Source organism: Pygocentrus nattereri, chromosome 26, assembly GCF_015220715.1.
Source record: "Pygocentrus nattereri isolate fPygNat1 chromosome 26, fPygNat1.pri, whole genome shotgun sequence".
Lineage (NCBI taxonomy): Eukaryota > Metazoa > Chordata > Actinopteri > Characiformes > Serrasalmidae > Pygocentrus > Pygocentrus nattereri.
Window position 1 is genome coordinate 7,547,501 of NC_051236.1, and position 62,500 is coordinate 7,610,000.

General features: G+C 44.7%; 5 protein-coding genes across 8 annotated transcripts in view; 2 read left to right on the plus strand and 3 right to left on the minus strand.

Moving 5' to 3' along the window:
* The window catches only part of gnas (GNAS complex locus), a 64,840-nt gene extending 64,643 nt beyond the window's left edge, over window positions 1-197 (plus strand). For both annotated transcript variants that reach the window (XM_037535058.1, XM_037535059.1), the window contains exon 12: window positions 1-197. This exon is cut by the window's left edge and continues 357 nt beyond it. The gene's annotated coding sequence lies outside the window, so the exon portion shown is untranslated.
* A 17,297-nt stretch (window positions 198-17,494) lies between these two features.
* nelfcd (negative elongation factor complex member C/D) lies at window positions 17,495-30,670 on the plus strand. Its single transcript, XM_017708426.2, has 15 exons — window positions 17,495-17,653; window positions 17,803-17,909; window positions 20,168-20,277; window positions 20,385-20,494; window positions 21,518-21,625; window positions 22,056-22,208; window positions 22,598-22,728; window positions 22,918-23,083; window positions 24,408-24,542; window positions 25,956-26,095; window positions 26,465-26,579; window positions 29,274-29,369; window positions 29,713-29,853; window positions 29,997-30,126; window positions 30,385-30,670. Exons 1-15 carry the CDS (start codon window positions 17,606-17,608, stop codon window positions 30,417-30,419), a joined length of 1,725 nt encoding a protein of 574 aa, XP_017563915.1. The 5' UTR covers window positions 17,495-17,605; the 3' UTR covers window positions 30,420-30,670.
* A 57-nt stretch (window positions 30,671-30,727) lies between these two features.
* ctsz (cathepsin Z) lies at window positions 30,728-37,419 on the minus strand. Its single transcript, XM_017708427.2, has 6 exons — window positions 37,290-37,419; window positions 35,582-35,745; window positions 34,126-34,305; window positions 33,667-33,817; window positions 31,832-31,997; window positions 30,728-31,305 (listed from the first exon to the last, which is right to left on the minus strand). Exons 1-6 carry the CDS (start codon window positions 37,406-37,408, stop codon window positions 31,180-31,182), a joined length of 906 nt encoding a protein of 301 aa, XP_017563916.1. The 5' UTR covers window positions 37,409-37,419; the 3' UTR covers window positions 30,728-31,179.
* Window positions 37,420-38,939: 1,520 nt separating this feature from the next.
* npepl1 (aminopeptidase like 1) lies at window positions 38,940-54,135 on the minus strand. Its single transcript, XM_017708425.2, has 12 exons — window positions 53,919-54,135; window positions 49,650-49,835; window positions 47,897-48,067; window positions 47,570-47,659; window positions 47,350-47,431; window positions 46,976-47,118; window positions 46,568-46,645; window positions 46,381-46,481; window positions 45,507-45,630; window positions 44,177-44,353; window positions 40,141-40,251; window positions 38,940-39,240 (listed from the first exon to the last, which is right to left on the minus strand). The coding sequence occupies exons 1-12, from the start codon at window positions 54,066-54,068 to the stop codon at window positions 39,076-39,078; spliced, it is 1,578 nt and encodes a 525-aa protein (XP_017563914.2). The 5' UTR covers window positions 54,069-54,135; the 3' UTR covers window positions 38,940-39,075.
* Window positions 54,136-58,089: 3,954 nt separating this feature from the next.
* Window positions 58,090-62,500, minus strand: part of stx16 (syntaxin 16) — a 15,009-nt gene continuing 10,598 nt past the window's right edge. For all 3 annotated transcript variants that reach the window (XM_017708420.2, XM_017708424.2, XM_017708423.2), the window contains 6 exons: window positions 60,999-61,139; window positions 60,388-60,550; window positions 59,961-60,049; window positions 59,639-59,782; window positions 58,400-58,480; window positions 58,090-58,254 (listed from right to left, as the gene is read on the minus strand). In XM_017708420.2, the coding sequence (XP_017563909.1) occupies window positions 58,153-58,254; window positions 58,400-58,480; window positions 59,639-59,782; window positions 59,961-60,049; window positions 60,388-60,550; window positions 60,999-61,139 (720 nt within the window). In that variant the 3' untranslated portion in view covers window positions 58,090-58,152. The remainder of the gene's footprint in view (window positions 58,255-58,399; window positions 58,481-59,638; window positions 59,783-59,960; window positions 60,050-60,387; window positions 60,551-60,998; window positions 61,140-62,500) is intronic.

Sequence of the window (62,500 nt, forward strand, 5' to 3'; positions counted from 1 at the left end):
ATGATGGACTGATGGTGAAGACGGTGACAGAATGTACTTGTCTTTTTATGGTGGAATTTTGGGGAATCTGAACTCAGAGTCTCAGCGTGTGGAACAGAGAACACCATGCGCTACATGACTCACAGGACCCGCTTCTGTAAACAAACAAACAAACAAATAAACATTCACAGCGTCTCACACACAGCAAAAATTACAAACACACAGTTTTAGTTTCTTGCCTTCACACTTTCATCTCTACTGACTACATAATCACACCTTCCACCTTTCTTTCTGCACCCCCGTCTCCCGCCCTTTACTCTCTCTCCCTCTCTCTCCCTCACTCTCTCACCCTCCCTCTCTCTCCTTCACTCTCTCTCTCTCTCTCTCTCTCCCTCCCTCCCTCTCTCTCCCCTTCTGTCTCTCTCACTCTCTCTCCTCTCTCCCTCTCTCTCTCTCCCTTTCTGTCTCTCTCTCTCTCTCCCTCCCCTTCTGTCTGTCTCTCTGTCTCCCTCTCTCCTTCTGTCTCACTCTCTCTCCCTCTCTCTCCCTCTCTCTCTCTCTCTCTCTCTCTCTCTCTCTCTCTCTCTCTCTCTCTCTCTCTCTCTCCTTCTGTCTCCCTCTCTCTCTCTCCCCTTCTGTCTGTCTCTCTCTCTCCTTCTGTCGCTCTTTCTGACCCACCTCAGCTTGGCTTTGTTCTGTCTACCTTTATTTCAATCTTTATTTCTCTGCTGGATTATTATTATTATTATTATTATTACTGTACAGATTGTAAAATGTATTATTTTGTACTTTATTGAAGAAAAGAGTAACTTGTAGAAGCTCTCTGTGCCTTGATCACGACTGTACGTGTAAAATGAGCTAAAATGTAAGATACGTTTTATTGCGCTGTTTGGCTCCGCCTCCTTCGGTTCCTCTAAAGGTTCTTCAGGCGGAACCTCTCTGGGCTGCGGCCCAGTGTCGCCCCTCCTCCTCCTGATCTAATACCCCAACCCCACCAGAACGTTTAAGAGAACCTGCAAAACCGGCCTGAGGTCAGGAGTGGGGGGGCGGGGGGCTGTCTGTCACTCACCTGTTCATTTTAACGTTTTATTTCTCCGTCTGATCTTTGGTTTGTTTGACCGTCTCTGGTTTACATCTTAGGGTTTCAAGAAGAAGCGACTGATGCTGTAAAGTTCAAAATCCAGAAACATGATCTACAGTATATATAAATATATATTTATATGTATAAATATATGATTTATATATATGTGTTTGCTTTTTGCAGGTTTTGCGTTGCTTTTTTTCACCGATAGCCTGCGTTTTTGGAGGCGGGGGTGGGGCATAACTCCCTTTTTTATAGCTTTAACTCTTTTTGCAGGAGAGAAAAAAATAATAATCCAAATGCAAAAATGTTTCATTTCCTCATCAAAACCAAAATCCATTTGCTAAAAAAAGAGTGAAAAGACCAAAAAGAGGGAGAAGCGCTCGGCGTCCAGCTCGCAGAGCCTCAAGAGTCAGAGCTGGTTCAGTGTCCTGCCCTCTGCTGGTCACTTGTATAAAAGCTTTTCCAAAAACAAACAAACAAAAAAAACCCGTCAGAGCTCAGAGCGTCTCGGCGTCGCAACTGTGTTCCAGCTTCCTGTCCTGTCACCCAGTCATGTGACCCCAGGCCAGCTGATTGGTGCTCCTCTGGTCCACCTGCAACACAAACATCCTAATTATTCGCTTTTATTTATTGGTCATTTTTTAATTTCACCACGGTTTGAGTCAAAAATCAGAAAACCTGGAACCTGCTGACCGGTCCGAGACGGTCGCGTCTTCTGCAAAATGTGGTATGGCTGTTTTCGGGGGTTCTGAGCTGATCTGGTTATTTTTGGTGTTTTTGTTTTGTTATTGTTTTGTTTTCTAGACTCGCTGCAGCAATAAGTGAGTGAGATCCTCCAGCCCGACTCTCTCTGTTCTCACTGTGTTTGTTGCTTTTTCCCCATCATGTCACACTTTGCTGTACATTTTGTACAAAGATTCAAATTATAGTGATAAAAGAAGAGTGTAACACTGTCTCTATCACACACACACACACACACACACACACACACACACACACACACACACACACACACACACTCACTCACTCACTCACTCACTCACTCACTCACTCACTCACTCACTCAGACACACACACACACTCACACACACACATACACTCTCTCACTCACTCACACACACACACACACTCACACACACACACACATACACTCTCTCACTCATGTGCCACACTCTCTCACGCTCTCACTCACACTCAGACACACACGCACATGCGCACACGTGCTATCTCACACACACACAAATGTGCACGTGTTTTCATGCTTTCACACACTCAGCCACTCACACACTCACACTGTCTCACTCCGGTATGCACACTCTCACGCTCTCTTACCTTCACACACACTCAGACACACACACACACACACATGCACGCACACACGCATACACACTTGCTTGTTCTCACACTCACACACACAGACAGACAGACACACACACACACACGCATGCACGCTCGCACTGTCACTCCCATGTTCTCACACTCACACACAGTCCAGGTAGGAGTGTCTAATAGAGTGGACAGTGAGTGGACACATTGTTTAAAAACTCCAGCAGCACTGCTGTGTCTGATCTACTCAGACCAGCACAACACACAATAACACACCACCATGTCAGTGTTACTGCAGTGCTGAGAATGATCCACCACCCAAATAGTACCTGCTCTGTGAGGGTCCTTGGGGGTCCTGACCACTGAAGAACAGGGTAACAGAGTATCAGAGAAACAGATGGACTACAGTCTGTAACTGTAGAACTACAGAGTGCAGCTATACAGTAAGTGGAGCTGATAAGATGGACACTGAGCACAGAAACAAGGAGGTGGACTTGAAATGAAGTTACTGGTCAGTGTTTATTATATAAATATGAAATGAGCAGTTTGGACCACATTTACAGTCAGTCTGATTTCACGCTTAAATAATTTATATATATATAAAAAACTTTGTATGTTTTAAAGGACAGTTCCACCATTTTTTCCTACATTCTGAGGGATTCAGAGTGGTTTGGTTTACCATCCAGAACCACCAGAGAGCCTACACGAGTCTTCTAAGTTTATATGGAATGGTGATGATGGAAAATAGTGGAAAACCTGGAATAATCAGTTTTCTTTGGGGACTATTTTGCTGCACAGCTCCCTGCATGTCTCCCTCCACCATGAATGGAGTTGAAGTTCTCTAAACTGTCATAAAACAGCGTCTCAGTCATCAGGCAGTGAATTCAGAACCATCTCATGTAGGAACTTTCTAGAGGGGGAAGTCTGGTTCCTATCACCACCACTATGAGCAGTTCTGACTCGGTCAGTTTATCTAGAACAGAGAACCAACATCTTAACCACTTAATCATATTGAGGATTCTGATTTAAAATTCTGATTTAAAGGTGTGTTTAATCAGTTGGTCACAGAGGTAAAGCCATTTTATTGATTTTAGGAGATTTTGCTTCCTGCAGCATCTTTTAATCAAACACATCAGAACATCTGCAAACATCACCAGACACTCAGAGAGGTTTCAGTAAAAAAAAAAAAGGGTAGACTAAGAGTTTAGAGTCCATTCTGTTTCCTTGAGAAGAACTGAAGTGGATCAGAACTGAAAGTCAGTAAGTTTCACAGTGAAGTCAACTGAATATTTATTTATTAATTTAATTACATTTAAATAGAAACAATGGCCCATATTTTAAGCGAATTATTACGTTACTGTTCTTGTTATAAAATGAAAAACATGAAATAATACAAAGTCTTTATTGAAGAAAAGCATGTTTACAAGAGTGGAACAGAAACTGCAGCAATTCAGCAAAATCATAATTACACTGTTCAATTCTGTTGTATTTCTATTAAATTCTTTATTAAATTCAGATTTTTTTTTTCTGAGTAAGCCAAACTTAGTTCAGCCTCATCTCCTCCAGGTGTTCAACACCACATTCTTGTTACTGGCCCCAGGGGAAACCCAGGGCGCGGTACAAAGCCCACTTTCCTTAATGAAAGAAAGAACGGACACAGACGTTTTGGTGTGCATCCTCTGGCATTCAAAATTATTCATACAAAAAAAACCCCAAAAACATGAATAATAATCAATATAAATTCTACAGAATAAATACTCAAAAAACAATAGAGACTAAAAAAAGAAATAAAGACCACAAATTCACAAAATAGCCCAATTAATCACTAATAGTAAATGAACATTTTCTCCATGAAATAAGCTTAAGGACAAATCACTTCAAAATACATAAACTAATGAACAGACATAGTAAGAAAAAAAAAAGTTTATAAACCAAACTTGCTTAACACAAGCTTATATAAGAAAGGAGAATAAAGAAAAGAAGAAAAAAAACAAAAGAAATAGACACCAATGTTATAAAAACCTAAAACGTGTAAACTGTAATAAACTTTCACAGCTTCAGCGTAAAAGGGAATAGTAAAACCAGTTTAAAGTGCAAATACAATTAAAGTGCATTAACATAACAGCAGTTCAATCAGAAGCGCATATTCACTTATAGCAGCACTTGAACAAGAACACACAATAGCACAGCTTCCTTCACAGAGAACCCCTGTAAAAACCCTACAGCTCAGTCAGGCTGATACTAAAGTTAACCCTAGCAGTGTGGCACTACTGCAGCTACGTCAGCTTACACAATGGCATAAAACTGCATAAAACACAAGGCACATAAAAAGACGTTCTCAGACCAGTAAAACAAAGGCAGTAACAGATAAAACCTTTCCATACCTCAATACAAAGAGAATGGACGCAGACATTTTGGTGTGCAATCCTCTGGCATTCAAATTATTAATTGTTTGGCACCATTTTTGTGCACACCAGCCATCCTCTTAGTATGGCCCTCTTAGCGCCTCCTGACGGTCTAGAGCCTTTGACCCCGTTAGTAACTCAAGGTTTCAAGGTTGATTCACTTTTGAAAGACATGAAGTTTATTAAGAAACCCAAATCATTGAAAAGAATGAAAAAGTAGCACTCAAAGAAAATAAGTAATCTCTACTTTTTACATTATCTGGCATAGTGACTTACTTATCCAGAGTGACTTACAATTTAATGATTTTACACAGGCAGGCGAAGGCAGTGTTAGGGGTCTTGCCCAAGGACTTTCATTGGTATAGTGTAGGGTGCTTACCCAGGTGGGGATTGAAACCCACTCTACAGAATAGAAGGCAGAGGTGTTACCCACTACACTCTACCAACCATAGCCTTTCTTTTTAAAACATACAACCCCAATTCCAATGAAGTTGGAACGTTGTGTAAAACATAAATAAAAACAGAATACGATGATTTGCAAATCCTTTTCAACCTATATTCAATTGAATACACTACAAAGACAAGATATTTAATGTTCAAACGGATAAACTTTGTTTTTTGCAAATATTTACTCATTTTGAATTTGATGCCTGCAAGAAGTTCCAAAGAAGTTGGGACAGGGGCGTGTTTACCACTGTGTTACATCACCTTTCCTTTTAACAGCACTTAATAAGCATTTGGGAACTGAGGACACTAATTGTTGAAGCTTTGTAGGTGGAATTCTTTCCCATTCTTGCTTGATGTACAACTTCAGTTGTATTTTGCACTTCATAATGCGCTACACATTTTCAATGGGAGACAGGTCTGGACTGCAGGCAGGCCAGTCTAGTACCTGCACTCTTTTACTATGAAGCCACTCTGTTGTAACACGTGCAGAATATGGCTTGGAATTGTCTTGCTGAAATAAGCAGGACGTCCCTGAAAAAGACGTTGCTTGGATGGCAGCATTTGTTGCTCCAAAACCTGTGTGTATCTTTCAGCATTAATGGTGCCTTCACAGATGTGCAAGTTACCCATGCCATGGGCACTAACACACCCCCACACCATCAGAGATTCTGGCTTTTGAACTTTGCTCTGACAGCAATCCAGACAGTCTTTTTCCTTTTTGGCCCAGAGGACACGACATCCTTGATTTCCAAAATCAATTTGTAATGTGGACTCGTCAGACCTCAGGACACTTTTCCACTTTGTGTCAGTCCATCTCAGATGAGCTCGGGCCGAGAGGCCGGTGACGTTTCTGTTTTTTTTTTTTTTGATATATGGCTTTTGCTTTGCATGGCAGAGTTTTAACTTGCACTTGTAGATGGAGCGACGAACTGTGTTCACTGACAGTGGTTTTCTGAAGCGTTCCTGAGCCCATGTGGTAATATCCGTTACAGAATGATGTCGGTTTTTGATGCAGTGCCGCCTGAGGGATCGAAGATCACGGGCATTCAGTGTTGATTTTCTGCCTTGCCGCTTACTTGCAGAGATTTCTCCAGATTCTCTGAATCTTTTGATGATATTATGGATTGTAGATGATGAAACCCCTAAATTCCTTGCAATTGCATGTTGAGAAACGTTGTTCTTAAACTGTTGGACTATTTGCTCACGCAGTTATTCACAAAGTGGTGAACCTCGCCCCGTCCTTGCTTGTGAACAACTGAGCCTTTCAGGGATGCTCCCTTTATACCCAATCATGATACTCACCTGTTTCCAATTAACCTGTTCACCTGTAGAATGTTCCAAACAGGTGTTTTTTAGCATTCCTCAACTTTCCCAGTCTTTTGTTGCCCCTGTCCCAACTTCTTTGGAATATTTGCAAAGAACAATAAAGTTTATCCATTTGAACATTAAATATCTTGTTGTTGTAGTGTATTCAATTGAATATAGGTTGAAAAGGATTTGCAAATCATCATATTCTGTTTTTTTTTTTTTTATGTTTTACACAACGTCCCAACTTCATTGGAATTAGGGTTGTCCGTCCAGGTGTGACAGGTCCACAGGGGGATGCCATCTGCTGTCAACAGGAGAATCTGAGTGGGTCATAGTGGTGTTACTCTGCTGGGCTGTATTGACTTGAGTGCTCTGCTGTTGTGAGGACTGAAAGCTTTGAAAAGGTAAGACAGCACACACTTCCTCCATCCAACCCAAAACTGTACATTGCGGTAGGTACACACTATGCTGGGTCACAGAAAGCGCTATACAAATAAATTTGATTTGATATTGTGCATGGGAATCTCCACAACCTTGGTGGCTCCTGGTGATACTTGGATGATCAATGGCTACATCTACAGCCCCTCTGACCATCCTCCTTCTGCCATGGGTTCAAAGCACATCACCCCTCCTTTGGGCCACCCCCTCACTCAACACTTCACTGGATGGACCTGGCCTGACTGGATCACCATGTCTTCTTTGCCCACCTTCACCGTGCTGCTCATCCAGATTCAGTATCTCACTCACCAGGCCACTCAAACTCAGGGGGTCAGTAGCATCACCATTTCCTTTAATTATTTCCCCAGGAAATCCTCCGGGTTCTCCGGTTTCCTCCCACAGTTCAAAGACATGCAGTCAGGCCAATTGGACATGCTAAATTACCCTTAGGTGTGAGTGTGTGAGTGACTGTCTGTGTTTGTCTGTCTGCCCTGCGATGGACTGGCGACCTGTCCAGGGTGTATCCTGCGTTCCGCCCGAAGACTGCTGGGATAGGCTCCAGCTTCCCCCCGCGACCCTGACGGAGAAGCGGCTTAGAAAATGGATGGATGGATGGATATTTCCCCAGTCACATTTATCCCCAGTAATGCATGGTCCAGGCAGCTCTTGGAGACCAGAAATAGGACCCAGATGGAACACCTACTTTGGCCTCTGCTCAGGATCTCTAGGTCTGCCTCAGTCCAGCATTCAAATGGGATGTGGGTGCCATTAGCAGCAGTCACATACAAAGGTTCATCCAGCAAATTGTCCAAATACTTGACTTCCACTTCTGGTAGTGTGGACTTCACCCACTCTCCTCTGACCATACTTAATGGGCCCCTGTTCTAAGAACATGCTTGTTTTGACTCTATTGATCACACAGGAAACCAAACATTTGCCCCCAATTACTTGGGCAGTATGCTGTTCATTGCTACTGGTTCCATCAGGTCCCTCTATTTGTTGTTCAGCCTTAGCAGCCTCCACTTGGATGGGAGACATATAGAATGGTTGGGTCACTGGCCGTTCCTCCTCAGTGACTTCACTCCGTTTCCTGACTCTGGCCAGGTGCTGCAGCCCACAGCCCAATGTCTTACTAGCCCACAGCGGAAACAATGTTGGCACAGCTCACGTCCCTACTGGATACATCCACGACATCTTGCCTTAACATTCTGATGCCGAGTGCTGATGGACAGTGTAAATTGAGTGGTGGCTGGTGAAGCATGCTGAGTGGGGGCTGGTGGTACAAACTGGGTGGTTGCAGCAGGTACATACTGAGTGGTAGCTGATGGATACTGGGTGGTGGTGGCAGGTGGTACAACCTGGGTGGTAGCAAGAGGTGAATCCTGAGCTGTAGCTGATGGATACTGGTTGGTGGTCACAGGTGGGGACTGGTTGATATTTGGCAGCAAAGTCTTGACCCAGGGAGGTTCTGGCTGGCCTGCCTTCACCAGCCTCTCCACACTCTGTGTAAGTGCAGCCACTTGAGCAGTAAGTTGCTGAATGGCAGTCCGGTTGGCTTCAACTCCTGCTTCTACCCACATAGGTTGTTGCTCCTGCACCCCAGGTCACTGTGCAGCACTCACTGTGGCTGACTTGGGCTTACTCAGGACAGCCAAATGCTTAGCCCTCTCTTCTTCCTCAGTAGCTAATTTAGTTAATTGATCCAAAATTACACTGCCTGAAATCTGAGGATCACTAAGATAAGACCTCAGATTATGCCTAATTTCACTATTTGTCTCATTTAACCCCTGATAAAAAGAATGTAAAAATACCCCCTGCACCAACCCCTTGTTATAAAAAATAATTTTTATCATTAAAATTCATTTTTATCAAAAATCATTAAAATCATTATCCCTATGATTAGATGCAAGGAGTGTGCGTTGTCTTAAAGTCACTAAAAATGATAGACAAACTGCTGTAGGGTTTCTTTATCCTGTTGTTTTGTATTACTTAATTCCTGGAAAAGTTCTCTGCTACTTTTATCTCTGAGCATGAAGCAATGTTTTGAGCTCTACAACTGTGAGGTCATCTTTATTGGTCAACAACTCTTTAAAATTACCCCCAGTATTACTTTAAGTACAGCACTTCTGATCTCTGAGTCTGTGAACCCCTCACACACAGCCTCATCAATCTACTTACACAGTTGTGTGAAGGGGATCTAGAGTTAGAGAGCTGACCCCCTTGGATTTTAAACTCTGTCCTGGGTAAAAAACCTGCAACATCACTGATCTTAACAACTTGAGTAGGAGCACATGCCTGTGTGTTTCACATCCCCCCAGAGTTTCTATTAAACTTAACACTGCCTGCTGGAAGGGTGGTTACTTGAGGAGGAGGCACCATACGGTCCCTTCTCAGAGCTGAGGTTGTAGAACCCTGTCCCTGAGATAAAAGGCTAAACTGATTACTTGAGCCTTTTATTCCCAAAAGTTCATTGATATTGTCATGGAGAGCTAGCAGGCAAGCCATTCCTTCCTCTTCTAACCCCAAGAGTTTTTCACCTTTTAAGTCTATGATGTAATAGAACAGTTGTGGCTCAGAGCATTCAGACAGTTCTGGATTATCTTCTCTTTCTAGAGAAGCTGTCAGTTTAAGTAAGTAAGTAAGTAAATAAGTGATACTTTTTTGATCCCACAACCGGGGAAATTCCACCTCCGCATTTAACCCATCCGTGAAGTGAAACACCAAATACACACCAGTGAACACGCACACTAGGGGGCAGTGAGCACACTTGCCCAGAGCGGTGGGCAGCCCTATCCACGGCGCCTGGGGAGCAGTTGGGGGTTAGGTGTCTTGCTCAAGGACACCTCAGTCATGGACTGTCGACACTTGGGATCGAACCGGCAACCTTCCGGTTATTAGGAAGCAACACTGATTGACCCTTGTGATCACACACACACACACACACACTCTCTCTCACACTCTCTCTGTCTCTCTCTCTCTCTCTCTCACACACACACACACACACACACACACACTCTCTCTCACACACTCTCTCTCTCACTCTCTCTCTCTCTCTCTCTCTCTCTCTCTCTCACACACACACACACACACACACACACACACACACACACTCTCTCTCACACACTCTCTCTGTCTCTCTCTCACACACACACTCTCTCTCTCTCTCTCTCTCTCACTCTCACACTCTCTCTCTCTCTCTCACACACATACACTCTCTCACACTCTCTCACACACTCTCTCTCGCTCACTCTCTCTCTGTCTCTCTCACACTCTCTCTCTCTCACACACTCTCTCACTCTCTCTCACACACTCTCTCTCTGTCTCTCTCTCTCTCTCACAGACTCACACTCTCTCTCTCACTCTCTCTCTCTCTCACACACACACACACACACACACTCTCTCTCACACACTCTCTCTGTCTCTCTCTCACACACACACACTCTCTCTCTCTCTCTCTCACTCTCACACTCTCTCTCTCTCTCTCACACACATACACTCTCTCACACTCTCTCACACACTCTCTCTCTCGCTCACTCTCTCTCTCTCTCACACACACACTCTCTCTCTGTCTCTCTCACACTCTCTCTCTCTCACACACTCTCTCACTCTCTCTCACACACTCTCTCTCTGTCTCTCTCTCTCTCTCACAGACTCACACTCACTCTCTCTCTCTCTCTCTCTCTCTCTCTCTCTCTCTCTCTCTCTCTCTCTGTTATGTAGGGTTATTGAGGTCTGAGTTGCAGGGGTTGCAGGTGCCAGGGTTAGCTGATAGGGCGGTGCTGTCTGCATATGATGATGTAACTGTCTTTATTAGAGACAATGCAGATGTTCAGGTCTTGACTCAAACTCTGCACATGTATGAGGGGGCATCTTCAGTCCATGTAAATTGGGATAAATCTGAGAGTTTTATTTTGGGACAGTGGCAGGTTAGAGGGGCGCTAGTTTTGCCAGCATGCCTACGGTGGGGGTTGCAGGGTTTGAAGTATCTTGGTGTGTTTCTAGGGACAGCGGTGTATCAGGATAAGAATTGGGAGGGAGTAGTGGAGAAGTTCTGCGCCAGGTTTTCTCAGTGGGCTTGGGTCCTTGCCTCAGCTGTCCTACAGGGGAAGGGCCAACAACTTGATTGCCTCAATGCTGTGGCACAGGTTCACTGTGCTGGAGCCACCTGACTTGCTGATTAAGGAGATCCAGAGAAAACTGGTGGATTTTTTTCTCTCACTCTCTCTCTCTCTCTCTCGCTCTCTCTCTCTCTCCCACACACACTCACTCTCTCCCTCTTTCTCTGTCTCTCTCTCTCACACACAGAAAAAAATAACCATATACTCAAGAGGCCTGTTAGTGAAGTTATTGTAGTAACAAACGACATCTTTGAGATTAAAGGAATAAGTAATTCTGACAGAGTTAAAATGTGAGGATGTAACTTGGGCCAGTCGTTGGTTCTCTCATAGATCCACAGATCCAGAGACCCACAGACCCACAGAGGAAACGTAAACAAGCCCAAGAGGAAACGTAAACAAAGGGAACAAAAGCGAAGCTGCAGGGCCGGCACATTAATGCAGCTACAGAAGCAACCGTTTAAACAACCGCTTCCCAGCATTTTCCTCACAAATGCCAGATCCATAACGAACAAAACTACGAAATGAGGTTACAAGTTGCAGATAACAAATGCCTTCGTAGCAGCAGTACTGCAATAATTACAGACCTGGCTGCAGCCCACCATACCGGATTCGGCTATTGAGTTAGCATGCTACACGGCTAATCGCTATGACAGAAATGGTGACTCTGGTAAGAGCAGAGGACAAGGTTTATGCATTAACACAAACAACAGCTGGTGTAAAGATGCAAAGATGGTAAACAACCAATGTTCCCCTAATTTGGAATATTTAACCGTCAAATGTAGGCCTGTCTATTTGCCTCGCGAGTTCAGCAGCGTCATGGTAACAGCCGTATATGCACTGCTCAAAAAAATAAAGGGAACACTCAAATAACACATGCTAGATCTGAATGAATTAAATATTCTCATTAAATACTTTGTTCTGTACAAAGTTGAATGTGCTGGCAACAAAATCACACAAAAATAATCAATGGAAATCAAATTTATTAACTAATGAAGCCCTGGATTTGGAGTCACACACAAAATTAAAGTGGAAAAACACGACAGGCTGATCCAACTTTGATGTGATGTCCTTAAAACAAGTCAAAATGAGGCTCAGTATTGTGTGTGGCCTCCACGTGCCTGTATGACCTCCCTACAATGCCTGGGCATGCTCCTGATGAGGTGGCGGATGGTCTCCTGAGGGATCTCCTCCCAGACCTGGACTAAAGCTTCCGCCAGCACCTGGACAGTCTGTGGTGCAATGTGGCGTTGGTGGATGGAGCGAGACATGATGTCCCAGATGTGCTCAATCAGATTCAGGTCTGGGGAACGGACGGGCCAGTCCATAGCTTCAATGCCTTCATCTTGCAGGAACTGCTGACACACTCCAGCCACATGAGGTCTAGCATTGTCCAGCATTAGGAGGAACCCAGGGCCAACCGCACCAGCATATGGTCTCACAAGGGGTCTGAGTATCTCATCTCGGTACCTAATGGCAGTCAGGCTACCTCTGGCGAGCACATGGAGGGCTGTGCAGCCCTCCAAAGAAATGCCACCCCACACCATTACTGACCCAATGCCAAACCGGTCATGCTGAAGGATGTTGCAGGCAGCAGATCGCTCTCCACGGCATCTCCAGACTCTGTCACGTCTGTCACATGTTCTCAGTGTGAACCTGCTTTCATCTGTGAAGAGCACAGGGCGCCTGTGGCAAATTTGCTAATCCTGGTGTTCTCTGGCAAATGCCAAGCGTCCTGCACGGTGTTGGGCTGTGAGCACAACCCCCATCTGTGGACGTCGGGCCCTCATACCATCCTCATGGAGTCGGTTTCTAACTGTTTGTGCAGACACATGCACATTTGTGGCCTGCTGGAGGTCATTTTACAGGGCTCTGGCAGTGCTCCTCCTGTTCCTCCTTGCACAAAGGTGGAGGTAGCGGTCCTGCTGCTGGGTTGTTGCCCTCCTACAGCCTCCTCCACATCCCCTGGTGTACTGGCCTGTCTCCTGGTAGCGCCTCCAGCCTCTGGACACTACGCTGACAGACACAGCAAACCTTCTTGCCACAGCTCGCATTGATGTGCCATCCTGGATGAGCTGCACTTCCTGAGCTACTTGTATGGGTTGTAGAGTCCGTCTCCTGCTACCACGAGTGTGAAAGCACCACCAACATTCAAAAGTGACCAAAACATCAGCCAGAAAGCAGAAAGGTACTGAGAAGTGGTCTGTAGTCCCCACCTGCAGAACCACTCCTTTATTGAGTGTGTCTTGCTAATTGCCAATAATTTCCACCTGGTGTTTATTCCATTTGCACAACAGCATGTAAAATTGATTGTCAATCAGTGTGTATTTCTAAGTGGACAGTTTGATTTTTGATTTGTCGTTTAAGTGTTCCCTTTATTTTTTTTAGCAGTGTATATCACCCGATGCTAATGCTAACCGGGCTCTGGACAAGCTGCATAATGCACTAAGCAACCAACAGAACTCGTATCCTGATGCAGTGCACATTGTAGTAGGGGATTTCAACCAGGCAGAATTAAAAACAGCACATTAAGTGTGCAACTAGGGGTGGAAACACACTGGACAAAGTTTATAGTAACATCAGAAAAGGCTACAAGGCAAAGCCCTTACCACACCTGGGCCTGTCGCATCATATATCCATATTGTTAGTTCCTGCATACACACCCTGCAGGAAGAGAATTCCACCAGCCACAAAGATTATAAGAACATGGCCAGAGGGGGCATTGCATCAGCTGCAGGACTGTTTCGAGAGTACAGATTGGAGTGTTTTTGAACACCAGGATCCGGAGGTATACACCACAACTGTGCTGTCCTACATCAACTTCTGCATTGGAAATGTGACTGTGGACAAACCACTATTGGTATATTCCAACCAGAAACTCTGGGTGACTACAGAAGTGCATGTCCTGTTGAGGCAACACAACATCGCTTTCAGGTCTGGTGATGGTGCGCAGTATGGCGCTGAAGAAAGGGATCAGGAAAGCCAAGATGCGGTACAAAACAAAGATCAAAAATCATTTCAGGACCAACAACATGAGGCAAGTCTGGCAGGGAGTCCAGTATCTCACCCACTACAAGCCCAGCAACACCACAATGGATGTAGGTGACTCGATGCTTGCAGAGGAGTTAAACCACTTCTTCACTCGGTTTGAGGTGGAAGGTTCAGAGATCACTGCAGCCACACCATCCGGCTGTAGCAGTTCCAGCCTCACAGTGCAGGAACACAAGGTGAGGTGCACACTGAGAACAGTGAATCCTAGGAAGGCAGAGGTGCCGGATGGAGTGACTCTCACTCTTTGACCCTGATCGTCCTGAAGTGTTTTGAGAAACTGGTTAAACGTCACATCATGTCCTGTCTCCCACCCACACTTGATCCATTTCAGTTTGCATACAGAGCTAACAGATCAACAGAGGATGCCATAGCAACAGCACTCCACACCACCATCTCCCACCTGGATGTGCAGGACTGGGACAAAAAATCGGCCCTGGCATTTTTGGTTTAGACCGGCCCCTCATAATTAGCAGAGCACAACCGACTTGTAATTTATGTATGTGGGGTTACAGAGAAGTGCGACATGGAAAAAAACAAAATTAATTAAAAAATTATTGGTTAAAGTCATTGGATTCAGTCTTAGCATTATTATATGACAATCACAAATAATATTCTTACCATGTCAATATCCAAAACACTGAATACCAAATATCTCTTTAATCATGGCAACTTAAAAAAAAGTCCATCCATCCATCCATTTTCTAAGCCGCTTCTCCGTCAGGGTCGCGGGGGGATGCTGGAGCCTATCCCAGCAGTCTTCGGGCGGAAGGCAGGATACACCCTGGACAGGTCGCCAGTCCATCGCAGGGACTTAAAAAAAAGTATGTAACAGAAATGAAAAATATCTACAACTAAATACATTTTCACACTTATATTGCTTACTTTGTGAAAACGAACAGTCACCAAAACCTGAGAGACAAAGGCTTCCTAAGAGAAAAAAAGAGGGATCCATGAAAGGAGCTGAAATGAAAGGAAGCTGCTTCATGCCAGATTTTGGGAAGTATGCAATACCACTCTATACTGATAATGATCAATCGCCATTGCTCATCATTCTCATGTAACAGAGCTAACGTTACCTCCATCACCTCAAAGTCCCTGTGTTATCCTAACGTTACTACCTGCTTACGTACTACGCTTTCCTGCTCAGTCTGTCCCTCGGCTTCCCTTTCAAAAGCCTGCATCTTTGGCTGCTCCTCTCCTTGTCTGCTGCTGCTGCTGTCTTCACCTACAGAGGACGTGGTGGCTACAGCAGCGAACACGTCTGTGATTTTTACCCATTTTGCAGCATCTACAGTGAGACTCTTCAATTTCTTTGCACGTAAGTTCTCCGCTCCCCCTTTCTGCCGCTTCTGTTTCTCCATGCCGCTTCTCCTAACATACGCGCTCAACACTGAACGTAGCGGGAGTTACAGCGGACCACGCAGAGAGGGGGTGGGACCGCTTTCGTCGTATATCTTGATTGGTTCAGTCCACTGTCTATATTGAAGATGGGCCAATGGGCCGCCCCCTCTAAATTGTGGGCCGGTCTGAGGACTGTCGGCCCACCGGGAAAATGCCCGGTACGCCAGATTACCGGTCCAGCCCTGTGCCAGGCTCCTCTTTGTTGACTTTAGCTCTGCTTTCAATACCATTCTCCCAGAAAGACTGACAGTTAAGTTATTGGACATTGGTCTTTCAGAAAACATCTGCTGCTGGATTAGAGACTTCCTCTCAGATCACGTATAGAGAGTTAGAGTTGGTCCAAATCTCTTCACAGCTCTCAGACTCAACACCAGATCCCCACAGGACTGCGTGCTGAGTCCAATACTCTATACCCTGTACACGTACAACTGTGTTAGTAGCCATCCAGACAACATTACAGTTAAGGTTGCAGATGACACCACCCTAATTGGACTTATATCTGATGGTGACAAAATAGCACACCAGGAGGAGGTCCAAAGGCTGGTGGATTGGTGTTCAGATAACAACTTAGTCATCAACACCTCCAACTCATTGTAGACTTCAGGAGGAGGAAGTCCGATCTGCAGCCAATCTGGATAAATGGGGAGTGTGTGGAGAGGGTATCCAGTTTCAAGTTCCTGGGGGTGCATATGGACGCAGACCTCCAATGGAGTTCCAACACCTCAGCGGTCGTGAAAAGGGCACAGCAACATCTCCACTTCCTAAGGATCCTCAGGAGGCTCAATCGAAAGAAGGAACTGCTGACTGTTTTCTACCGCTGCTCTGTGGAGAGTGTGCTGACTTATTGTATCTCTGTGTGGTTCTCCAGTCGCACCACAGCACACAAAAAGGACTTACAAAGGGTCATCAACACCGCCCAAAAAAATCATTGGACATCCCCTACCATCCCTTAAGGAACTCTACAGTCCCCGCTGTCTGAGAAGGGCCGACAGGATTAAAAAAGACAGCACACACCCAGGGTACCGAATGTTTGAACTGATGCCACCTGGCAGACGTTACAGACAAATGAAAACAAGGACAAACAGAGTAAAAGACAGTTTTTACAACAGGGCCATCGCTCTGTTCAACGCAAACATGTGACTGATCTGTTTAATACAAACATGTGACCGATCTGTTTAATACAACATTTGACTGATCGGGTTATGGTGCAATGTCATACTATGCAATTAACAGTTCATTTCAATGGGCCAGTGCAATTCATAACTGGAAAAATTGAAAGTTTGATGGGTCATGTGCAGTTGTTTTTCTTTTGTTTATGTTTTGTTGAGTGTAAATTTGTATAGTATTTTATCTTATTTTATTTTTCTCTTTCTGCTTTTTCTTTGCACCAAGAGCGGGGGTGTGTACTTCAATTTCATTGTGCAAGTGTACGAGTACAATGTGCAATGACAATAAAGTTCATTCATTCATACAGACCCACAGACCCAGAGACCCAGAGACCCACAGACCCACAGATCCACCGACCCAGAGATCCACAGACCCAGAGACCCACAGACCCACAAACCCACTGATCCACAGACCCAGAGATCCATAGACCCACAGACCCACTGATCCACAGACCCAGAGATCCACAAACCCACAGACCCACAAATCCACAAACCCGCAGACCCACAAACCCACTGACCCACAGACCCAGAGATCCATAGACCCACAGATCCATCAAGGCCAGCGCGTTTGAATGACAGAATTCATGTATTTTATGTACAATTTTAAAGTGAACTTAATCCTATTGGACGGTATGTCTACGTGTGGATATCTATGGGTTCACGCCATTTAATCGGTGACGTTTCTGTGACGTATGTAACCACGTGGTTGATTTCAGCCAATAGAACAGCAGAACAGTGGCGGAAGTCACAGCAGCAGTTCGGCTGTAACTCCTCCAGGCCAGCAGGGGGCAGCAGCGCTGTAGGCTGACAGCCGCATCTGCGCCGCTCAGGCTGCACGCAGACATTAGCAGCGTTGAAGCGGCGGGTCGCGGAGTAGACGCCGGGATGGATGAGGAGTATTACGGAGGCTCCGCGGACTGGGAGGGGAACCCGGTGAGAGCAGAGCGAGTCAGACTCCCGCCTCGCATCTTTCAGCTGTTGTCTTTAAAAAAGCTGCAGTTCGATTCTAAACATTTACTGAACCTGCAGCTCCTTTTAAGGTGGAACTGAAGGTTGCGCTGATGTTCTGTGTTCCTGTGCAGGAGGACGGAGACGCGGAGGCAGACGGTCAAATCCAGGAGAAGTGTCTGCAGAAGTTCTCCAGTAGGGACTACATCATGGAGCCCACAGTGTTCAACACCCTGAAAACGTCAGAACCTTAAAGCCGAGTAGCCAACAGACCAGAATAATGAGCATTTCATTCCCCCATAGCTCAGAGTGTGAGGTGTAGTCAGAGAGACTCGGAGCGCTTTGGTGTGAAACGGTTCAGACGTCTTTACAGTGGTGGTGATGGGAACCAGGCGTCGCCATGACTACAACACAGATATAGACACTTTATTTACCATCCAGAACCACCAGAGAACCTCCACGAGTCTTCTGAGTTTATATGGAATGTTGATGATGGAAAACAGTGGAAAATCTGGAATAATGCCAAACTCTGCTTGTACAGTTATAGGTTTATGTTGATTTTGTTGATTTTCTGTGAGGAGCTTTTAGAGGTGAATGTCTGGTTCCTGTTACCACCACTGTGAACAGTTCTGACTCTCTAGAACAGAGCATTTCACTCTGAATCACTCTGTTTACATCACACTGAATCACACTGTTTACGTCTCGCACTCTGAATCACTCTGTTTACATCACACTGAATCACACTGTTTACGTCTCGCACTCTGAATCACACTGTTTACATCTCGCACTCTGAATCACTCTGTTTACGTCTCGCACTCTGAATCGCTGTTTACATCACACTCTGAATCACTCTGTTTACATCTCGCATTCTGAATCACTCTGTTTACATGTCGCACTCTGAATCACTCTGTTTACATCTCGCATTCTGAATCACTCTGTTTACATCTTGCACTCTGAATCACTCTGTTTACATCTCACACTCTGAATCACACTGTTTACATCTCGCACTCTGAATCATACTGTTTACGTCTCGCACTCTGAATCACTCTTTTTACGTCTCGCACTCTGAATCGCTGTTTACGTCGCACTCTGAATCGCTGTTTACGTCACACTCTGAATCACTTTGTTTACGTCTCTGAATCACACTGTTTACGTCTCGCACTCTGAATCACACTGTTTACGTCTCGCACTCTGAATCACTCTTTTTACGTCTCGCACTCTGAATCGCTGTTTACGCCACACTCTGAATCACTCTGTTTACGTCTCTGAATCACACTGTTTACGTCACACTCTGAATCACACTGTTTACATCTCGCACTCTGAATCACTCTGTTTACGTCTCGCATTCTGAATCACTCTTTTTACGTCTCGCACTCTGAATCGCTGTTTTCATGACACTCTGAATCACTCTGTTTACATCTCGCACTCTGAATCACTCTGTTTACATGTCGCACTCTGAATCACTCTTTTTACGTCTCGCACTCTGAATCGCTGTTTACATCACACTCTGAATCACTCTGTTTACATCTTGCACTCTGAATCACTCTTTTTACGTCTCGCACTCTCAATCGCTGTTTACATCACACTCTGAATCCCTCTGTTTACGTCTCGCACTCTGAATCCCTCTGTTTACGTCTCGCACTCTGAATCCCTCTGTTTACGTCTCGCACTCTGAATCCCTCTGTTTACGTCTCGCACTCTGAATCCCTCTGTTTACGTCTCGCACTCTGAATCACACTGTTTACGTCTCGCACTCTGAATCACACTGTTTACGTCTTGCACTCTGAATCACACTGTTTACGTCTCGCACTCTGAATCATACTGTTTACGTCTCGCACTCTGAATCATACTGTTTACGTCTCGCACTCTGAATCACTCTTTTTACGTCTCGCACTCTGAATCGCTGTTTACGTCGCACTCTGAATCGCTGTTTACGTCACACTCTGAATCACTCTGTTTACGTCTCTGAATCACACTGTTTACGTCACACTCCGAATCACACTGTTTACGTCTTGCACTCTGAATCACACTGTTTACATCTCGCACTCTGAATCACTCTGTTTACGTCTCGCACTCTGAATCACTCTTTTTACGTCTCGCACTCTGAATCGCTGTTTACATCACACTCTGATTCACTCTGTTTACATCTCGCACTCTGAATCACTCTGTTTACATGTTGCACTCTGAATCACTCTTTTTACATCTAGCACTCTCAATCGCTGTTTACGTCTCGCACTCTGAATCCCTCTGTTTACGTCTCGCACTCTGAATCCCTCTGTTTACGTCTCGCACTCTGAATCCCTCTGTTTACGTCTCGCACTCTGAATCCCTCTGTTTACGTCTCGCACTCTGAATCCCTCTGTTTACGTCTCGCACTCTGAATCCCTCTGTTTACGTCTCGCACTCTGAATCACACTGTTTTTGTCTCATTGACGTAATTATAAAGAAATTTTGAAAAACTAGTGGAGTTCCCCTTTAAGGCTTTGGTTTTGTACACAGTTATTTCCAGGCAGGTGGGTCACCTGAGCACGTCATCCAGCTCCTATCTGAGAACTACTCCGCTGTGGCACAGACGGTCAACCTGCTGGCCGAGTGGCTCATTCAGATGGGTGAGCCTAAACTGATGTTAATGATCAAACGAAAGCTGCTTTCATCAGTGTGGAAGCTGAATATTGTAGAAAATCAGCAGAATCTAATTTTATGTGTTTACGTGCAGGTGTGGAACCTGCTCAGGTACAGGAGCGAGTAGAGAACCATCTGAAGAGCCTCCTCATCAAACACTTCGACCCTCAGAAAGCCGACTCCATATTCACTGTGGAAGGAGAGGTAAAGTCCGGCTTCTCTGGGCTGAAACCACAGCTCTGAGCTGCACATCTGTTTTTCCTCACACATGCAGATAGTTTTGCCAAATTAAAGCAAAAACCTGAATAAAAGTGCAGAATCATAATGAGTGCTGATGTTTCTAGACAGGTGATCACACACACAGTTAAGCAGTTAAAGTTTGTGCTCAGAGCAGAACCAGCTGAACTCAGTTTTGCATCTAGAGGAGAGATTTAAGCAGCTCTGAAAGAGGTTCATTATTGGATCACCATTGTGTGTTAATGTTGATGATGAAATATTACAATAATGGTGGTGAATAATGAGGAGGCGCTGAACGTGTGTCTGTTTATTAGGAGGAGTAACGTTAGCATGCTTGGCTAAAGCATTTGGGAAATGGAGACTGAAACTGGGCAGCAGCGACGCTGATAAACAGCGGAGGGGGCGACTGATAAACAGCAGGCGGTGACTCTGATAAACAGCAGGGGGTGACTGATAAACAGCAGGGGGTGACTCTGATAAACAGCAGGGGGGAAGGTGCTCTGATAAACAGCAGGGGGCGCTCTTACAGCATTCACTACTTACAGTTTATCACACTTTAGTTGTGTTTGAACTTTTTTACGCCAGTAGCAGCAGCTGGGACTTTTTTTAACTAATTATTCTGATGTTTACATTTCAGCTGTGTGTGTGGTCGATTGCTAATCTGCTGGCCATGCTAGCTTTGAAAAGTAAAATGCTTCTTGAGAAGTTTAACCAAATGTACATAAAATATGTAAAAACTTGCTGATTGGCTGTAAACGTTGGTGTAATGCCTTTACTTTTGTTGTTGTTAGCTGTGTAGCCTTTAGCATGCTAACTAGCAAGCAAGCAGAATAAATTAAAGTATCGGCTTCTCAGATTTTATGGTTTTTAATTATTAAGCTTATTAAAGTGTTTTACTGACGTAGCTCATAAACACCTTTTGAGAATATATAGTTTTTGGGTTTGACAGTGAAATGCATGTTATGTACTGAGACTGCGTTTGTGTTTCAGACACCGGCGTGGCTGGAGCAGATGATCGCGCACACGACGTGGAGGGATCTCTTCTACAAACTGGCTGAGGCTCATCCAGACTGCCTGATGCTCAACTTCACAGTCAAGGTGATGCAGGCGGGGTCTGTGTAGAGGAGCATGAGGGGCAGATTAGGATTTGGATCAAACAAGTTTCAGTAGAAAGTGTTTCTTTAAACTGCAAACCAGCAGTGGAGTGATTTCAGTCATCTCTGACTCCTGATGACCGAATGGACAGTGTTCCTCCAGAATGTTCTGTCTTCAGTTTGAATCCTCAGCTGTTCATGATTCCTCTGATGGTCTCTGTCCACCATGTCCTCATTGTCCTCATTTACCCTCAGCTGTGCTGATCATAATGATCTTTTCAGTGAACGGGTTTTTTCTCAGAATGTTTCCAGAATCCGTTGGGTATCATTTCTTATGTTTAGTTTGCTTCTTTTATGAAATAGTGAGTCATTAGTGTTTGTGTTTGTTTAATTCTATTTAATGTAACAGTATTTAATATTGTTGTCTTGATCAGCTGATCTCAGACGCTGGCTATCAGGGAGAGATCACCAGCGTTTCCACAGCCTGTCAACAGTTGGAGGTTTTCTCCAGAGTCCTGCGCACCTCTCTGTCCACGCTGCTCGACGGGGGGGAGCAGAACCTAGAGAAGAACCTGCCTGAGTTTGCTGTGAGTCCTGCCGAGAGCTGTGTGCTAGAACGATGCTGTACTAGAGTGTGCTGGAACTGAATCTTTAAAGTTATAGTCATGATTGAGAGCGGAACTGAACTTTATACCATTTTTACTCCGTGAGACGTAAAAATCTTTCTGTGTGTTCAGTCGATGTGATCCAGTAACTAAAACCCAACTTTGACTTTATGATTAAAATATTGGATTTTAAACTGAAAAAATCTGCTGCGCTTCAGAGCAACAAGAGGAAAGAGGGTTTTATAGACTGTAGGATCCTGTTTTTCACTAATGTTCAGTTTTTTACTGTGATGCTTTAAATGTGTGTTTTCATCATTTTCTGCTGAATTTGACACTTTACTGTGTGTGTGTGTGCTTGTTTGTGTGTGTAGAAGATGGTGTGTCATGGTGAACACACGTACCTGTTTGCTCAGGCGATGATGTCCATTCTGGCTCAGGAGGAGCAGGGCGGTTCGGCTGTACGGCGAATCGGACAGGAAGTGCAGAAATTCGCTCTTCAGAGGTTCAGCGACGTTTTACAGCTCAATAACGAAATTAACTCACCATTCAGTCATACAGCATTTATTTCAGCTCTTACTGAACTTGTGTGGCTCATAGAGTCTCAATTTAACACTTTCAGGACTTTTATGATGTGTTTAATATGTTTATGTGAAGTTGTGATGTTTGAACTGTTTTGGTGTGATCTTCTCAGTGGGCACGATGCCAGTCAGATCACGCTGGCGCTGGGCACGGCAGCAGCGTACCCGAGAGCGTGCCAGGCTCTGGGTGCCATGCTGTCCAAAGGAGCGTTGAACCCGGCCGACATCACCGTCCTCTTCAAGATGTTCAGCAGTATGGACCCTCCACCTGTAGAGCTGGTCAGTCAGATTTCGCTGCTCTGAACATCTCAGTCGTGTTAAACGTTCACACAGAATAACGGCTCCTAATTATTCACTCTTTATTAATGCGTTAATATTAACAACTTATGCTTCCAGCATCACCAGCATATTTTATTAAAATGGCCAGTTTAAATCATTCAACTCTAACCCTGATTGTTCACTTACAAATTTAAAGATTAGTTGATTACAGATGAAACAGTAATTCATTTCACTGTGTAGTTTTCCTCAATAACAGGTGTTGTATATTGTATGTGGTTTATTTTGTGTGTATTGTACTGTATGTTTGTGTGTTTTGCCAAGACAGAGTTGAATTACATCTTGATGCACCGGATACAATTGATTGTCACGTCGTATGACCATCAATCAGTCAATCAATCAATTAATCAATTAATCAGTCAGTTTATTCAGTTACTCTAAACTATTTATTAAGTACTACAAAAATGTCACAAATATGTAAGTTTTGTAATTCAAGATTGAGGAGATAAAATGTGGAGGTAAATGTGTGTGTGTGTGTGTGTGTGTGTGTGTGTGTGTGTGTGTGTGTATATATATATTAGTCAGTGTAAATATGTGGTGTAATTATATATGATAAATAATTAGAACATAATTTATTCATTATTTTTATCATAATTATAATACTTAGGACTGTCTCAATCATGAAATTTTAGCTGACGATTGTTCTATAAAAAGTTTATTACTGATTTAATTGCCCTTTTGTTATTAAAGTAGAAGCGTAACTGATTTGCTGTCTTGCTTTGTTGCTTCGTTTATTCCAGCAAACGTCTGCATTTGTACAGGGTTGTGTTCAAAGAAAAAGTAAATAAAAGTATTCTGCTAGCATACATGCTAAAAAAAATGAGTTAGCTAAATATCTAACAAATAAACATTATTCAGCGCTACCCTCAAAACATTAGAGCACCAAGTTAGGAATTATGAATTTACTGCTTTCCTTTATTTACGTTTATCTAGCTAGTTTATCTAGCTATTGAGCTGAACTCTGATTACGTTCTGTTTAATCTGACTGTGAATCCGACGACTGTGGAAGATGATAAATAACTGAGATCAGACGTTTTTTTGATAAGTGCGACAGGCTGTCATTACTACTTAACACACATGTCCAGACCCAGTCCTCACAAAACTCGGCAGTCTTCAGCTCACTACATAACCAAATTCAGAGCGATAGATGAAGATAAACGCTGATCTCCACTTCTCTTTGACCTGGAAGGTCCCCAGTTTGACACACATGATTTAACAGACCTTCCAATGATGCTCATCAGTGATGTTTGCTGTATTCTGTTTGTAGATCCGGGTTCCAGCTTTCTTAGATCTCTTCATGCAGTCTCTTTTTAAACCTGGAGCAAAAATCAATCAGGACCACAAACACAAATACATCCACATTCTGGCCTACGCAGCCAGCGTGGTGGAGACCTGGAAGAAGGTACAGACACCTTTCACTCTGAAATACCTTCACATCAGCTCTGGCATGTGGCTGTGATATCTGTCAGTGGAAAATGGTGATGCATCGATACCATTTATTTACAGACGAAGTACACCTTTCAGTACTGACTGATACGGAGTCCAACACCATACTGAGTTCCTACTTGGAATGAAGTATCTGTTGGTGTAAATGAGTGTAATGAACCTTAGCAGATAAATCATTAAGTTTATCTGATGTTAAGGAAGGTCGTTATCTCTGCTATGTCTGTGATCTCTGATCGAGCAGCGCTGCAGTGGAAGTTTAGTTTCCCGTCAGAAAAGCTCTTCTGTACAGCTGAGAGTAAAGTAGGTTTCATAGTTTTGATCCTCATCTGTCTCTTTCAGCAGCAGCACAGTGGCAGCAGGAATCGCATCAGAGGAGCTCACGCTTCTGTTTTCCGCCTTGAGTCGTTTGAATGGCTGGTTGAGCTGTAGCTGAATGTCCTCTAAATCCAGACAGACGCTGTGTGATGTTAGAAATCTTGTTCTTTGGTGACTCACTGTACGTTCGAATAGACCATTGTGTTCAGACAAAGCTACGATTTATAATCTCACACTGTACGAAACGCTTTGTCTGACTGGCCTGCTACGGGAAATTCAGCCTCTACAGACGCTCTGACTGCGGACCGTTATCAATAAAGCTGATTCAGTCAGAATAACAGAGTACTGAGTAAACATGCTGAGACATTGAGCAGCTCTGCTAGCACTGAGCACTGAGACTAAAGCAGGCACTGATGTTCATGGCAGGACAGTTCTGTCTCTCTACAGCCTGGTTTACTGAAAAATCACTGTATTAATGTTTACAACTCAATATTATATTCAGTCAATCAGAGTAAAGTCTCATACAGGAGTAGGACATGGAAACATCGACTTTTTCTCCTCCGTTTTGTTGGCCTGTGTGTCTCCACCCGTGTTGCTTGTGGTTTGTGATTGTGTGTTTATAAACAGTCGATAATCTCTCAGTGTATCCTGGTGGGAATCTGCCGAGGCGGAATGTTTAAAGTGGGCGACGGTTTTGTGTCCGACTGTGAGTCAGTAACTCTTCTCTGAGTGATCAGATCCTCCATCACTGAGTTTGTTCATTAGCGCAGCAGCTGCACTCGGCTTACAGCACGCGGTATCAGCTGGTATTGGATGTTCGTATTGATGAATTTTTGTGAGTTTGAGTAAATGATTGTGATATTGACCTGATAGTAGTATCGCTATCGGTGCATCCCTAATTAAAAAAAAATTTGATAAAAGATACAGCACTTAATTGTAAATTAAAAGAAGAAAATAATCTCTTAATGTTGATTTTATTACGACATTTTGGTTTAGTTTTACGCTCCAGATTGTCTTTGTGTTCAGAATGTCTGTTGGTTATTTCTTTATCTAGAACAAACGTGTCAGTATCAATAAGGATGAGCTGAAGTCGACGTCCAAAGCCATTGAAACTGTTCATAATCTGTGCTGTAATGAAAATAAAGGAGCCACAGAGCTGGTAGCAGAACTCGGCACCTTGTACCAGTGCATCAGGTAACCATAGCCACATTTACACATCACCACTTCTTCTCTTTAACATGTTCATGTGCTTATTAATATGTTTAAATATAAAATCAATAATTTGATCATCAGTCAGTGATAAATAATCTTAAAAACAGTCAAGGTTTAAATAAAAAATGTAATAAATTCTGTCCAGTACTGACCCTTCAGTGACTGGCTGATAGGAGAGATAGAGAACCTAATGACAATCTAGAACAACTGGTTTTACTTACGGGAATTTTTAGCTGCTTAAAATGTCCATCAACCTAAAAAAAGTGTATAGCATCTGACTTCTGTGGTCAGTTTGGTCAGTAATTCACAAGCTGAGGTGTAGTGACTTGTGCGCGCACGTGTGTGTGTCAGGTTTCCGGTGGTAGCGATGGGAGTGCTGAAGTGGGTCGACTGGACGGTGTCTGAGCCTCGTTACTTCCAGTTGCAGACTGACCACACACCCGTCCACTTGGCTTTACTAGATGAGGTAACACACTCATTACACACATGCCACACACACACTACACACACTGTACACAAACACACGCTACACACGCACACACTGTACACTGTACACACACTCACTACACACTATATACACACATGCAACACACTGTACACACAAACTCACACACTACACCCATTCACTACACACTATACACACACGCTACACTCTGTACACACAAACTCACACACACTGTACACACACACACACACACGCTATACTCACACATTATATACACACTGTGTACACACACGCAAACACTACACACATTGTGTACAGTGTTTGTGTGTATACACTCACTCACACACGCACACACACACTCCACACAGTACATACTCATTTGCACACTACACACACACACGCTACACACTGCACACACATGCTATACACACTGTATACACACAACTACATACACTACTCTCACACACACTTGCACACTACACACACGCTACACACACTACTCACATTACACACACACACACTCTGTACACTCTCACACACATTCACACTACACACACTACAGACCACACACTGTACACACACACACTCTGTACACACAATGTGCACACATGCTACACACTGTATACACACAACTACACACACTGTATACACACTCAAATCAAATTTATTTGTAGCACTTTTTACATCTGATGTTGTCACAAAGCAGCTTCACAGAATTCCAGTAAAGACGAAGTTTTAACATGAATGTAAAAACCCCCAGGTGAGCAAGCCAGGGGCAACAGTGGCAAGGAGAACCTCCCTCAGAGCTGAGGAGGAAACATTGGGAGCAACCAAGGCTCACAAGGGGGGACCCATCCTCCTCTGGTCAAACTACCTACAGAGTTATTATATTACTAATATTAATAGCAGTAGTATTAGTAGTAGTAATAGCTAGGAGTCTATGAAAACTTCAATATAGGGTGGGCAGCTAGTCTAAGGTAGGTGGCGGTTGCTGGGGCGTGGGCAGCTGGTCTGAAACAGGTAGGAGGAGGGCTCTACAGTCAGTCGTCCTTGAGTGTCCGGCCGGACATGTGGGCGGTTGTATACTTGGAAAAAAGACTGGGAGATGGAATTAGTTTTATTCTGTCTGTTTGTACGTAAAACAGGGAATGTGAACATTTCCAGAGTGTGGCTAACGACTCCGGCAGATCTGACTATGACAGTTTAACTAAAAGGAGAGAACCAGAAGGACACACAGACACGGCAGCACTCTGAAACAGTTCGGCATCCCTCCACTCCACCGTCCACAAACCTGAGTGACCGCGTGCGAGCAGCGGGACGACAGCACCAGTGTCTCAGTTTACTATAATTCCCTGTGTCCATGGACCCCTGGATCTGCTGCCTTTATCTAGGGGGGAACATTAGCTACCAAAAGCTAAACTGAACAAGTGTGTTTTCATCCTAGATTTAAAGATTGAGACTGAGTCTGAGTCCCGAACAGTTTCTGGAAGATCATTCCAGAGTTTGGGGGCTTTATAAGAAAAAGCTCTTCCCCCAGCTGAAACCTTCTGAATTCTGGGAACTATTAATAAGCCAGCACTCTGGGATCTGAGTAGTCGTGATGGCTCTTCAGAGGAAATAAGGTCTTGCAGGTACTGAGGAACGAGCCCATGTCGGGCTTTATACATCAAAAAAAGAATTTTGTAATCAATACGTAATTTAACAGGCAGCCAATGAAGTGATGACAGCACTGGACTGATATGATCAGATTTTCTAGTTTTAGTGAGGACCCTGGCTGCGGCGTTTTGGACTAGTTTGCTTAAATTCCTGCTCGTACATCCTGACAGTAGCGCGTTACAGTAGTCTAGCCTGGAAGTAATAAAGGCATGTACTAGTGTTTCTGCATCACGCAGGGACAAGGCATTTGTGTGTATATATATATATATATATATATATATATATATATATATACACACACACACACACACACACACACACACACACACACACACACACACACACACACAATACACTCACAATCACACTACACAATCACTATACACACTACACTCACAATTACACTGTACACACACTGTACACAATCACACTGTACACACTGCACACACAATCGCATTACACACACTGCACACTGTAAACACACTACACTCACAATCACACTGTACACACACTGCACACACAATACACTCACAATCACACTACACAATCACTATACACACTACACTCACAATTACACTGTACACACACTGTACACAATCACACTGTACACACTGCACACAATCGCACTACACACACTGCACACTGTAAACACACTACACTCACAATCACACTGTACACAGTCACACTACACACACTACACTCTGTCACACTGTACACACACTATACTCTCAATCACACTACACACACACTACACTCAATCACACTGTACACACACTGCACACACTACACTCACAATCACACTATAAACACACTACACTCACAATCACACTGTACACACAGTCACACTATACACACACTACACTCTCAATCACACTGTACACACACACACTACACTCACAATCACACTGTACACAATCACACTATAAACACATTGCACTCACAATCACACTGCACACACACTACACTCACAATCACACTATACACACAAGCACACTGTGCACACACACTACACTCGCAATCACAATTATATGTTTAACGAAGAAGTGTTTCTGTCCTCAGATCAGTACCTGCCATCAACTCCTCCATCCGCAGGTTCTGCAGCTGCTTGTCAAACTCTTTGAAACAGAACATTCACAACTTGACGTCATGGAGCAGGTACACAAACACTCACACACACTATATACACACACTATACACGCGTTTGTCTTGCTATATATACGAGGACGTCAGTAGGTATCTGTTGATTTTTGTGTTACTGTATCTAAATAACTCTATACTTTAACCCCAGTATCCAAAAGGCAAATGTTTTCAAATAAAAAAAGTTATTGTGGTGAAAACACCTGAAAAATTTCATGTAGTCCTATCAAAGTGAGCACATCCTCACAAGTATAGCAATACAAGAACACACTATACACATTCTGTGTATACTGTATATATACACACACACTCTCTTTTTCTAACTGACTCACTGTGCTTGTGTGTGTGTGTGTGTGTGTAGTTGGAGCTGAAGAAGACGTTGTTGGACCGGATGGTTCACCTGCTGAGTCGGGGTTACGTGCTGCCAGTGGTCAGTTACATCCGTAAATGTCTGGAGAAACTCAACACGGACATCTCGCTCATCAGATACTTCGTTACTGAGGTAGTGGATTTTGAATGTCGTCAGATGAATATTGTAACAGTTTAATTATAAACGGTATAAAAGTGGAGGTGGAGGTTATACAAGTCGTTTGTGTCTGCAGTTTTGTAGATCAGTTTGTGTTTGTTCTGCCGCTCTTTTCTCAGGTTCTAGATGTGATCGCTCCTCCGTACACCTCTGACTTTGTCCAGCTGTTTCTGCCGATCCTGGAGAACGACAGCATCGCTGGAACCATCCGCACTGAAGGCGAACATGATCCTGTGGCCGAGTTCATTGGTGAGTGAATTACAGTTGTGTTCAAAACTCCAATCAGAGCTCAGGTCCAGAACCCACAGTGGACACACTCGTACTGACCGGCTGCAGGTTCTGAGGCATTTCCATACAGAGTTCTGATGGAACCATCAGCAGGAACAGCAGTTTCAGATCTGTACACATTCCGCCTCAACAAACACAGAAATGAAGCCTGCAGTGCATTTCTGCTGCTTCTGGTGGTGCAGCATCTTTGGTGCCTCACTTCCGGTTTGTTCTTTTCAGCTCACTGTAAATCCAATTTCATCATGATGAACTGAGAAGGATCAGAACCGCGAGACCGTCACGGACATCAGCGTTCATCATGCGCGCGGTTTGAGCTCCTGTGTGCGAAGCTGATCAGCATTGACGGTGGAAGATGAGCAGAACTGTTTTCACAGTAAATGTTGGGACTTTAATTGTGAAAAGCTGTTTTGGTAAATTGTTTTCTTAAATCATGCATTGTATTTTTCATAATTCTTTTGTTTGTACAATAGATGTTTTTCATTTAATAAAAGTTGGTGGTGTTGAGTTTGCAGTGTTTTATTTAAAATCCATCTACAAACACAGAGAAGATTGAGTCTGAAAACAGATTTAAAAACACCCAAAGCTTTTATTTAAGACACGCAGAACAAGAAGAAACGTGGCAGTGAACAGGCGGCGCAGAGTTTCACTGCAGCTCTGTTTGTTTACATTCGGATCCCTTTTCAGTTCAGAACTGCACTAAACAACCAAGCGGCTGATTAAGACAATACGAGGAAAATTAATCTACTGGCACATCAGCAGGAATTCAGTTTGATTTTAAAGAGCAAATACATTTTAAAGCAGTCGTGAAGAGCTGAATTCAGAAGCGAAGAACAGAAACATCAGTGGTTCTGATTCAGATTAAAGTGGCACCAACATCAAAAACAGACCCTGTGGATCAATCTTTGGTTTTTGCTGCAGCAGCCGTTGCTGTGACTTTCCCTGAACATGTAAAGTAGTATTGACTGAGCTCAGCGGCTGAATTTAGACTCGAACAAGCAGAGTCTGATTGAGCTTCTAGATGTAGGTCTCCGGGACGATAGGATCCCCATACATGCAGTCCTCCTCCACAGCCAGATTATAGTGGCTCCCGCTGCCACCTTTATACGCGCTGGTGACGATCCTCAGCCAGCCGTGCTCACCCTGAACGAATGAACAAAACAAACCACAAATGGCAGAAAATACAAAGTCAACACTCTGACAAACTTAAAGCTTCTCCACACTTTAAACACTGATGCAGCAGCAAACAGCTGTTTTCTAAATCCAGTGAAGTAACAGTGTCCTGATATTTCTGTCTCAGTTCTTGAGAACGAACTCAGATTAGCGTCGTTTTCTTTTAAAGGCCTTCATCTTAAACTTTGACTATTACAGACAAATGACACGCCCACTTATGACATCAGGCATCATTTACATGGAAAACAAACTGCTGAAGCTCTTCTGAATCTGACTGAACATCTACAGTTACACAAATGTTTCATCATATTTTCTGCAGGACGTAAACTCCTCACATCCAAACTCCAATAAAACACTCATGACACATCAAAGAGCAGCAGAAACATTTACACTGCACTCGCCAGACCAGCCACTCACCCCCTAAACACACTTAACTGTCATAAGACCACTGCCACCCTCTGCTGGCTATTTAGTATGCGAACGGTGTTCTGCTCACCCATGGTTCTCCCCAGGAGTTCCGCACGACCCAGAACTCCACTCCGTTCTCATCGACGCCCCAGCCGGCCACAGACACGATATGGTTGATGCTGGGATAGTCCATGTACTCAGAGTACAAACCTCCCACGTACGCATCCAGCTTAGGAGTCGCCATGATTCCACAACTACAGACAGAAATAAACTCGCTCAGTGACTGCAGAACTAACCTCACGGCCAACACTCAGCAGTGCTGGACAGCGGGATACAGAACAGTCTGACAGACATCTGATCAGCTGGAACAGAGCAAAGACACCCAGTAGCAAAGAGAGCTACATTAAAAAAATACCATCAGAACTGAACACAGTGATTTTTATTCAGTGCGTTACTAAATCAGTTAAACAGGCTAATTTTACTCTCTTTATAATGAACCATGCAGTTGGTCAGTCTTACTGATAATACAACATGATCAGAAAAGAATATTGCATTGTGACAAATTATCCAGATAATGAGAAATATCATCAAGCTCACAGTACAACTGAACTGCACAAACATTCATTATTCCACTCAAGAAAGTCCTCCTGAAATATTTCAGCTGAACAGATCCAGAGAGAGTGCTGACTCCGGGGAAGAAGTTAAGCATCGTGTCTTTCCACAGGTGGCCGTAGGAGACAAACAGTCTTTGTTGAGAGGTTCCCCAAGGGAGCATTTTAGGGCCATTCTGTTTTTCCTTCTGTTTATTAATGATTTAAAAGCTGTTTGATTCATGATGATTCTGCAGTTCTATTTTCCCCATAAAGGAAGGAGTATTATAGAACATGCCCGGAATGAAGAACCTGTGAAAGGTAACCGGTCTGTGTTCTGAGAACAGGCCATCACTTTTTTTAGGGAAACGGAATAAATTTTGTTCCGTTTGAAGAGAAAATGACAAATTTGATGGTCTTCCTGAATATATTAAAAACAAACTTCTCAAAACAAATTTTGTAGTATTTAAAATGGTTTTTTTTATGTTTAAACTTATGGTTAATTCTGAATGAATGTATTGATGCAGGTAGTGATTCTGTATGTTTGCTGCGTTACATCAACTGCCCACTGTTGGATCTGTTTAGATTGCAGACCACAGTGAAAATAAGTCTTCAGCCATTCAGTTTCCATCATTTCAGTTTATTATATGCATTGCCTTTTTTAAAGGCTGTTTATTTTAAAATGTATAAACAAACCAATCAAATCCTCACAGCAATGTCCAACAAAGTCTACAGCCTTTCCTGAAGAGGGGAGACAGTTACAGCAACAGACAGACAAAATCTTTTAATCTTGATTCTGGAAGAAACACTGGATGAGGAGGTGTCCACAAAAAAAAAAAAAAAAAAAAAAAAAAAAAAAAAAAAGGCCAGCCCCTCCCTCCTAATGGCTATGGACAAAACTTGGAACTGTACCTCGAGCCCTTTGAGCTTCAAGTACAGCTCGGCTTGACCCGCCATGCTTCAAGATGCACATCAAGACTTTTCTCTGTCCTGGAGTCCAGGTGATGGAATGAACTCCCACTGGCTGTCCGAACAGCAGACTCTCTCAAAGTCTTCAAACGCAGACTGAAGACCGTCTCTTTACACAGCACTTAAATGAGCTCTGAGTTCAGTATTTATTGTAATGTGTTGCACTGCACGGTGTTTAACAGCAAGTTATCAACACAATGTTATCAACATGGGCTTTTGTTTCTAGCAGTATCTGAGCTCAGGACCATCTTTCTCTCTGACCTACTGGTAAGTAGCAGAGATGCTTTCTCTAGACAGACGAAGCACTTCTTGTAAGTCGCTCTGGATCAGAGCGTCAGCTAAATGCTGGAAATGTAAACGTTACCTGATGGGTCCTCTAGCGTAGATCTCAGCCTTCATCTTCTCCAGACCACTGACAGAACCATAATCTCCCACCTTCCACACAGTGTAGTTCTTCACAATGTTACACTGACCGAACGTAGTGCAGGTTCCACACTGATTAAACGGTTTACAGTCTGGACACAAATACACAGGGGAGAGAGAAAAAAAAAAAAGTCAGTGTTAATAATAATAATAATAATAATAATAATAATAATAATAATAATAATAATAATAATAATAATAAGTATTAATTATTATTATTAATAAATTCTGGTTCATTACTGAATATCAGCTCGTTTAGCTGCAGCTCTATGAAAGGTATCTGTATGTAAAGGCTTTCAAACTCCCTCATGTTCTTCAGAGAATCCTGCGCTAACTCACTGGTCATACCGTGAACTTCGTTGTGATATCAGTCCAGGTGGGCTGCAGGTGGGGGTCTTACCCTGGTCTTTGGCCTGGTAGTTGTTGCAGGTTTCGTCAGGGATGCCGTTGGTGTTGGCGTACTGCCACACGCCCGAGTGATCTCCCCCGTTACAGGAACCAGCATTTCCACAGTCAATAACATTCTGGACGGACAGATATGCGGATGGCCACGCCCCCTTCCGCTTGATGTTGATTCGGTCTGAAATAAACAGGTGAAGATACAGATTTACAGGTCCTGTAGCTCCAGTCGAGAGTAAGTGCAGACGGAGCGGCTCAGTGACTTCTTTATCTGTGCTCAATTTAACACACAGAAACACGGAACTTGCATTCAAGAACAATTTTCTTTACTAAAAAACTAAAAACCCTTGAAAAATCATTAAGTTCTTTCATTCCTAGTTATAAATCCTGAAGAGCTGATTTAATCACATTCCTCACCAGCACTGTAGCTGATTTAGCTTCATCACCGCAGTCATCTGCACTCCAGGGAGATGACGTCATAAAATATCCAAATATACGAGCATCACAAAAACGGCTTAGTACAAGTCTGATTAGCAGCGATCAGACCAGCACAGATTAATCGCCTCTGAGATTGTGTGAAGGTGAAAGTTAATCTCACCATGACACCCGAATGTACTCAGAAACATGCCAACAAAACCAGCGTTACACCAATTCCATCTCCCTGCCTTTTTCCGAGTAAACGACCGCCCACATATCTGGCCAGACACTGAAGGATGACTGACTGTCGAGCCCTCCTGCTACCCACACCCCAGCTACCGCCACCTACCTTAGACTAGCTGCCCACCCTACATTGAAGTTTTCAAAGACTCCTAGCTATTACTACTATTAATACTACTGCTATTAATATTAGTAATGTAATAACTCTGTACGTAGTTTGATCAGAGGAGGATGGGTCCCCCCCTTGTGAGCCTTGGTTCCTCCCAAGGTTTCTTCCTCAGCTCTGAGGGAGTTTCCTTGCCACTGTCGGCCCTGGCTTGTTCACCTGGGGGTTTTACAGTCATGTTAAAACTTCGTCTTTACTGGAATTCTGTGAAGCTGCTTTGTGACATCAGTTATAAAAAGTGTTAAATAAATTTGCTTTGATGTAGTAAATGGTGCAAGAAGGTGAGGGAATGTTGCCCAATTCAGCAGTGACTTCTGAGGAACTAACAGAGCCTGAACTGCAGGAAGTAGTTCAGGATTTTACAGAACATGCTCGCTCATGTCACAGAAGATAAGAGTTCAGCCAAGTCAGGTGAGTCAGGTGACAGTCCGGTGGTGGCGAGTGATCTCGAAAAACACCTCAGCTCACTCACAGAAACACAGAGACTCAGTTAAACATCACAAACCTAAAGACGTCTATAATCAGTCCTGTGTGTGAAAAGCTCCTGAAACCGGATTACTGAGTAACAGACACCACAGAGGTGAGCAGCGTGTACGGAGTCTGCTCTGCTCCGTTCGGCTGACGTGATCCGCACCTGCGAGGGCGCTCGTGCTGCCATGAGCCCAGCAGGACCCGCAGTACTGAGGGATGTGCTGATTGCGTGTGGTGCTGACATAGTTGGTGCCGTTGATGTTCCTCCAGTCCCAGGCTTTGGGTAGATCTGCGACGTTCAGATACTCATGAGGCCGCGGAACCGACCTGAGGAGAACAGACACACATACTGCACAGTGTTACAGTGTAACAGGAAGTGTAAACTTAACACTGGTGAACAGTGATGGTGCTAAAGTGAAGAGAACGTCACTGAAATTACTGCACACAATAACTGCATTTTAAAATGTTTCATGACCATATTTCCAATAAATTCAGGAACAAAAATAATTTTTGTATGTATACACACACACACACACACACACACACACACACACACACACACGCATGCACAGGCTGTTCACATCTTTGAGCCAAACAAATGCAAAAGGCAAAAAGTCCAGCTGGACATTCAGACCCAAGGCGACACCACCATGCGGTTTAACTTCAGTCTGTGCAGATTCTGGACTTCTGCTACCTTTTCAGCCCCCTGAGCTGTTTTTCTCTTAATGATTTCAAACGCCGAATTGCCATGACGTGAGATGCCTCCAACGCACTGAGCCAAACATGGAAAACGAGAAGCGACTTATTATTGAAATGGAATCAGTTCAAAGGATGAAAGTTTCAACACCAAATACTTTATAAAATGCAGATGATCTGGAAACATTCAAATCGCCAAACAATCCAAACAGGCAAATAAGTGACCGGAGCGAGAAGGAAGGCAGGAGGTCTGAGTTTGGAGCAGCTGAGAGACATGATGGGAAGAAGAGACACCAAGTCTCATCCGAGACCACATTGCGTTGCAGTTCTGCTTTATTAGCACTGGTACTCAGCATGAATGGAGACATTTATGATCCTCAGCTTCAACACAAGACAGAGACTTTCCCAGTTTGGTCCGCAAGCTCTGTGTTTTCCTTCTTCCTCATTTGTGTGGAAGCTCAGTTTCTCTACACGTTTTAACAGGTGGAAGAAACTTTCGCCTCTACAGGTCAAACTGTCAGATTTACAGTCTGCACTTGATGTGAACCGCCTGCAAATATAATCTATATTACACACATTATAATACATCACACACACTTCTCTGACTCAAACTGGAGCTTCAGAACAGCAGTTAAACTACAGCATCATCATCATCATGCATTTTCTGTGTAAAACTACTGATAATCAGTCTATTAAAACAAACTCGAGGGCTTCTTATTCACATTCCCCGTTCCACCTTAAACAGTGCAGCTGTCGCCTTCAGGCATTTAAGGTGGAGCGGAAAGTTTGAATCAGAGGTCAATTTCGGCTTCATCAGTGAAACAAGTCCGTTTTTCTCCGTCTAAACTTGTAATGCGTAGTTTAAAGATTAAACTCAGACCCTGAGCACTAAAACTCGCTTCAGAACGGAGAAAAAGAGACTAAACTAAAAACAGTTGTTTACGTAGTTAAAACGGGCTATTAAGTTACGCAAGTTGCGTAATGTTCCACCTGAGCTGCGCATTGTACGCATTATCGGCGAAACTAGAAGGTTTAAAACCAAAGCGAACACAATTTAAACGACAACCGTGTGAATCTAAAGCACCGGCCGGTAGTTAGTCGGTCCCGGTGAGTTCACAGGCGAGGTTTCCGCTCGATATTCATTAAAACAGAATCAATAATCAATACTTTCTTACTTCACTCCCAACTGGTTCCTCCGCTGTAGGGGTCTGAAACACGGCTGATCCGCGCTAAAATACCGACCAGCAGAAGCGCCGGACAGCGTAAACAGACACAGCAGCAGAACCGGAGCCATGCTGAGCGGAACCGGGGTGGTCATATGACTCCGTACTGTCTCCTCGCCTTTATATACCGCGGGGGGGCGGGGCTTTCAGCGAAACTAAAGCGCTTATTGGTCAACACCGGCAACATCGTCCGAAGTTCGTTTGCATAACTCCTCTGAGCCGGCGTTGTAACTACTGCGCATGCGTACACCGCCTGTAGTTCTGTTGGCGGTGAACTATCAGACAGGTTCCGACCCAGAGGGAGCAGACTTTCGGTAGTTCGGCAGGGAACTAAAAACAGCCCCTCAGTCGCGGTTATAGTTCACTATATATCACAGAGAGTGTCCACTGCATCAGAAACACAAACACAGCAGACCTCCTCACTTCTCTTCCAGTCAGCTGGTGCTCCGCACTGAATTACCTCACATCCCATCCCATCCCATCCCCTCACCTCACCTCCCATCCCATCCCATCCCATCCAATCACCTCACCTCCCATCCCATCTCATCCCATCCCATCACCTCACCTGCTTGTTTTCAGCGTCATTTCCTCAAACAAGCACAATTACCTGCCAACAGAGATCTTTTCATTTATCAATCCTTACACAGAGTCTACAACCACTTTAAAGTCTTATAATATTCTTACCATGGTCTGAAAATGAGAAATATTGGATATATCAATGAGATCCGGGGAGTCTTTCCTGTCTTTTGCCCCAGAATCACTAAATCCTAACTTAATTCCGTGAGTTTAGACTCTGAACACGCAGCACTTCTCAGATCATTCAGTGACAGACAGCATGATCTCCTGATTAAATCCAGACCTGCTTTAAAAGTGATAAACATGAAGGAACATTCAGAAGGATTCACACTTTCACTCAGGAATGAAACGACTGCAGACCATCATATTTATTAACTCTTTACTTGAAAGGTCCAACTTCACCGTTGACACTGTAGTCCTCATTTTGCCACACTTACAATATTGGCATCAATTGAATTTAACTCCATAGAAAGAGAACAGACATCAGGAACCGACAGTCACTGCATCTCTAACACCATCCAGAACAAAATCAGAGAGGAAAAATCTCCAGAGAAATGATCCATTTTCTGTCCAGTATATTTTGATGTAAATACATTTGTTACAGTTTTTTGATTATGATTATGATCAACGCAGCTCATAAAATTAAATTCTGACAGCTTCATCCTACAAAACAATTACTTTGCACTTTTATTCAACAACAGTATTCAAAGACATTTCTGAGGGAGGAGCTGAACTGCTGTTCTGAAGGTCTGCAGTACGGAGGGTGTGTGTGTGTGAGTGACTGTGTGTGTGAATGTGTGTATAAATGTGCGTGTGTGTATGATTGCAAGTGTGCATATGAATGCGTGTGTGTGTGTGTTTGAGCGCGCGTGTGTGTGTATGAATGCAAGTGTGTGTGTGTATGAATGTGAGCGTGTGTGTGTATGAATGCGACCGTGTGTGTGTAGGAATGCAAGTGTGTGTGTGTATGAATGTGAGCGTGTGTGTGTGTGTATGTGTATGAATGCGAGTGTGTGTGAGTGTGTCTATGAATGTGAGTGCGAGTGTGTGTATGAATGTGTGTGTCAGTGGGGCGGGGGGACAGTGGGGTCAGAAAGAGTTTGTGATAACTGATTTTACTGGCTTCTAAACACAGGAACTGTGGGGCAGACGGAGATGATCATCAGACCAGTCTTCTCCTCTTGCTGTCTCTCTCCATTTGATCCCCACATGAAGCGTTGGCAGCAGCGACGCCCAGCGGAGACACCGTGTTCAGCACAGGGTCTTCAGACGCCTGACCAAACAGCGCCAACAGCAGAGCCACCCCGAAACCTGTTGCCCGCTCGCCCTGCACACAACACAGGCACATTCATTTACACTGAAGTAGAAATCAGACAAATCTTATTCACCACTAACTGGACAAGAACCACAGAAACCAGGAGTTGTATTACAGAACCATCTTAGCTCTGAAACCTGTTTGGTCTCCATGACTGAATTATCAGACAGTATCTATTCCAGAATATCAACTCCAGATCAGAAAACAGCATCACACAAACATCCTACCCAGACTAAACCCAAATCCTGTCCTAACTTTAGGATGAACCCAACAGAGTCGTAACTTCTGTTTAAGTCCGTTTCTCTGGTTTTTAGGCGGCTGAGTAAGGCAGCGTAGTTCACTACCAGCATAATGAGCTCCATTTATTTCTACTGTAAAACGCGGCTTTCACTAGGAGATGTTTTTCTTTTCTAACTCTGCGTTTTAATCATCTCAGACGCTGACTCGAACTCCACTGCCCCTCCGATCACCTTCCTGTGTTAATGTTGATGATGAACTCTCACAGTGATGGTGGTGAATAATGAGGAGATGGAGCTGAGAGTGTGTCTGTTTATTAAGAGGAGGAACATTAGCCCGCTCAGCTAAAGCGAGTGAGCGGATTCCTAATCAGAACTTTTAGTGAAAACTTAGAATAAGCGCTTTTTAATAAAAAGACACTGCCTCTTTATTCAGGCTGGGAAAAGAGTCAAAGCATTAAAAGGGATCATATATATTTAAACTACAATCAACAGGGAGTAATCGATTAGTTACACTGAATATGTGAACTCTGATGTGAGACTATGTAGAATGCGAACTGTAGATGTGAGAAACCCAAAGCATTGTATGACCTTAATAAGCTTTAATCCAAAACCTTAATGCAGAACTGCTGGTGTAAAACCCACATCTGCATCTCCTTCAACACGGTCTACTCACAGCGTGTACAGGTGAGGCGATGTCCACGTGCACCCACACACCAGGCCAGTCGAATCCCAGGTGAGAGCCAATGAACAGTCCAGCACAGGAGCTCTGAGCGTTTTCACGATCCTGCAGAAACGCAGCAGACAGACATTAAACACCTGATATCAGACTGACCACAGACGAGCAGGCACCGAATTAGTGGTGGAAATCATGCGAACAAACTAACGGAGCTGCTGCTGTTTTCTCTGCCATTTGCACTGAAACAGTAAAGCAGCAGCAGATAAACATGTTTAAGTGACGGTCATGGATTTAAAAATGTAGTCAGTGAGGGGTTTTTAGAGTTTTAAAGGGTCATACACCTGACTGTTTCTTAACCACAGCTCATTAAAAAGCTTTGCTCCACACGCGAGAGACTTCACTCCATCTCTCCATCTTTCATGCTCTCAGTTCTCATTGGCTGTTTGAGGAGTGAGTTCAGATTGAGTCGTTGATCAGTTTACACTAGATTTCACTCAGAAAAACAAGATAAACTCTGACTTGTCTTGAAACACAATCGGGAGGCAGTAAACCTGAGTCTGTGCCACCACACATGACTCGACTCTGACTGTCGACTCCAACTGATTCAGAAATCTGCAGAATAGAGGCGACCAGCCCAGACTCAGGCTGAGAATCTAAAATCAGGGTAAGAGTCATGGCAGAAAAAAAAATTTGAGTGGAGTCGTGAGCTTTGATCAGCACTTCAGAATGTCGAGCAGCTTTGCGCTGTGATTGGACCGTCTGCAGGAATCACTGAGTCATGTGATTTGATCATCGTTTATTCAAAAACGCTTTTCCTTCAATCTTTTTCTAATTTCAGCTTTAACAATATTCTATTCTTCATCCTAGCATAGAACTGTTTTTGTAAAATCTGGGTGTTTTTTCACATTTCTGGCTTTCCATTCAGTTTTTTTAATGCATTTTCAAAATGAAAAAAATCTGGAGGAAAACCTGATGATGACGGGATAACCGTACTGAAAGTTTGTACTACTGAATTATCCATCCATCCATCATCTTCCGCTTCTCCAGGGTTCGGGTCACGGGGGCAGCATCCCAATCTATGAGGCCCAGACCTCCCTTTCCCCAGCCACTTCCCACTAGCTACCCGGGGGGATTCCGAGGCGCTCCCAGGCCAGCTGAGCAATATAGTCATGTCAGCGTGTCCTGGGTCTTCCCCGGGGTCTCCTCCCGAGTGGACTTGCCTGTGACACCTCCCGAGGGAGGCGTCCAGGAGGCATCCTAACAAGATGCCTGAACCACCTCAGCTGGCTCCTCTCGACATGGAAAAGCAGCGTCTCTACTCTGAGTCCATCCCGGATGACCGAACTTCTCACCCTATCTCTAGGGAGAGTCCAGACACCCTGCGGAGGAAACTCATTTCGGCCGCTTGTATTCGCGATCTCATTCTTTCGGTCATTACCCAAAGCTCATGACCATAGGTGAGGGTGGGAACGTAGATCGACCAGTAAATCGAGAGCTTTGCCTTGTGGCTCAGCTCTTTCTTTACCACAACAGACCGGTAAAGAGCCCGCATCACTGCTGACCCAGCACCAATCTGCCTGTCAATCTCCCGCTCCCCCATCACTCGTGAACCCCGAGACCCCGAGATACTTAAACTCCTCCACTTGAGGCAAGAGCTCATCCCCGACCCAGAGAGGGCTCTCCACCCTTTTCCACCTGAGAAACATGGCCCCGGATTTGGAGGTACTGATTCTCATCCCGGCCACTTCACACTCGGCTGCAAACCGATCCAGCGAAAGCCGAAGTTCACGGCCTGATGTCCCCAATAGGACCACATCATCTGCAAACAGCAGTGATGTGACCTTGAGGTCACCAAACCGTACACCCTCCATCCCCTGACTGCGCCTAGAAATTCTATCCATAAAAATTATGAATAGAATCGGTGACAAAAGGCAGACCTGATGGAGTCCAACTCTCACTGGGAACGAGTTTGACTTACTGCCGGCCATGCGAACCAAACTCCTGCTTCGTTTGTACAGGGCCTGAATGGCTCGTACCCTGTACTCCCGAAGCACCTCCCACAGAATACCCCGGGGAACACAGTCGAATGCCTTCTCCAAATCCACAAAGCACATGTGGACTGGTTGGGCAAACTACCATGAACCCTCCAGGATCCTGGAGAGGGTGAAGAGTTGGTCCAGTGTTCCACGACCAGGGCGGAACCCGGACTGCTCCTCCTGAATCTGAGGTTCGACTATAAGCCGGACTCTCTTCTCCAGTACCCCTGCATAGACCTTACCAGGGAGGTTGAGGAGTGTGATTACCCTGTAGTTGGAACACACCCTCTGGTCCCCTTTTTTAAAAAGAGGCATCACCACCCCAGTCTGCCAATCCAGTGGCACCACCCCCGATGTCCACGCAATGTTGAAAAGGCGTGTCAGCCAAGACAGCCCCACAACATCCAGAGCTTTGAGGAACTCTGGACGGATCTCATCAACCCCTGGAGCCTTGACACCAAGGAGCTTTTTAACTACCTTAGCGACTTTGGCTTCAGTAACAGACAAGCCTATTCCCATGTCCCCAGACTCTGCCTCCTCACTGGAGAACATGTCGGTGGGATTGAGAAGGTCTTCAAAGTATTCCTTCCACCGCCCAATGACGTCTTCAGTCAAAGTCAACAGCACACCATCTCCACTATATACAGTGCTAGTGGCACACTGCTTTCCCCTTCTGAGTCGCCTGACGGTTTGCCAGAATCTTTTCGGAGCCGACTTAGTCACTTTCCAAGGCCTCACCAAACTCCTCCCACACATGGGTTTTTGCTTTGGCGACGACTGAAGCCGCAGATCGCTTGGCCTGTTGATACCTGCCAGCTGCCCCACAGGCCAACCATGCCCAGTAGGAGTCCTTCTTCAGATTCTAGTCAATGTCCCTCACCTCCCCGATATCTGGTCAAAGTTCTGATGGTGGTGTGAGTTGAAGATCAATCTGACAGGTTCCTCTGCCAGACGTTCCCAGCAAACCCTCACTATACGTTTGGGTTTGCCTGGTCTGACCGGCATCTTTCCCACCACCAGATCCCACTCACCACCAGGTGGTGATCAGTTGACAGCTCAGCTCCTCTCTTTACCCGAGTGTCCAAAACACATCGCTGCAAGTCCGATGACACGACTACAAAGTCAAACACTGAACTGCGGCCTAGGGTCTCCTGGTGCCATGTGCACTTATGGACATCCTTGTGTTCAAACATGGTGTTCGTGATGGACAAACTGTGGTTTGAACAGAAGTCCAAAAACTGAACACCACTCGGGTTCAGATCAGAGAGGCCATTCCTCCCAATCACATCCCTCCAGGTCTCACTGTCACTGCCCACGTGAGCGTTGAAGTCCCCCAGTAGGACAATAGAGTCTCCAGGAGGAGCACTTTCAAGCACCCTTCCCAAGGACTCTAAGAAGGCTGTGTACTCTGAACTGCTGTGCAGTGCATAAGCACAGACAACAGAGAGGACCCGTTCCCCAACCCGAAGGTGTAGGGAAGCTACCCTCTCGTCCACCGGACAAAACCCCAACATACAGGCGCCGAGTCGAGGAGCTATGAGAAAGCCCACACCTGCCCGCCGCCTCTCACCATGGGCAACTCCAGAAAAGAATAAAGTCCAGCCCCTCTCAAGGAGATTGGACCCAGAGCTCAAGCTGTGTGTTGAGGTGAGCCCGACTATATCTAGCCGGTATCTCTCAACCTCGCGCACCAACTCATGCTCTTGCCCCGCCGGTGAGGTAACATTACAAGTTCCAAAAGCCAGTTTCAGCAACCGAGGATCAGAACGCCAAGGCCCACGCCTTCGGACACTGCCCGATGCACAAAGCACTGAAGTGCTACTGAATTAATTAAAGCAAAATATGTAGTGTACAATATTTGTGAGGTGCTTATAAAGTTTTAACTACACAGCAAATGTTCTGTAAAGACCCATCCTGTGGAAAAACACACACACACACACACACACACACACACACACACACACACACACACACACACACACACACACTCCCCTCACCGCTACAGAGTTCTTCATGTCGGCGACGGCGGAGGTGAACTCGCTGAAGTGGAGTTCGGGGCAGTAGACCAGAGGATGGGCCAGATCTCCGCTGCTGCGACCAGCTTTCACACATGCTGCCTCCCACTCCTCACTGTTCGTCATGATGGCTGCGTGGTACTTCCCTGTGGAGATTCCCTACACACACACACACACACAATTGAGTAATTAAGTCTGCCAACACTTCAAAGCATCTACAACAGCAGAGTTTACAGCTGACCCCTCTAACCCTGGACATCACCCCTTTCAGACACCTCCAGTAGATGAGTCAGGACCATCAAAACCAGCACAGTCAGTGGACAGTAGACACTCACACTTTGCACTGTCCATCAAACCTCCTCGCCGCGCTACAGTAACTCCTACGGTAACTCCTCGCCGCACTACAGTAACTCCTACAGTAACTCCTCACTGCGCTACAGTAACTCCTATAGTAACTCCTTGCCGCGCTACAGTAACTCCTACGGTAACTCCTTGCCACGCTACAGTAACTCCTACGGTAACTCCGCCTCGCTACAGTAACTCCTACGGTAACTCCGCCTCGCTACAGTAACTCCTACAGTAACTCCTTGCCGCGCTACAGTAACTCCTACGGTAACTCCGCCTCGCTACAGTAACTCCTACATAAATGGCTAAAATGTGATTTCATACTTTGGTTATTGAGCTGAAATTCTTTTTATTTTTTCATTCCACCTGAAATGGTGCAGCTATATTCTGGAGCCTGAATTTGAGTAAGAAGCCAGTTTTAGTGCTCTAGGGACTGCAGAGCCTTAACTCCACCAGAGAAGCAATTCAGAAGAACCACTTTCAGACAGTACATGAGCTCAGCATCATGTGATTTGCTGAGTTTAGTCATAAATCCACAAGTGGTCACATGATCATGTGCAGTCAAAATCTCCACTGTAAGCAGACGATCTTTGGTCACATCACTCTGCAGCTGCCCGTTTAGACTGTTCAAGTACAATTAACCATAAAGAGAACACAGCGTACAGTTCTGCTACTTTGCGTTATTTAACCATACGTCACGGTTAGGGTTACCTGCTGGGTCCAAAAGCCTGACAGTGCTGGTGAAAACGCTTCCATTCTGCATTGTTTTCTAATTTAATACAAAGTTTTTCACTACAAATAAAATCAGAATCCACCAGAACATTCCGAATGAAAAGTGGAATCTTTGAAACATTTAACTGAATTTCAGAGTTCCTCAGTATTTGGTGGTGTGTCCCCCTTTTGGTAATGTGGTGTCAGACTGTTAGGTTCCTCTGTATGTTCAGATATTTACACAGCTGAAACTCACCTGAGCTCCGGTCAGAGTGGCCATATCCAGAATAATATCAGCAGACAGATCCTTACTGGCATAAACAACTCCGTCAGACAGCACCAGCCTCCCCTCTGCGTCGGTGTTGTTGATCTCCACTGTCCTGCACAGCAGACGGACAGACATCCACAGACACACCACTGCGCTTTAGAACTAGAGTTCTCCAACGTACACGTCGACCCTAACACAGCAGAACCTCCTAAATCCTATTATCACACAATGCACTCTTAAAAAGGTGTGCATTGTGTGCAAGGTGCAAGGGTTCTTTAGTGAAGAAAAACGTTCTATATGGAATCATGAACACTTAGAAGAACCCTCTGCATGACTAAAGAGTTCTTTGCATCATAACCTTTTTGAAAAGAGTTCTATATGGGACCATCTACAGCACATTTGCCATCAATCTGAAGAACCTTTCATAATGCAAAAAAAACATTAAATCATGCAACAGGTTTTCGAGGGTTCATGATTCTTTACAGAACCATTTTCCTTGCTAAAAACCCTTGAAGAACCATCTTTTTTAGAGTGAAAGGAGAATTCCACAGATCATTATTATAATTTAATTAGAATAAAGTGGTTCAGATGTAAACAGTTGTTCAGAGTGGTTTGGTGTGAAACGCTCTGTTCTAGATAAACGTACTGAGTCAGAACTGTTCACAGTGGTGGTGATAGGAACCAGACGTCTGATTAGGCAGAAATTTTGAAAAATTAGTCGAATTTCCCTTTAAGCTTACACCAGGAAGTGCTGAAGGAGGAGTACAGATGCTACTTTTATGTATTATTTTATGAATTTGGGGAAGAACTGAGGAAGTAACCTGTGGAAAATACACAGTACTGATCTGAGAGCAGCACTTACTTTCCAGAGTACAGGGTGTGGATGTCGTCCGGCCGAGTGGCTGTAGGTCCCACTGCGTTCTCAGCCAGGCAGAACACAGCGTGGAGGTTATCTTTGAACCCCTGAAGAAAACAGGCAAAGCACAGTTTGGAGAAACGCTGCCATTTAAATGACCTGAAACATTAAAGAAGTCAAACCAAATCTTCACCAGTTTGACAGTCGCTTTAAACGCTCCCAGAATGGCAGCTGCTCCTCCGCAGTCTCTCTTCATGCCGGGCATTGTGGTCTGTGAGAAAAGAACATAAATCATACGTTATAAACGTAAAGACATCATCTACCCCCCATTCAACATGAAACTTATACTGGTCTGATTTATAAACTACCTTCAGAGGAGTTAATGTGGACTTTAATTACTTACATTAAATGAGCTGCAAAAATACCAGTTTTATTAATGAATCGAACTGATTATAAAAATGACTACTTTGATAAGTTATTCATATATTTCTTTCATTTATATTTTACCCATTTCAGCATTAAAGTGTCTGCTAATCAGTACAGGTGAGCCTTTCTGCCAAGGTCTCTGTGGTAATAGCTGGCAGGACAGTTTGGTACTTACTTTGCCCTTGATGCTGAGACCACCCGTGTCATAAACGATGCCTTTGCCCACCCAGGCAATAGTCTGAGTGGCACTAGAGGGGGTGTGGCTAAGTACAGCGAGAGCAGGAGGGTGTTCAGCTGCTTTACCCACACCATAAATACCTGAATGAGAAACAGAAATACGACTGACCACAGACATAACCAGCAAATTGCATCACGGTGAAGGAATCACACTGCTGCACACCCCAGCATGGACACGGAGCGTTCGGCAGTTGATCATCAGATTTTCATGTTTCTTTTAATCAGAGAGTTTAATATACATCTAATACTTTGACCACTGAATGTTAAATCAAGGAAAAAGTTGCCTGTGACAAAATCAGATTCTCATCTTACCTCCAAAGCCCCTGTGTTTCAGTTCCTCTCCTCGAATTATAGTTGGTGTGATGCCCAGTTCATTCCCCACTGCTCTGATCTCCTACACACAAAATAACACACGGTTTAAGAACTCGAGGTACTAACTGGCACAAGATCCCCACACTGATACAGTCAGGGGTGATGGTGATGACTGTGATGGCAGTGATGGTGATGATGGTGGGGGTGATGATGAGCTTACCTCAAGGAAATGGTCAGTGTTCATCTCACTGCAAGGAGTGTCCACAATCCGGGCTGCTAACCGAACTCCATCAGCCGTGTTGGAAAGACACTGAGAGAAATCAATCAGTTACCATGGATACAATTCCTCATTAAAGAGCAGCCCAGCAGCGTTATAAACCAACACACTCAGAGTAAAAGAGGCAGTTAACTCTGAAAAACAGACGGGAAGTTCAGACAGACAATCTGGAGAACCCCTGACTGTCTGTCTGAGTAAACAGGTCAGGTGGGTTTTCCAGAAATGTTTTAATGTGACCACAGATGAAGTTTCGGTACTGTTGAGTCTCACCTCCAGCGTGGAGAGCTCCAGAGGGCCGTTGTCCTGTCCAACGGTGACGAACTCCACAGTGACGTGCTTCTTCTCCGTCCTGCGTGAGGAGGTTGAGCGGCGGGTGAAGAGTGGGAAAGCACGGGCGATGGCGCACGCCGACGCAAACACGTCGGACCGCTCACATACCATCTGATGCAAAAGGGAAAACAGCTTAACATGTCAACCTTATAAACATGAAGCAGGATCTCCACTTCTGAACTGAGTAGGTACTTAATGTGATCTCACTGATCAGATTTCACAACAAAAAACACCAAAACTCAGAAAGCAGATGACCTAACAGCAATAATCTTTACTCTGCAACAAAAGCAAATTCAGTATATAATACATATTATGTACTATATATATATATATATATATATATTATAAATATTAGGTAAGTAATACTTTCTAATAATTTTAATAGAAGTTTGAAGACAGATATCACGCCTATGTATTTAACGCAACTAAACTGCATATTTCAAATACAAAGTTCACCAGTACAATCTCTGATCTCTGATTAGACTTTGGAGCCTCCAAAGATGAAAAGACAAATGCATTAAACTAACCTGTGACTTATCTTTATTGACCTGCTGATACAGCAAACGGGACAGAAGCTCAACCAGAAAGTTGCTAAACTCAAAGGAAATTTCTGACACTAATAATGTTAATCAAATGTGCAGTATGTCATCTGACTCTAAATGCTGTCAATCGGCTGAGACGTGTTTGGTGTTTGCTGCTGTAATTTTTCATTTGAGCTATTTCACTTCACAGCAACCTGCATGTCTCCGTGCTCCACGATTGCATTTTTAAAAATAAAGTTTTGGTTCAAAATGCATCTCAGAACTACCGTAAAACAGCATCTCAGTCATCAGGCGGTGAATTCATAACCATTTCTCGTAGGAACTTTCTGTGAGGAGCTTTTAGAGGGGGACATGTGGTTCCTATCACCACCACTGTGAATAATTACATCACAATTTTTTAATTATGCAGAAATATAGATAATAAAACTGTCAAACAGTGTCCGACACAACCATATGCTACTCATTTGTTCCTTTTTATGGCATATCAGAAACTATGCAAGTAGAATGAGAGGATTCTAAATCGATACTTCAGAGAATCTTTATGAAGAAAAGTCTTCCGTCTGAATTTATGAAGAAAGAGAAGTAGAAGTGCTGATCTGTTGATGCGTTCGGAAAAAGGAAATATCCGTTTCTCCATTGAAACAGCTGAGAAAGTCGTACTTATAAAAGATAAACTGGGGATTCTAGATGACAAAAGTTTACAAGATGCATGACGTATAACGTGACCCTTCAGCTTTTACACAAGTGAAAATCACTAATCTTGCAAAAAAAATTAACCTGATGCATTTTTAATAGAGCTGTGCGATTTTTACACAGCACAGAAAAAGCTGGACTGTATTCTCTGGATCTCCGTGCTTTGCTTTTCTGAGTGGTGAGTATTTATGAACAAACACCCCAACAGAGAGAAGCTGAGCTGACTAGTTAACCTCTCATTTCAGAACACACGTGATATTCTAATCAAGGGCAAACGCTAAAATAATAAACTAACTGTGACGCCGATCTGAAACTTCTGACCAAACACGTCTTCAGCAGATCACGTGAGCAGCGGTCAGCACTCAGTCTGTAAACGAGGCCCTTTGAACCAGCACGTTTAAAGAGAAGGAAGAAGGGAAAGAACGTCGCTCTGAATGCCAACGTGAAGTGAGACTAACCAGGATGCAACGGTTGCTGCCTGGAGGCAGGCAGGTGCGGACCAGGCGGGTGAGGAAGTGGGCAGAGGCGGGGCAGTTGTGACGGCTGACCCGAGAGGGCAGAGCTGCCACAGTGGCGTAGCTGAGATACAGCGGGCAGCTGTCGGTGGGATTCGGGTTCAGAGCGCACAGAGCAGACTGCCATATCTGAAACAAATGAAACAGAACCGTTTTATAATTTACACACATTTCTAGAGCCATAATAACCTGGAGATCCAACCATCATCGTCCACACCTGATCCAGATAAACTCAACACTGTATACTACTGTAATATATACACACACTACACACACACTGACAGGCCACACACACACACACACTCTGACACACCACACAGCTGAACACTCCACTTTTGGGGGTTTTGGACACAGTGATTCTTGGACGCTCCCTGATTGTCTGGATAGTGTGTGAGATCTGATCTAAACCTGAAGGAAGGCAGATCTTCAGCAGCTGAGCTGGAGGTCACAGCTGTACAGACGACGCTGCCTGTTTATTTTTAGAACGTAAATCACAAAAAGACTGAAAAGTGAGCAAACAGGCTTCTCAGCAGAGAAACACAGGATCTCGTTCTCCAAATGTTCTTAAGAAAAAAAATTCCTCTTAAACTCATGCGGTTCTGACAAAGACTCTGACTCTCCAGTGTTCTCTAGGTGGGTTTGTTCTTAGGTAAGAAGAGAATCTACACACAGTCAAGAGCACAGAGGTGAGAACAGTTCTGCGCTTTAAGATCACGACAGGAATCTGATGGAGACTTTTACTTAGAACCTTCATCAAGAACACATTTAAGAACAAACTTAGGAAGATACTGGAGAACAAGGTCCAGTCTGATCAGCAGGTTTTACTTCATGACCAGAGATATTTATGGCACTGATTACTAAACCAACGCAGACCCCACAGATACACACTGCTGTATGAGGTCATTACGCTGCTCTTTAATTAAATAATCTGACCGTATCCTTCGCAGTTAAAGAAGCACTGCTGAGAGCCAACACACCTGGATCAGCCATGGTTCTCCATGTAAACACGTTTAGTTCTCACACACATCAGTGATACGTGACACGACTGCAGAGCCGATTTGATCTGAAAACGACAGACGTGATGTGGGAGGTAACAAAGGATCAATGAGATCTGATCCTGTAAGTGATCTACACTGAAACTAACACTGGGGGCTCTGACGCTGCTGGCTGTGTAGTTGTGGCTGTGCACTCTTAAAAAGGTGGTTCTTCAAGGGTCCTTTATTAGAGAAAATGGTTCTGTATAGAACCATGACCACCCATAGAACCCTGTGCATGATTAAAGAGTTCTTCATGAAAGAGATCTTCAGATGAAGAATGTGCTGCACTTGGTTCTATACAGAGCCTTTTTAAAAAAGGGTTCTATATAGCACCAAAAAGGGTTCTTTTATTATCACAACCTTAATATCGTAACAACAGAAGAACCCTTTCATGGTGTAAAGAACCCTTTAATAATGTGAAGAACCACTGAAGAAAGCTACTTTCTTTAGTAAAGAACCCTTGAAGAAACATCTTTTAAAGAGTGCTTTCAATAGAGTGATTTAACAGTTTCAGTATCACAGACTGCTTTTTCTTCATCATCTTCATCATCACCACCATAAATGAGGAGCACCAGTTAAAGCAGATCATTCTAAAGAGCAGCAGAGACATCAGATCAAGATCGGCTGATATTTCAGTCTCAGCATCAGAAATCAATCAACCTTCATCTCCACGTTTACATGCAGTCTAATAATCTGTTAACACTCCGACTAACAGCTCAATCAGAATAGAATACGTCCATGTAAACACCTCAGTTGGAATAGTCTAGTCCAACTGAGGCCACCCGGAATACAATTTCTATCCGATTGATCGAGGTGAGTAAACCTCTAAATAATCCGTTAAATAGAAGAATAATATCCGTGTAAATGCCTGTATCCGATTACATTCCCTATCGGAAAGTTTAAGTCCGTTCTCCATGCGCGTCATAGTGAGAGTTTATACCGTTCAACACGGCGGAGTGGAAACTGGTCTGCAGAGGAGACGAAGCTTCCGTTCTCATCTTTAAAAGACGGCGGTGGGACGGACGTCCAGCTTATGTGTCTCAGAGCACGACGTCTTCCTCTCGGCCTTCTTTAATAAGGACATGTGAAGGACGTTTTGACGTAATGAGCAACGTGACACGTGAGATCTTAACAGAACAGCAGAAGAACTGACATCAAATAAAAGATCCATTTTCTAAGCCGCTTCTCCCTCAGGGTCGCGGGGAGTGCTGGAGCCTATCCCAGGTCATTGGGCAGAAGGCAGGATACACCCTGGACAGGTCGACAGTCCATCACAGGGCTCAAATAAATAAAACAGTTGCAATAAAATAATGAGATAAAATAAAACAATAAAATGAAATAAAAAGTGAACGAAAATGTTAAACTCAACTAAACTCTGTTAACACCTGAAGGTCAGAGATGAAAAGTCTAAACTGAGTTTCAGGCTCCGTTCACACTGCAGGTAAAACTGGCCCAAATCTGATTTTTTGTTTGTCTGTTCAGATTTTGTGGTCTGTGTGTGACAGACTAAACCTAAACCGACCGCATGCGCAGAAGAATAGAGCGTCACGCAGCTCATCCAGAGGTCAACAATCATGACCGCCAACTAACACCAGTCGCTCCTGGAGCATCAGCTTCATCTTCACCAGCATCACAGGAACCATCATGAAGCTCCGCTGAGTGACCGCTGGGCTCATCATTCAGAATGTGTCCAAGCAGTAAAAATGGCACGGTCACTTCCAGATGGGTGTCTGTGTGTCAGTGTGAACAGATAAACACACTGAATCTGACGTTTTCAATTCTGATTCGAGATGCTTTCATATGTGGTACTGAAATCCAATCCATATCCGATCTGCGACTCCATCTGAAGAGCCCGATCGGAATTCGTGGGACTTTCACGTCAGTCCAACTCGATGTTCGTCATCATTTCCCGCTGCTGAGACTCAGAAACATTTAGGCTGATGATTCTGTGCTAAAATTGGAGGAGCGTCATCGCAGCCGTTCTGTGTTTGAAGAGCTTTTGAAGGAAGCGGCTGAGCGGCTGGAGGAGACTGAGGCTGCAGCGTCAGAGAACAGTTTAAACAATCCGAGGACACGAACCAAACTGGCTGAATAACGAGGCTTTTTTACAGAGAACTTGAACACATTCTGGATGGTGAGCCCAGCTGAACTTCATAGTCGCTCCTGTGATGCTGGTGAAGCTGATCCTGTGGGAGCGACTGGTGTTCGTTGGCGGTTGTGATTGTTTACCTCTGGATGAGCCGCGCGACGCTGTTCTTCTGCGCATGCGGGTCGGTTTAGAAGCTGATCTGTTAAGACTGATGTCACATACATATCACATTTAAAAGAAAACGAACAAACAAAAAAAAAATCGGATTTGGTGAGAAACTCAGATTTGGGCCACTTTTACCTGGTCTGTAAACGCAGCCTTAGACACTCGTACAAACTCTCGGTGCCTGACAGGTGATCGATCACTACAGCGAATCTGATAATGAGGTCACAGATATTAGCTGCCGTATGAAATGTACATTAAACCATTCAGTGCAACAAATAATAAGACCTACATCTGTAAACACACTGGACACACTAACCCACACTACTGAGAGCGCTTCTAACGCTAGTGCACACTGACGTAGTGCAGTGCTAACCGTCGCCACTCAGCCTGACACGGTTTAGTTTGATTTTAATTCACTTTTGATATGATTTGGTGGGTCTTTTACTATTTTACTACTGAATTTACTATCGTGATTACTTTAGAATCTGATGTGAATCCCTGATGTCTGTACCGGCTCGGCTTCTCGCCTCCGAGTCTGTTCAGTATCTGAAGCTCGTCTCTGGTTTACAGGGAGTTATTAATGTGAATCCCTGAAGGATTTTATTACATTATTATCGTCACTACATTAAAAACAAGACCCCAACATGCCGGGCCGGCCGGCCGCACTCGGGCTGAGGGGAGAATTATTAATGTTAATGAGGTTTATGAGCTGGAGGACTGGATTAGCCGCGATTATGAAACCCGCCCGAGCCGATCAGCTGATCAGAATCTGTTCGATCAGAATGTATTTAAGGAGAAATTGAGTCCCAGTGTGGGCGGCAGGGCTGACTGTGTCGAAGCGCCGCAGCAGCTCCAGGAAAACGCAAGATACTGTTCCAGAGACGCTAGCCTAGCCGTTAGCTTAGCTTAGCTCGCGGGTACCTCTTTGCTGACCGCGGGCTGCAGCTTCGCTTTAATCTGAGTCCAGTTGGTCTGCTGCAGGTTGCTGAGCTGCCCAACGACCAGAACAGGTCGGTTCGGCGGCTCCGAGTCTCCGGCATCAGCCTTAAACTCCAGAACCACGTTAGCCATGTTCCACTGTTCCACTAACAGCTCCGGCTCCTCTTCTCCAGCTGCACAGCTGACATCCCGCGAGAACACACGAGTCTCGCGAGGAGCTTTAGGCGCCGAGTGCTCCACTTCTATCCTGAACCAAAGGTTATATTTAAGATAAACCTCCCTAAAAGATAATATATACACAGATTATAAAGATAAACCCGTTTACTACATAATATACGCGCTAACCTCCCTAACAGATAATACAGGTAAACTTTCCTAGTCAGAACTGCTCAAAGTGGTGGTGATAGGAACCAGACGTCCCCCTCTAAAAGCTCCTCACAGAATGTTCCTCCATGAAATGGTTCTGAATTCACTGCCTGATGACTGAGATGCTGTTTTATGATAGTTTAGAGAACTTCAACTCCATTCATGGTGGAGGGAGACATGCAGGGCGCTGTGCGGCAAAATAGTCCCATAAGAAAGATAAGATAAATAAGATAAGATAAGATAAGATGGGGCTTTATTGTCATTCACATCACATGTGGTACATTAGGTGGAACGAAAAATTGTACTCACGGTCCAGTTAACTCCCAAAGTGACAAACAATAAACAATAAATAGAAGGTGCATAAAGGGGAGGACAGATAACAGCAGCATGGACCACAGCAGTATGAGTATGAGGTAGAAGGTGTACATCTTAATACTGGTAATAAATAAAGTGACATGTGTAGGCATGATATAGTGGAGGCCATTCATTCAGTACAGCAGCAATAAATAAGTGGACATGAAGTGCCATTGCAGTGATTGTTCAGTTGGAATTTGAGAGTCTTACAGCTTCAGGGAAGAAGCTATTTCTCAGTCTGGTAGTTTTGCTCTTAATGCACCGCTGCCTCCTACCTGAGGGGAGCGGAACAAAAAGTGTGTGTGCTGGATGGGTGGGGTCCTTCATGAAGCCAGTTGCCCTTTTCCTGCATCTAGAGGTGTAAATGTCCATGGTGGTGGGAAGGCTGACTCCAACAGTCCTCTGTGCAGCCTTCACCACCCTCTGCAGAGCTTTCCTCTCTGCCACAGAGCAGCTTCCGTGCCACACAGTGATGCCGGAGCACAGAACGCTCTCCACCACACATCTGTAAAATGAGGTGAGGACTGAGCTCCCGAGTCCAGCACACCTCAGCATTCTGAGGAAGTAAAGGCGCTGATGTGCCTTCCTGATCAGGCTTGAAGTGTTATTACTCCAGGTGAGATTGTTACTTAGGTGTACGCCCAAGTACCTATAACTGGAGACCACTTCCACTGCAGAACCTCCGGTGTGTAGGGGGAGGGGAGGGATGGTATTGCTCCTTCTGAAATCCACAATCATCTCCTTTGTCTTCTTCATGTTGATGCAGATTGTTCTCACTACACCAACTCTCCAGGTGTTCCACCTCCTGCATATAACCAGACTCATCACTATTTGTGATGCATCCAACCGCTGCCGTATCGTCCGCAAACTTTACAATATGACAGCATGGATGGACGGCTGAACAGTCATATGTAAGCAGGGTAAACAGGAGGGGGCTCAGCACACAGCCCTGAGGGGAGCCGGTGCTGAGGATTATGGTGGAGGAGGAGATGTTGTGGATCCTCACAGACTGCGGCCTGTTAGTCAGGAAGTCCAGGACCCAATTACAGAGAGAGGTGCTCAGTCCAAGTGTATGGAGTTTGTAAGCCAGGGTCTGGGGAATCATCGTGTTAAAGGCAGATGTAAAGTCCACAAAGAGCATACGGACGTAAGAATCCTTATTCTCCAGGTGGGTGAGGGCAGTGTGGACCACAGAGGAGATGGCATCCTCTGTGGATCGGATTTTCCGGTACACGTACTGATGTGGATCCCCAGTGACATCGATGTTGGCTTTGATGTGGGTCATAACCAGTCTTTCAAAGCACTTAGTGACTATCGGGGTGAGGCCTACTGGTCGATAGTCATTCAGTTCTGTCACTGTGGAGTTCTTGGGGACTGGAATGATGGTAGCGGTCTTCAGGCAGGTGGGGACAACTGCCTGGGTTAAAGAGGAGTTGAAGATGTTTGTCAGCACCTCAGAGAGTTGGTCTACACAGCACTTCAGCACGCGCCCCGGAACGTTATCCGGGCCAGCAGCTTTACGGGGATTAAACTGATTATTCCAGATTTTCCACTATTTTCCATCATCAACATTCCATATAAGCTCAGAAGACTCGTGTAGGTTCTCTGGTGGTTCTGGATGGTAAATAAAATGTCTATATCTGTGTTGTAGTCATGGCGACGTCTGGTTCCCATCACCACCACTGTAAAGACATCTGAACCATTTCACACCAAACCCTCTGAACCTCTCTGTTTACACCTCACACTCTGAGTCATGGGGAAATTTTGGAAAATTGGTGGAATTCTCTTGTAACAGCAGGATATATGTATGTGTGTAGTAAAGAACAGTGTGTATCGATGTAAATAAAGGTGTTCCTTCCAGAGAAACGAGATCAATTGATTTTTAGCAGGCTGCAGGATCATATTTGCTTTAGTTCATTTTGTATTAGTGAAACTGACCATTTCAAACCAAACATTTTCAAAACTCATGTTCCCGGTCATATTAGTCACATGTTTAAAATGTTAAATTCTTTCTTCATGATCTTAAACATTAAAATATTTGATGTAGATCATGAAACAATTTCCAGGCTTTATGTGTAATTGCCTAAAAACTCAACCATCCAGTTGTGGAAGAGGTTAAATATCAAGTTAAACAGTTTTGTAGTAACAGCAGTTTCAGTCACACCAGCATCAAAAACCAACAACCACTGAAGCAATGAACTGAGCTGAAGGGATGAACTGAGCTGAAGGGATGAACTGAGCTGAAGGGATGAACTGAGCTGAAGTGTGAATGAGAAACACACACAGACGTTTTAGCCCCAAACATGATTTTTAATAACCGCTCTGCTTAAAAGGGACACAGCTGTGTTTGTAGTGGATTATAATGAAATGTCAATATTTCTCACTCAGAATGTTTCACACAGAACAGCTGCACAGACTCGCCCCCAGACCAGAAAAGACCTTTTAAAGAGAAAATAGTTTGGTTTGGATATTATCAGTAAATAATAACTGCATATAATTCAGCTTCCCCCCACAATCACAGACACTCTCGAACCTTTGTCTTCTCAGCCATCACAGTTTCACTCATTCGCGCATTTATAATAAATAATCAGAAGTTCATATTGTACAGGAGACAGTAGTACAGTCACATGACCTGGACGAGTCAGGGGTCCAGGCTCAGTGTGGGGGGGGGGGGGGGGGGGCAGATACGGACTGAAACATGAAGCTGGATTATGAAGTGCTACACGGAGCTCAGCAGCTCAGGGTGATTTAACGGTCCGCTGGTTTAGAGCGTCTCACCCTCGGATATTTTACACAGGAAACAAAAGAAGGAAAAACGAGAGGAAACTGACGAGTGAGAGGATCATGTGACCACTTTAACCTCCACTGGTGAGGTTTTCTTTTCTCTGCAGGGTTCACATCTGTCTGTCTGTCTAATACTGTAGCACACACAGCAGAAAGTCCAAAAAGTAAAAAAAAAAACAAAACAAAACAAACAAAAAAAAAAAAAACACAACACAAAAAAGCCCATGAAACACAGCCGGTCACACACAGAACCATTGACTGGACTGGACCCAAACACAGCACTGGGACGGCTGTGGCTGTTGCTGTTAATAACAGATGAAGTTGGCGACAAACGGCGGAATCTTTCTGATAAAATCATTTTTGGGAATAAAAGGAGACGCAACGGATCTCAAACATCTGAAATGCATCCTTTTCCTTCCAGAACTGATTTAGTAACACTGTCACAGTGATGAGGATGATGAAGATTCTCACTGAGAGCCGAAGAAGACAAGACTGAAAACATCACCGGCAGAATGAAGTGGATTATGACAGTCATTCTCAGTCAGACTCTGCACGCGGAGGCCATAGGGGGCGCTGTTTCTGTGTTTCTTTCTGCTGAGGTCAGAATAGACACCTCACATGAAGGACCTTTTTAAGACAGTCCCCCCACCCCCACCCACCCCCACACACACTCGCACTCACACACACACTCGCACTCACACGGAATGTGTCTCTAAAACTTTGTTGCAAACAGAATAATTATTAGAATGACGACGATGACGAACAGGATTAAAATGATGAGCATCTTCCGGTTCTTCTTCTGATACTGTTCAGCCTGAAGAGGAACAGAAATGAACGTTATCGTCTGTGAAGCTGTGAGTTTTAACTGTTCAGCTCATAAACAGTGAAAGATCCACTGAAGCTGCTGCTTTAGTGGTTAAACACACTACATCTTCATTAAAGCTCTATCAGCTCCTCACCTTCTGCAGCTGCTTCAGTCCGTCCTCTGTCTTGACGCAGGCCTGCTCCACGTTAAAGTCAATTCTGTCCAGGACGGTTCCCTATTCAGAGCACGCACACGTTCTCATTGCACTGTCTTTATAAAAACTGTAGATGCACTAGAAGTGCAGTGATTTTTTACAGTGACACAGTGTTTCATTAACATACAAACCGCAGTAGATTCACTGCAGAACCGATCTGATCTGTACAGCCTGAGACACACAACTTGCTCACGCTCCCTCTCTGTGCGTGTGTCTCTGTCTCTCTTGGTTTCTATCTCTCTCTCCATGTCTCTGTGCGTCTCCCTCCGTGTCACTCTCTCTCCATGTCACTCTCTCTCTCTCTCTCTCTCTCTCTCTCTCTCTCTCTCTCTCTGTGTGCGTGTCTCTTTGTGTGTGTTTCTCTCTCCGTGTCTTGTTCTCTCTCTCTCTCCCGATGTCTCTGTGTGTCTTTCTCTTTGTGTCTCTGTGTCTCTCTCTCTCTCTCCATGTCTCTGTGTGTGTGTCTGTGTGCGTCTCTCTCTCTCTCTCTCTCTCTCTCTCTCTCTCTCTCTCTCTCTCTCTCTCTCTCTCCCCATGTGTTTCTCGCTGTCTCTCTCTCTCCGTGTCTCTCTCTTTCTGTGTCTCTCTCCCCATGTCTCGGTGTGTGTGTCTCTCTGTGTGCGCGCGTCTTTCTGTATGCGTCTCTCTCTCTCTCTCCCTCTCTCCCCATGTCTGTGTGTGTCTCTCTTTCTGTGTGTCTCTCTCTCCATGTCTCTGTGCGTCTCTCTCCATGTCTCTGTGTGCGTCTCTCACTGTCTCTCTCTCTCTCTCTCCCCATGTCTCTTTCTGTCTCTCTCTCCCCATGTCTCGGTGTGTGTCTCTCTGTGTGTGCGCGTCTTTCTGTATGCGTCTCTCTCTCTCCGTGTCTCTCCCTCTCTCCCCATGTCTGTGTGTGTGTCTCTCTTTCTGTGTGTCTCTCTCTCCATGTCTCTGTGCGTCTCTCTCCGTGTCTCTGTGTGCGTCTCTCACTGTCTCTCTCTCTCTCTCCATCTCCATGTGTTTCTCACTGTCTCTCTCTCTCCCTCTCTTGTTTCTTTCTCTCTCCGTGTGTCTTTCTCTTTCCATCTCTCTCTCGGTCTCCCCATGTCTCTGTGTGTGTGTGTCTCTCTCTCTCTCTCTATTAGTTATAGTCTGAGATGCAAGACTTGTCCACTGTCTCTCTCTCCCTCAATCACTCACCTGCTCCACCACCATCCCGGCAAGGTCTCTAAAAATCTCGTTGAGGTCAGAAATGGACTGGACGATCTGTCTGATTTCTCTCTCACGCTCCTCAACCAACACCGTGTTCTGCTCAACCAGAGCAAGCTGGTCATCTGTAAACCCCTGAGAGAGAGAGAGAGAGAGAGAGAGAGAGAGAGAGAGAGAGAGAGAGAGAGAGAGAGAGAGAGAGAGAGAGAGGGAGGGAGGGAGAGAGAGAGAAAGAGAGGGGTGTTGGGAGTTAATTATTGTGCAAATTGTTTTTAGTTGTTATTGATAATTGTGATTGGTTATTTTTGCTCACTCGATCATAAAGAGCTACGTCTTCATCCTCCTCCATCAGAGGACCAGAGTCAAAAAAGTGCCGGGACCTTTCTTCCCGATTCTTCATTCCTGAAGATGGTGAACAGGTTGTAGATTATTTAAATAACATTTTAAAAACACATTTAACATTGTTGCTGTACTTATAAAAGTAAACACTTTTTTTTTTTTAGGTAAATGCCTGCGGGTAAACAAAATTCAGCCAAAAATCAGTTTTGTACTTTAAACATACAAACACAGTCAGCAGCTACGAGGAGACTGATCTCCACCATCATCCCAAATCAGAGATTTTAACTTTAATATCAGCAGATTTGCAGACGCGGATTCAGTGATCAGAGGGATACTAAATAATAAATACTAATAAATACTAAAGCAGCACTGCGGTGCGGGTGGGGTGTGGGGGTTCTCACGTTTGAGATAGCTGGACTGCGTGTGCCTGAAGCTGGTGGAAAGCTCCTGAAGACTCTGAGCGAGAGACGAGACCACGTTCCTGAGAAGACGCTCCTCCTGCTCAGTACAGTGACCACAGCGAGACTGCAGCCCCGTCACTGCCCGCTGACACCTGTGGAACATCTGCACATACAGCACGCAGGACAGCTGTGACTCATCATGTGCGGTTGTGTGTGCACGTGTGTACAGCAGTGAGGGTGTGTGTGCGTGTGTAGTGGTGAGGGTGTGTGTGTGTAGCAGTGAAAGTGTGTGTAGCGGTGAGGGTGTGTGTGTAGCATTGAGGGTGTGTGTGTGTGTAGCGTTGAGGGTGTGGGTGTGTGTGTAGCAGTGTGGGTGTGGGTGTGTGTGTAGCATTAAGGGTATGTGTGTGTAGCAGTGAGGGTGTGTGTATTTGTGCGTAGCAGTGAGGGTGTGTGTATGTGTGTGTGTAGCGGTGAGCGTGTGTGTGTGCAGCGGTGAGGGTGTATGAGTAGGTGTGTGTGTGTGTGTAGCGGTGAGGATGGAGGATGTGTGTGTGTGTGTGTGTGTGTGTGTGTGTGTGTGTGTGTGTGTGTGTGTGTGTGTATGTGACCTGTGTGATCTCCTGTGTAGTGATCTCGATGGCGTGCTCCTCCTCGCTGCTGTCGTCCAGCGTGGGCCGGTTCATGTGCTTGTCGTGGAGGCTGGCGAGCTCCTTCATCTTCTGCCGTATGCGCGTGATCTCGTACTGAATCTGAGGAGAACAGAGATCATCAAATTATTATTATTTGTAGCACTTTTTACAAGTGATGTCACACTTTTCAGCTTCACAGAATTCCAGAAAAGACAAAGTTTTCCATCCATCCATCGATCCACAACCGCTTATCTGAATCTGGGTCGCAGGGGCAGCAGCCTAAGCAAAGAGGCCCAGGCCTCCCTCTCCCCCGCCACCTCCTTCAGCACTTCCGGAGGGATACTGAGGCGTTCCCAAGACAGTCGAGAGATATAATCCCTCCAACGTGTCCTGGGTCTTCCCCAGGGTCTCCTCCCCATCGGACATGTCTGAGCGGAGATGCCCGAACCACCTCAACTGGCTTCTCAACGTGGAGGAGCAGCGGCTCTACTCCGAGCCTCTCCCGAATCGCCGATCTTCTCACCCTATCTCTAAGGGAGAGCCCGGTGACCCTGCGGAGAAAGCTCATTTCGGCCGCTTGTAACTGCGATCTCGTTATTTTGGTCACCTACCCAAAGCTCAAGACCATAGGTGAGAGTCGGAACGTAGATTGACCAGTAAATTGACAGCTTCACCTTCTGGCTCAGCTCTCTCTTCACCATGACGGACCGGTATGGGGTTCGCATTACTGCAGACGCCGCACCAATCCGCCTGTCAACCTCTCGCTCCATCCTTCCTTCACTCGTGAACAAAATCCCAAGATATTTAAACTACTCCACTGGGGTCAAGAATTCACTCCTGACCTCGACAGAGCATTCCACCCTTTTCCAACTGAGGACCATGGCCTCAGATTTAGAGGTGCTGATTTTCATCCCAGCCGCTTCACACTCTGCTGCAAACGTCCAGAGAGAGCTGGAGGTCCCGGCCTGATGACGCCAACAAGACCACATCATACGCAAAAAGCAGACGTGAAATTCTGAGGCCACACTACTGGACACCCTCCGCCACTTGGCTGCTCCAAGAAATTCTGTCCATAAAAGTTATGAACAGAATTGGTGACAACGGACAGCCCTGGCGGTGTCCAAGCCTGACTGGAAACCAATCAGACTTACTGCCGGCTATACGAACCAAGCTCCTGCTCCGTTTGTACAGGGACTGAATGGCCAGAAACAACAAGCCCCTGACCCCGTACTCCCGGAGCACTCCCCACAGAATTCCCCAAGGGAGCAGTGGAATGCCTTCTCCAAATGGGCGAACTCCCACACACCCTCCAGGACGCTGGTGAGGATAAAAAGCTGGTCCAGTGTTCCACGACCTGGGCGAAACCTGCATTGTTCCTCTTGTAGCTGAGATTCAACTATCGGTCGGACTCTCTTCTCCAGTAGCCCTGCATAGACCTTACCGGGTAAGCTGAGAAGTGTGATCCCCTGGTAGCTGGAACA

Bases quoted from the DNA above. Each gene is read 5' to 3' on its own strand.
- nelfcd (XM_017708426.2), top strand. From the start codon at position 17,606: ATGGATGAGGAGTATTACGGAGGCTCCGCGGACTGGGAGGGGAACCCG. The intron at 24,543-25,955 runs GTACAGACACCT...TTCTTTATCTAG, and splicing joins TGGTGGAGACCTGGAAGAAG to AACAAACGTGTCAGTATCAA. The intron at 26,096-26,464 runs GTAACCATAGCC...TGTGTGTGTCAG, and splicing joins ACCTTGTACCAGTGCATCAG to GTTTCCGGTGGTAGCGATGG.
- ctsz (XM_017708427.2), bottom strand. From the start codon at position 37,408: ATGGCTCCGGTTCTGCTGCTGTGTCTGTTTACGCTGTCCGGCGCTTCT. The intron at 33,818-34,125 runs GTAAGACCCCCA...ATTTGTGTCCAG, and splicing joins CTACCAGGCCAAAGACCAGG to ACTGTAAACCGTTTAATCAG. The intron at 31,998-33,666 runs GTAACGTTTACA...TTCTGTCTGTAG, and splicing joins TACGCTAGAGGACCCATCAG to TTGTGGAATCATGGCGACTC.
- npepl1 (XM_017708425.2), bottom strand. From the start codon at position 54,068: ATGGCTAACGTGGTTCTGGAGTTTAAGGCTGATGCCGGAGACTCGGAG. The intron at 46,646-46,975 runs GTAAGTACCAAA...CTTTTCTCACAG, and splicing joins GTCTCAGCATCAAGGGCAAA to ACCACAATGCCCGGCATGAA. The intron at 44,354-45,506 runs GTGAGTTTCAGC...GTGTGTGTGTAG, and splicing joins CCACTCTGACCGGAGCTCAG to GGAATCTCCACAGGGAAGTA.